Here is a 72089-nt window from a genome sequence, read left to right on the forward strand (position 1 = left end):
TCCTGACCTCCATGGCCTCCTCTGTCCTCTCAGAAGGGACAAGCCCCACAAGACCAGTCGTCTTCTTCTGGACACTACACTGGTCCCCGAGGCAGTGTTGCCTGGTGTGGGAGACCACAGTGGGCAGCTCTGGGTCACCAGGCTCCCTCCTTCTCCTCAAGGGGCCTGTGCCCTGGAGCTGGTGGGAGGGGGAGAATGCTGGTTCTTGAGGGGCTCTGGACCCCCTGAATCTTGGGGAGGAGAGTTCTACATGCCTCTCCAGCTCAGATGTGTGCCCTGGGCTGAGGGCAGTGGCATGGGCAACACCTGCTTGGCGGCTTTGGAGACCCCCGTGGAGTAAGGAGGTGCAGAGGTGGCACTGCACGTCTCTAATGGATTAGCTTTGGGGGCTGAGGGAGAAAGGGGTTTCTTGGGAACCAGGGGAGGCCATGCTGACGGTTGAGCCAGAGCACATTTTTCTAATTGGGGGTGAGGGACAAGGGGTGGTCAGGGCTCCCTCATCCCTCACTCTTTCCTCCTTGAGCTCTCACCACTCTGGAATGTACAGGGATGGTGTAGGGATGGGCGAGGCGTGAGTGTTTTGCAGAGGGTCTGAGCTTTCCTCACCAGGGAGAAGCACAGAGGCAAAGACACACCCGGGAGCCCAGGTGGGGGCTCCAGTCACTGACCCACCCCGCCTCTCGGCAGCCTGGCCCAGGAACACCATTGTCCTCCCGTGCACGTGTCTGTCCAGCCAGGGCCCAGAGATGCTCAACACCAACAGGATGTACTCCTCAGGCCTCCCTGAGCCATTGGCTGCCCTCAGTGCCTTTGCCTTCAGCCAGTAGGAAACGTGGCCATGGGCTCTTCCACTGGGGAGTGAGGGCAAAGGTCATGCAAGATGGCGGTGCCCAGGAGAGCTGAGGCATGAAGCAGAGAATGGCACTGGCAGCCGTGGCATTTTGCTGATGTGGGATTTCCACCCCTGCGCAGATGGCAGAGCTTGCCAGATGCAGGTCCCCTTGTCAGCCCAGCAGAGTGAAGGAGAACAGCCTCAGATCACTGATGGTCCAGCTCAGGGCTGCCCCAGGTGTCCTGCACCAAGCACAGAGCAGAAGGGACTGGGGACCTCCCTAACCACCACCCAGATGAGAAATCTCCGGGAAAACCTTGGCCCTGAGTCCCAGAACTCCCTGGTCCCATGAATGGCCCAGAGTAGAGTTCACAGGGCTGTGGGGAGGACAGGATAGGGGCTCAAGGTGGGCGCTGGTATTTTAGATGAGTGGGAAGGCATGAATTTTACCACATTTTATCCTTAGGAGAGTTGGAGGAGCAGGTGCAGTCGTGTCTCCATATCTGCCCTCCCTGCGTTGATTCTACTCACCTTGACAACTACCGCTGCACTGCCTGCTCCACATGCACTGATCTCATTCAACGGCACAGAATCCCCACCCTGGGAGCAGCATTGTCCCCATGTCATATGGGGAATTGGAGGTGCAAAAAGTGTCACCAATGCCCTCCTTCAGCTAGCAAGTACACCTGGTGTGGAACTGACGGTCAGGAAAAGTGTTCCTGGAGTTTCTACCTGCTGAGCTTGGCCGGGTTCTCACACTGCCCTGGGCGGCACCGTGTCTCCCGGGTTTTGGGAAATGTGTGGAGTCTCTTTGGGCTGTGCCAGCGAACGGGGGAGACCACTGTCATTTAAGGAGGCAGAACATGCCACAGACTGAAGAATTGTCGCCACCCCCAACCCACACCCAGGGTGCCCAGGTAAGAACCCCTGGGAAAACTGGGGAAGGACATTCTAGCTCTGACCTCGCTTAGTCACTGGGGATAAAGAAGGTGCTCCTAATCAGCACAGGTGGCTGGTCCCTGAGGGCATGGGCACTCTGCACTTGGAGCATATTAATAAAGACTTTGAAACACTTAGAGCCCCAGAGTGCTCTGGTCCTTTCACCTTCTGTAAGGAAGGATCCCCTTGGCCTTGGAGCTGGGTTGAAGGCCACAGGGTCAGGGGCCTTGTGTGACCTTGAGGGAGACTCTTGTCAAGGGCAGCCCTGGGAAGCTTCCTTGAGCCCCACTGACCCCACTGTGCTCCTTAGCATCTCTCAGACATAGCCCCGCCCCTTGTCAACCCTTGGTTCATTTGCTGGGACTCCCTCCCAGGCCCCTGCTCTTCTTTGCCCCAGCCCCTGTCCAGCCTCCCACCACCACTCTCCAACTGAGCTACCAACCCTCCTCGGTCCTGCCCACCTGTGACCAAGATCACAAACTAGGTCCTGCTGGTCAGTCAGAGGCCACCACTCAGCTGGGCTTCACCCTGATGGGGGCCACCTGCAGCAGGAGCCCCACACTGGTGGGGCCTGGTGGACACCTGAAAGGCTCTGGGGAAGGAGAACCTGGGCCAAGCAGGGTCAGGGCTGCCTGCACTGCCCACTGTTCTCCCTCCAGCCCTCCTGGGGCCAGGAGGGATAGGGGTGCACAATCTCATCTCTCCACCTTTTGTTGTGACTCACAATTGCTGCTGGTTTTCTCCTGGTGAAGTGAACGTGCTTTTAAAAAATGTGAGAAATTGAGAAAGGTGTAAAAAAGAAATTAATAATCGCTGCTAATCCCTGCCCGTGTAACTGAGCAAAGGCTCCTTCTGCTTGCTGCAACCTTGAAGCCAATCAATCACAAGATGAGTCGGTGGTGAGGAAAGGGATTTACTCGATTAGCTAGCAAAATCGGAAGATGATGGACTCATGTCCCAGAGACCATCTTAAACAAGCACATAATCTGAGGCAGTTCTGTAGGGACTAGTGGGCTGTGAAGGGGGCTCAGGAACATTGACCATCTGGCATCGGAGACTGGAGACATCACACCAGGTCTTTCAGTTGTCATCGATGATGGATGCCGGCATAGATGATCTTCCTGAGGAGGTCGTCATGTTCCTAAGAAACTCAAAAGAATAAAGTAATCATCGATCACTCTTGGGATGTACGTGTGTCAGCCAGGATTATTTCCCAGACCTGTTTATCTCCTAGGCTACGTGCAAGGTAAAACACACAGAGCTTGAGTGAGCTAGTCAGAGGTTACTCTAAGTTACAACACGGCTTCCCTCGAGTCAATTTGCTCTAGGCCAGTATCACCCACGGGTAACATTTGGCAAATTTTCTCCCAGGCCCTGCTGCATTTGTGCTTTCACTTCTTGTTTTCCTCATTCACATTAATTCGTAAGCATTTTCTGAAGTCAGCACAAATATTTTTCCAGCTGTATTGAGGTATGATTAACAAAGAAATGTTGTATATATTGAAGGTGTACAATGTGATGATTTCATGTATGTGCATATTGTGAAATGAAGACCACAATCAAGCTAATGAAGAGTTCCATCACCTCCTGTAATAACTCCCCCTTCTTTTAATGCTAAGAACTCTTAAGATCAATTCTCTTGTGTATACAATGCATTATTATTAACTCTGGTCACCTCGTTCTATATTAGATCTTGAAAACATCCTCATGTTATAACTGAAAGTTTGTACCCTTTGACCAACATCTCTCATTCCCCTCGCACCCACCAACCTCCATCCCTTGTAGGCACATTCCACTCTCTGTTTCCACGAGTTTGACGTTTTTAGATTCCACGTGTAAATGAGATCATGCAGTGATTGTCTTTCTGTGTCTGGCTTATTATGCTTAGCATAATGTCCTCCAGGTTGAACTGTTGTCAGAAAAGGCAGGATTTCTCTCATATTTAAAGCTGGATAATATTTAATTGTAGATACATGTAATGTTTCTTAATCCAATCATCCATCAACAGACACTTAAGTTGTGTCCATATCTTGGCTATTGTTGTCACCAACTAACTGCCCCGAGTAATTCAAAGGCAATTTCGAAAGCACTTAACTGTTTCTTTTTTGTTGTTTTGGTGAGGAAGATTAGCCCTTACCTAGCATCTGTTGCCAATCTTCCTCTTTATGCTGAGGAAGATTTGCCTTGAGCTAACATCTGTGCCCATCTTCCTCCGTTTGATATGCGGGACGCCTGTCATGGCATGCCTTGATGAGCGGTGCATAGGTCCGCACCAGGGATCCGAACCTGCGAACCACAGGCTGTTGAAGCGGTGCGCCCAAACCCAACCACTATGCCACCAGGCCGGCCCCTTAACTCTTTCTCAAAGTTGTTTCTCTGTTACTTTAAGAGACGCAATCACCAACCACCCTGAACCAGTTCAAACTGCACTGCAAAAGCAACGCCTGCACAGATGGGCCAAGAAGTCTCCAAAGTTACTTTTGCTTCATTTTAATGTTAAGATCTCCACCCCAGGAGGAGCTTAAGCCTTATTAGCATAACATGAAAGGTAGGGGAAAGCACGTTTTCAAACTACGCCTGGGCTGGCTTATACCCACCTCTATACGTGATGACGAAACTTTCCTTTTGAATATTTATTCCCTACCAAAAATAAAAGGCACTTGTTTTCCCTTGCTGAGAGAGCCACAGCTTTGGAAGTGATTCCCTATGGTCCCCTTATTTGCGGCAAATGAATTGTACTTTGTGTGAGAACAACTTCTAGTAAAGGTTTTGATTTCAACTCACCAAATAGGGAACTCATTTTGGTTCGGTAACATTGTGACAAGTGCTGCAGTGAATATGGGAGGGCAGATATCACTTGAAGATACTGATTTCATTTCCTTTGGAACTATACCCCGTAGTGGGATTGCTGCATCATATGAGAGTTCCATTTGTAATCTTTTGAGAAAACTCTGATCTTTAATCTTTGAGAAAACACTGTTTTCCATACCAGCTGTACCAACAAAAATCAATTCCAGGTGGATTTTAAATCTAAACGGGGGTTTTTACAACAACTTCTCTAGTAAGTACCTTAGAAAAACAGTTTCAAGATCTTGGGGCAGCCAAAGATTTCGCAGAACACAAAGAACAGTAAACATAGGGAACCAAAAGATAAACAGGAAATTATTAAAAATGAGAACTGTCAGTGAAAAGAAACTTTTAAGAGAGGAAAAAGGGCAGGCACAAAGGGGATAAACACTTGCCATGTATTTATCTGACACAAGACTCTCATATAGGATATTTGACTAACTGGCATAAATTTATAAAAATATTACAGACAATCCACGAGAATAAAAGGGGAGATTTCACTAGGCACTTCAAAAAAAAGATAACCAAATGGGAACAATGAAATGGAAAAGGGCTCCACGTAATTACTCAGGAGGAAAATGCAAATTAAAACCACAATGAGCTACCACTACACATACACCACCACGGTTAAAATCAAACCTCTGACGGCACCAAGGGTTGGTGGAGATGCGGAGCAACTGGAACTTTTATACACAGCTGGGAGTGCAAACTGTTTAATCCGCTTTGATACTCTTTGATAGTATCTCCTAAAGGTGGACGTACACATACTCCATGACCCAACAATTCCACGCTTAGGTATATACCCAACACAGATATGTTCATATGTTCACCAAAAGATGTACAAGATGTCCAGAGCAGCATTTTTTGGCATATCGTCAAATTGTAGACAACCCATTCTGCATCAGTAGTGGAATGGATAAATAAAATGGGTTATATGTTTTATAGTGGAATACTATACAGAAATAAAAATTAACTACAGCCACATTCAAGAATATTGATGAATCTTACAAGCAAAATGAAAGAAGTCAGACACCAAAGAAGACACTCTGTATGACTCCATTTAAATAAAGTTCAAAGACAAGAAAAACAAATTCAGAAGTTAGAATATTGGTTCCCCTTGGGAGAGAGAGAGAAGTGACCTGGGAGGGGCACATAAGAGGGCCGTTGGAGGGCTAGTCATGTTCTATTTTTTGTGGGTACTGGTTAGCGGTTGTGTTCCCTTTGGATAATTCACGGATCAATGCAAGTATGATTTCTGTACTTGCTGGTATGTATGCTATGCTCCAACTTGCAAATCCAATCTCATGATTATAAACTTTTTTACTGATTAGTCCCAAAGCATACGTGTTAGTGCGAGACTCCAGACTTATGGGTCTACATTCATATCCTGGATGTAACCTCTTCCTACCTCAGAGACCCTGGCCATGAGATTAACTCTCTGGGCTTCAGTTTCTTCATTTGTAAAATGGGTTACTTTTGGAACCTCTCTCTTACTCGGTGAGATAATTAACTCCTTGCTGGCACAGGGCAAGAACTCCATAACTAATGGCTCTTGTAGTTGTTCTTGCCATCCTTAACTCTTTGGGCTGGGGAGCTGGTGAACGATGACCTGTGGTGGATGGTGGTGCAGGATGGGGATCCAGTCAAGACACATGCTCCAGGTGAGGGTGAGGGGACAGAGCAGAGCTGATGCTGAGGTGCAGGAGGAAGGGTCAAAGGCCTGGAGCTCCTCCTTCCTTCCCCATCTCAGTTCCTGCCCCTCTATAAATACAGGAGGTTAACTAATCGGGTGATCTCTAGCTGGTTAATCCTTCCAGCGTGGACATTGGAGAGTCGGAAGGGTGATGGAAATGCCATGAAAAGCCAAAATCAAATTTCCCAGTTTGATCCACACTCAAACCCAAGGAACCAGACCTGGGAGTTAGGGGAGGTGGATATAGTGGTGGGATTATGGGTCTTGTCTATACTCTTCATTGTACTTTTTTCTATTTGGGACAGGAGCCACCTGAAACAAGGAGCCACCTGGGTGGCTGAGGGCCCAGGGGTGGTCCCCTTATCTGAAGACACCACATGAAAGGGGGTCCCTTGGCCCGGGAGAGCAGAGACTTCCCCTCTGTGGATGGGATGGTGTGGAACTCCCTGGGCTCAGGGGTTGCTCTGTCCACCCTGCTACAGCCCCTCCATGAGGGACATCCCTGCATTTGATGGCTTGCAGGGGGTCCACACCAAGAGGAGGGGGTTCAGGCTGTCAGTGCCCGGCCTCCAGGAGCCAGTGACCTTACATTCTCTTCCCCCTCACCTGAATCAGCCCCCAGCCTCCACTCCTGAGTGGAGTCCCATCTTCCCAGCCTGGCCCATTAGAACCTGAAGCCCTCTGAGATGTTCATCTTGGAGAGGGGAAAGTCCCTTGGTGTGGCCCTTGTCCCTTCCAGGGTGTCTTCCCCTCCCTGCCGCCTGGGCCTGACCTCTCCCTGGGGGAGTCTGAGTCTCAGAAGCTGCACCTCAGCCCTCTCCCAGCTGGCAACATGTGTGCACACCATGCCCACAACCTGCTCCACCGAGCCGTACACACTGCAGTGTCCACAATCCATGCACTGAGCCTTGTTAGCGGTAAAGGTTTGTCCTGCACAGGGAAGCAGGGGTGGATGGTGAGGAGAGAAGGGACATGTGAAATGCACCTAGAGCGGGGAGGAGTGAGGTGACCCAGGGACACTGGGAGGGGTGTGGGCAGCACCGTGGGACCTTGTGGTCTGCCGTCATGATGTGACGGTGGGACCAGCCCTGGCTCTGCACCAGCCTCTGCCCCTCTCACAGCTGGGGCAGGTGCAGAGAAGGTGCAGAGCTGGGTCCCAGGGTGGATTTCACCTGGCCAGGACCATGGAAGGAACAGGACAGAGCTGCAGGACAGGAGCGTGGGGCTGTCCTGGAGCTCAGTGTGTGCAGAGGAAGGAAGGACGTGACGTAGGGGAAGGAAAGCGAACGTGGAACCAGGTTGGCAGACGGAGACCCAGTGGGCTGAGGACTCATCAGGGAAGGGAAGCTCCAGTGGGTGGGCTGGAGAGACACTGGTGGGTACTAGCTAGAATGGGTTGGCCATAAATGGGGGTGTCGGTCATGGTGGAGATGGTTAAATGCGCAGAGTGATGCCAGGGCAGTGGGTGGTGTGAGTTGAGTGAAGGTGGGCGGAGGACAGGGCCTGAGGGTCCAGGATGTCAGAAAGATCATCGGGTGGATGCAAGGTGACCAAAAGTGGTCGATTCACAGTGGTGGTGGAGAGACAGACAGTGCGGCCTTACACCCACACCTCGAAGTGCACACACAGGTGAACACACAGACACACACTCCCCCATCAGTGCACAGGGTGCAGTTTGGCCCATAGGCTCAGTGCAGCTGCTAGATGTGCTGGCCCAGGTAGGTATCCCACTCTGTGTGGCCACACCACTGCTTCTAAGGCCCCTCCTGCCCTGTGGAGACCCCCCCTGAAGAGCTTCATCATCTGCGTGTCCTGGTTATTCATCTTGTCTTGGAAGTAAGCGATGCCATGGTCCCTCTCCAGGATGAACTAGGTGTTGATGATGGGTCTCCACCCTGGAAGCGACATGGGTTAGGGCCATTTGGACTTGTTGGGGTTCATGCAGTTGGGGAGGGTCTTAATGCCTGAAGGAGGGAGAACAGAGTGGGGGAGGCCCCAGTGCAGGGAGTTGCGAGGTCAGGAGGGATGCAAGCTCAGATCCCCAGCAGTACAGAGTAGACGTGTCTGGTGGCTGGCAGGGATGCTTTCCACCCCAGGTCTCTCTGCTGGCCTCAGATCACTGCCATCAGCCAAGGCTTCCTGAGGCTTGTTTGGACAAGTATTCCCATATGCTGCAGGGAGCTTAGGAGCAGCTGACCTGAACCCCAAACTTCTTTACTGGGTCTCTGGATGGAATAAGAGAAGATGATGGAACTGTATCAGCATGGTGTCGTGTCCCCTGAGGGTGATGACTCTGTGAGGTAGGGGAAGCACAGGTGTCCTGTCCCTGGGGATGGGGCCAGTTTCAGTGAGAAAGGCTCACAGGTGGAGGGGTGCCCAGCAGAGTGTGTCTGGGCTCTGGGAAACTGGAGAAAGTCGGTTCGTGGATATGGTGTGGAAAGAACACGAGCTGCGTGTGGGGACCAGCCGGAATGACTGATGGCTCTGAGCAGTAGAGGGAAAACTGTCTCCCGAGGTGATGATCTGAGGTTTTCAAGGGACAGGCGAGGGGGGCTCTATCACATGAGTCCTCATCCAAATTCACAGTCTAGGTGGTCACCTGGCACATTCCTGCAGAAATGCTGCCCCCTGGAAGCCCAAGCCCTCCATGCAGCTGAGCCAGTGGCCACTTACAGGTTTTGAATTTCGAGGTGATGATTCCACAAAGGGCACTTTAAATACTTTCAATCCACTGGGCTTCCTGGACAACAGAAGCCACCTTGGAGCCCTGTTCTGGTGATGGAAGCATCCCAAGGTCTCCAGGGGGTGAGCCCCGACTGTTGAAACCAAAAGGCACCCTCCTCATTCTTCACTCAACGCCCATCCCGCCTCCCCCAACCCAGGGAAGCGCCACTAGCCTATCCATTCGGCCCAGCCCCTGCCTGGCCTGGGGTTCTGAACCATCTTTACTCAAACAAAATTAAAGGATAGGGTCAACCCTGTAGCCCCTTCCATCACCTCTCATCAGCCTCCACTGCCATGATCTTCTGAGCTCACGGACCCCCATGACCTCCCCCACCAATGTCCCCAGGAAGTACCAATGTGGCCACATAGAATGAACGGTCAGGAGATTGTCCAATGAATCTTGCAAACTCCTCCTCCCCCAATCTCAGCCAGAAACACACTCCTAGGTGAAGTCCTCGCATCTCAAGCATGATGAGGCTGCGGGCTGCAGGTGGCAGGACTGTCATTCCTCTTGGGACAAGCTTGTCCATCTGCTGCTCAAGGAGATGGTGAAGGTTGGGCTGAAGACTCCATCTGATTTCTCTTTGTGTCTCCAGAGACCAGGATGTTATAAAACTACACCCAGCAAGTGTGGTGGGCGGAGAGAATGATCTACGGAACATTCAACCTCCTGACTAACTCCTCTTCTCCCTGAAGGATGGGAATTTTGGCCTCTCATTAACAGATTTCAGAATTGCCCCCTCAGGCCTATTCTAAGGACTTATAAAGCTCATCTTGCTGACAGCGCCCAACAGGATCCTGAAGAGGCTGTCAGCCTACTGTGGGGAATATCCCGCCCATCGCCCCCGCCCATCCCACTTACAGTGCTGAGCCGACAGGTGAGCCTACCTGGGCCCCACCGGCTATAGCAGGATGACAGTGGTACTGTCTTCCCCTTGCCCATTTGCCCACCTGTCCTGTAGGCAAGAGACCTCTGTTCCTTGTCTCAACAGAAGCCAGTCCAAAGCTTATATTCCAGGCTCAGAGATCACCAATACCTATCAATCTATCGAATTTCTAGCTCACATGAGAAGTACAAAGACTCCCCTTCCTCAAGCACCCGCAGCACAGGGCTTTTGCAAGATGTGAATGAGGTAAGGTGGGTAAAGCATTTTTCAGAGAACCACCCCAGAATTAGTTCTCAGTACACAATGGTGACTCACGGTTACGTTCGTTACCATCACCACCATCTTTATTGTGTTGAGTCTGCTAGAAAAACCAGCACATTAATAACGTAGAGGATGTTGGATCAACTTAGCAGGCTGCGGCCTGGCTCCAGAGCACAGGTGGGGGGTGAGGCCTGTTTCCAGGACCCCAGGCTCAGGATTGGGGAGCTTGGAAGTAGGAGGGGAGGGAAGAACACCCACATGATGAGCATCTTGAAAACCAAATGACTTTGAAGTTCATTGTGAAGCTGAAGGGCAGCAGGGCTGATGCCACTTTTCCTCGAGGTTACTGGTCTAGCCCAGGGCTTTCTATACCATTTTCCTCAAAGCTGGAATAAAGGGATGTCTGTAATAAGGGCTTTAGGGAGAAAAATGCAAAAAGGTGATAGAACTGAGCCCAGATGTCTCTAAAATGACTAACATCGGAGCAGATGTGCATAGCTCAAGGAATATGGACTGTGAAGTTGGATGAAATAGGGAAAGAGAGATCAAATGGTTGAGGGAGCTGTGGGAGGCAAACAGCCATGTGTCCCCACACTTGGGTTCACCCTCCCATCTGATCAGCAGAGGAAGCTGACACTAATAGGAAACGTCCTGTAAGATTTCCATAGGAGCTGCCATGGCCCTAAGATCCTGAAGAGGAGGGGCAGTTAATGGGCCCTTTGAGAGGAGAACTCCAAAAGAAATTGGATCCCTCTCAGAACTGGACATGCCCCCAATCCAGATCAAGGAAGGTGTGAGCAAGCAAGAGGAGAGGATGGAGCAAATGTGCATGGAGCTCACAGTGATGGTCAAGTGGATCTAGACCCCATTACTTTAGAGGTGTCCATGTGTGCTTTATTTATCCTGGCCTCATAGGTATCCATCGATCCATCTATCCATCCATCCATCATGCATCCACCCATGATCCATCCATCCACCATTCATTCATCCATTCATCTATCCCTCATTCATCCATCCAACGGTAAACCACACATCCACCCACCCATCCATCCATCCATTCACCCATCCACTCACTATCCTTGCATCAACTACCCTTTCATCCAAACATTCATCATCCATCCATCCAGCATCCATCCGACCATTCATTTAATTGAGGAACATGGGATGAAAATTATAATGATTATGTGTCCAGACCTTCCTTTGTCCTGACAGCGTTGAAGGCCTCAGGTCCTCTAACCATTACTATTGCCAAACCGTTTCCCCTGAAATCAAGTACAGTTTCATTCTGATGATGAGCACACATTGCATGATATTCCCCAGGTTTTGGGTGTGACCAACCACCAGGATCTGGTTTCCCAGCACCAGCTCCCACCTCACTCCTGGGTCTGCTGGGAATCACTTTCCTTGAGAGGCTAAGGACAACTCTCAGAACTGAATGAGACCAGTCTTTTCAGGGGCAGGGTAGAGGGAGGACCTAGACATGGGCATTTAAGAAGGAAAAGGCAAAGAGAGGGGAACTTGGGTCCTCAGGCCCGGGTGGACAAGACTGAGGCCGGCATGTTGACCAGCTCCGAGAGAGGGACAGTGGGCATAGGGAGGCAAATGGGCAGACAGGGGCAGGAACCTTGTACTGTACAGTTGGGGATGCCTGGAGCCCAGGACTGAGTGTCAGGGATGTCCAGGTCACATAAGTACCAACAAGAGGCACAGAGTGCTCACAAAGAGGTGAGGCTGTGACGGTCCCCGTGGGAGGGTAGTGACTAGGGACTGGGTGGCACTTAGACATTTGCAGACCTCAAATATTGTTCCAAGAGCACCATGGATTTTTGAGGTTGATAACACGTTTTGTAACAATGTGTTTGATTTTTAATGGCAACACCAGCGCAGTAGTCTTGCAAAATATAAACACATAATAGGGACAACAGTCCTCACATTTATAGATGGGCTTATAATATGTAAAGTTTCTTCCAAAACATGACTTTAGCCTCTGAGGAAACTATGTCTTAGAAAAGCTACCTGACTTGCCTATAACTTCACCAGGAGTAAGGGGTTAGCAGGGACCCATTGTGGATGGAAATCTGTCCAAGGCCTCACTGAGTTCCCCTCTCCCCTGCTGGGCAGGAAGATGTCCCGCTCTGCCTGGGAGACACCATCAAAGACACAAGAGAGCAAATTCTGGCCCAAGTCCACCTGGGGCTCTGAACAACAGGACTGAGACCCTAACCCAGTGCAGGTGGCTGACCTGGGACACACACGTGCCCACTGCCCAGCCCTTCCAGAGACTCTCAAATGACCTCCACAGTGTGGGTAGGAATAAACTGGGTCCCTCAGCTCACAGCACGAAGAGCAGACTCAGTCCAGCAGTCACAAGGGACAGCTGCAGGGCTGGGTGGGGGACCCTACACCTCCTCCCTGCTCACCTGTCTGGCCCTGGGCTGACCTGGAGACAGGATCCTGCTCCTCCCTCATCTCCATAAAGGCCCCTCATTTTGACTTGTAGGTGGTGATTAAATCATTTTTGGGGGGGATCCTGTGAATTTATGTTCTTAATTTTGCATAATTAGCCATCATTACTCTTGGGTTTGATTTCTTCTGAGAAAGCTTATCTGGAAGGGAGAATGTTATCAGAATGGGAAGCAGTACACCTCTGCATTAAGAGCTAGCAAGATAAAGCAATGGCTTCCTCGTATGTACCCCCTACTCCCATGGTCTTTGCTGCCCCAGCCCCAGGGATCCTGGACCAGCCCCGGTCACTCCAAGCTCCCCTGAGAGAGCTGGTCCTAGTCCAGGCTCCAGCTCCAGCCTTGGAACTGATGTCGCCACCCCGCCCTTTCCTACCAGACCTCTTGAACTACAAGCAAAGTGTCCAGCCTGCTCTAAATGCCCCCACCAGGATGCCCATGGCTCCCATTGCAGCCCCCTCACCCCTTGCAGGCTGAATTGATCTCCTTTCCCTCAAATGTACCCTGGCTCCTGTGTTCTGTACTCCCATCAGTGCCCCCAGTGACCCTGGGAGACCACATTGACCTTCATGTCTGCTACCCATACCACCAGGTCTGCTGGCCCCACACACGCCCCTAATCCACCTCCTCCCTCTATTACTGCTGCTCTTCCCCCATTCCAGACTTGTGAGTACTGGGGTGACTGCACTGACTGACACACCCTGAGTGGTCTCTGCTTTCCCTGCCCCTCGTTCCTACTCCATTCTGCTCCCAGAACTTTCTACCAAATGCAAATGGCATCATCTTGCTCCTGTGCATGTGTGGGTGCATTTGTGTGTTTGTGTGCATGTGGGTATGCCTGTGTACACATGTCTCTCTGTGCATGTGTTTCTTTCTATTTGTATGCAGCATGTGTACACGTGCATATATGTCTTTTGTGCCCACACATATCCATGTGTATGTGCGTAGACGCATGTGTGCATGTGTGTTTTCTGAGTGTGTGCATATGCAGAGTTGTGTATGTGTCTCTGTGTGTGCATATTGTGCTGCATATGTGTCTGTGTGTGAGTGCATGTGTATGTGTGTGTGCCAGTGCATGGCAGGGGGAAGGCTCCAGAACATTCCCACTGCTACCAAGTTCTTGCTCCAAGGGGTGGGTGAATCCAACTTTACCAGGCCCCATAACCTTCTGTGAACCCTCTAGCCCCAACCATGCTGCACCCCTGCTGGGGTGCATCACGCATATGGTAACCACAAAGCTCAGGGCTCTCTTTTTTGAGACTTCTTCCATCTGCTCCTGAGGAGGGTCAGCCACCCTGTTGTGTTCCCTTTTCATGGCTCCTCACACACCAATGACTCCATCCATGGCTGCTGTAGGCAGGAAGGTATATTTGCATTCTGTGTGCACTGCCCCACCCAGAGGCCCTTGGAATTGTTCATGTCAGAGAGACGGATCTTCACTGATTCCCTAACAACACTACATGCAATGCCCTTCCCATCCAGTCAAGGGCCAGAACCTCTGAATATGTTAGGTTTCAAGGCAAAGAGACATGAAAGTGCTCATGGATTAAGGGGCTGGTCAGCTCACCTTGAGATGGGAGACAGCCTCGATTGTCCAGGTGGGCCCGGAGTAATCATATTTCTTACAAGTGGAAGAGGGAGGCAGGAGGGTCAGAGGAGAGAAGACGTGAGGACGGAGGCAGAGTCAGAGTGATGTGATGTGAGGAGGACTCTGCTGGACACTGCGGGCCTTGAAGTTGAAGGAAGAACCCAGGAGCTAAGGGATGCAGTGACCTCTAGAGGCTGGAAAAGGTGAGAAACTGGATCCTCCCCAGAGCCTCCAGAGGGAACCTGCATGAATTAGAAAAACAACACTGGTCTGTTGAAATTGGTGATTTGAGCAGCACCACTTCAGCTGAGTCAAGAAGGCGTCCTGTTGTCCAGTAGACAAGGAGGCAGGGGTGGTCTGCACAGAAAAGGTACAGGAGGTGTGTCTATGTGAAGATACCTGGCCCAGCCCCTGCAGGACCACAGGCAGGAGTTGTTCTCCAGTCTTCAAGTGGGCGTTTCAATGGGTTGTGATTCAGCCTGAGGTGGAGAGCACTACCCCTGGGCATGAGATTGGCCTGTGTGAGTGTGTGTGTGTGTGTGTAAGTTTCTTAGGACTGTTGTAACAAATCACCACAATTTTGGTGGTTTAAAATAACAGAAACATTCTCTCACGGTTCTGAGACCAGGTGTCTGAAATCAAGGTGTTGTCAGGGAGCTGTGTTAACACAGCGCAGATCCCAGTGAGTGATACCTGTGGCCTCAGCCCCATGTCTGAAGGCCCAGGGTGGCCTACTGACTGGGCTCTTCCTAGGGTGGGGCTGGGGTGTCCCACGGCCCCCTGCTTCCTGCACATTCTCCAGGCCGATTGTCCAGATATTTGTGAATTCTGTGAACTACAGGATCATCTCCTTGTAGTTTATTTCTGCTTAAATTAGCTAGAGTTTCCTCTGGTATTTGTAGTCAATTACCCTCATTGGTCCAGATGCTCATAAAGAAAAAATTCACCCCTGTGACCCTTGCACTTTGAGATCGATGGCAAAACTAGCTTTCCAGTGTCCTTGGACTGGGTCTGCCAGACAGTAGGACAATGAAACGTACAGCTTGTGAAGGGAAATAGAAAACTCCTGGAAGGTGCATTGAGAGCCTACAAAACTTGTGTGATCCAAAGAATTGCGACAGGGACTCAGACAAGTCCATGAATGAGCATGTTCATTGCAGCATTATTCACAATAGCCAAAGGGTGGGAACAACCCAACTGTCCACCAACGGAAGAATGGATAACCAAAGGTGGTCTCTCCATGCAATGGAATATCATTTAGCCATAAAGAGGAATGAAGTTCTGACACACACTTATAACATGGATGAACCTTGACAACATCATGCTAGGTATTTTCATATTGTAGGATTCCGTTTATAAGAAATGTCCCAAGTCAGCAAATCCATAGAGATAGGGAGTAGATTAGTGTTTGTCAGGGGGTGGGGAAGGGAGGGAGGAGTGAGAAGTGACCGCTAATAGGCATGAGGAAGCTTTATAGGATGATGAAAGTATTCTGGATTAAGACAGTGGATGGAGGAAGTGTGGCCGGGGGCTGTGCCTCTCAGAAGGGGCAGTGGAGGAGTTGAGTGGAGTTTCTGGACTTGATGTGGAGCAAAAGTGCAGTGATCAGTGACCTTAGCTGGCCTAGTGGCCTTTGCAACCCCCACCTATGGCTGGGACCTCTCAAGGCTGACCCCAGCAAGGTTAGGGTTGAGGTCAGCGAGCCCCCACAGGGCCAGCTTCTTGGCTGTGGGTCATTTCCTTCTGCTGAGTTGGATGGCAGGGCCTTTGAAGTGCTGGGCAGACTCAAACTGAGTTCCTCTGGGAGGAGACCAGCGTGACTCCTGCTCCAGATGGTTCTTCCCAACACTTTCGTAACTAGACTTCAGTGGGCAGGCAGCTCGTATGTGCAGACCAGTTGCTCCTAGGCATAGTGATCATGAGTGGACATGCACCGCCCTCTTGACCAGCGTGTGAGCAGAAGGAAGTCTGGCATCACCCACCCGGGGAACGACTGAGATGAGGGGGTCTCAGGGTGAGTAGCATTGAGAAGGGACAGCTGAGGGGAGGCAGTGACAGTCAGATTGACCCCAGGACCAGCTGCAGCAGGTCGGGGCTGTGGTTTGACCACTGACCTCCCTCTTCTGAGTGTCCCCTCAGGAGGGACATTTCCTGGACCCGGAGAATCTGCTCCCCAAAGGTGAGCAGGGGCATTTACCTGCACACACGACACGGCAGATGGGCTGTGTTGTCCTCACAGAGCACCGCTCAGAGCCTCTTCACAAGAGAGCTCGCCACTGAGCTGCAAGACCAGCAGCTGGCTGAAGGCCACCAGTGGCAGTGCCCCAGGATGGAGCACATGGGGAGATTTGGGGAGGAGGGCGCTGGGCTGGCCTTTCCACTCTGCAGGCTCCTCCAGGGGCAACCATGGCTCCCACCTCCCTGCTGGGCCAGTGAGGCTCCTGGGAGGGTCTCCTGCCTCTTTGGGCTTCCTTCTCCTTCATATCAGGCATCAGCCCCCACACCCCTCTCGCTCTCCTACACAGCTCAGCAGCCACTTCCCAAAGGACCCAACTGAGTAAGAAACCAAAAAAAAGGCGCCAGGGATAGATAGGGAGAAATAGAAATGTTGTGTCTGCAGGAAAGATGAACTCTACATGGTCAAACCCCTTGGGGTCCCAGTGTCTCCATGATGAGCTCTCTGGATGTCATGTGTGTTCCTGGAAAAAAGGCTTTGCTGTATTGCATGTGTAGAGAGTAACTTGTTCTTGCAGACATAGCGTGAATGTTCCAGTATGGGAATGAAGAGTGCGGCCAAATGGGGCGGCCACAGAGCCCTCGGCCCCAGCATTTCAAAAGGCAAGCATATGCTTTGGTTCATACTTTTTGAAGCTGAGGGCCAAGTTGTCGCTGCTAGAAAAAGTCCCACCCCAAAAATAGAGAGTATGGGCGTTGACACCAAGTAGGTCAAGAAGGGATCGGATGCCCATAGACAGCACGTGCTAGCAGTGTGTCCTGCCCAGCCAGCAGGCTCAGAGCCCCACATCTTGGCATCTGGGTCCTCAGCCACTGGCAGCAAGTCTGGTATTTCTCAGGCCTGGCACTCGATCAAGGCCCTGCAAAGATGAGACCCTCAGATATGGAAACCCGTGAACACAATTCCTACAGGGTTATTTTGTCATATTGTTTTAATAATGTGGCACATTAGCACCAAAAGTCTGTCTTATTTAAGGACATTTGGGGACAAATATTCTAAAGACTCAATCCATTCCTGAGAACTCCACCCTCTACTTTTCCACGCCTCTTGAGTGATGCCTGCGATGTGTCTAAAGTATTCCTTAGCATCCTTTTCATCATTGCCCCTCTGGCACCTGCCACAGGCAGACACTCCATAGATGCAGGTGCACTGAATCCAGCCCAGCGTCTCGTCTGGGGTGGGGAAAGACAACAGCAATCAGAAGAATAATAATAAGTGAGCATCGGCACATACTATGTCTGCCTGAGTCCCCCTATCCAGGAGGCACTTGGCCCATGGTCACATAGCTGGTCGGGCCCGTCTGACTCCTAAGGCCCCAGCCTTGGCCCCTGCTCCCTGGGACTTCAGAGAGCCCAGAGCTGAATGGGAGTGAATGGGGTCACAGGAAGTGTGCTCTGGTGTTGCTCACACCGGCTAACCCAGCAATAGCTGTCATGCATCTCCAACATCCCCTCTCCTCTCAGGACTCCTTCACCGTCCATTTGGTCTCAGTTGTAAAGATGAAATGTGTCTAGTCAGGAGCAATGAATGACAGATGGAAGATGTTATTTTCCCCCCCAAAACATCCTCTGTTCTTTTGGAATCCCTGCAGTGCAACTTGGACCAGCAGGTTTGGGGAGCAGGTAAGCACCCTACTGGTTGCTGGTCTCCTCTTCCATTAGGCCGAGTGGAGGTGTTGGGGACAGGCTGGACAACACCTGGTGTGGGCCAGGGACTCTGACACCCACTGGGGCCTAGGAGCACCCTCCTTCACCGTGCATCCACACAGACCAAGGCAAGGAACTGCCCTTGAGGATGGTGTCCAAGTCTTCATGGCTGGTTTCTCCTAAATTTTAAATGGCTCCAGGGGCTCAAATCTTCCCCCGGTGGCCCTCCCATGCCAGGGTGCAAGGTTTTCCAGTCTGATGTCTACAGCCTGCAGGGCTGCGTTTGGGCTCTGGATGGTCACCTGGATCCCACAGCAGCAAGTAAATCTCAGAAGGAGGTGAGGAGCTGTAAGAACCAAGGCTTATTTTTGTTCTGACATGTTAATTTTGTAAACGTGTATGAGCTGTGCATTAGACACCAGCTTTTAGTCACTCTCATCTGATCTTTCCACGTTTTTCTCCCCTCCAGATAACTCTTGTGTTGTCAAGCTACCAGACCATAGTAGTGTGTTTCCTCCTTCCAGGAGAGGTTCCTCTGCTGTGGGGTCCCACCTTGCCTATGGGTTCAGAAGTCCAAAAGAGAGATTGTTTTTTGAGTGAGTTGTCTGTGTCTCTGCATTCTGCCTCTGTCTTCCCTGGGTGAGGTTGAGCTGAGGCATGTGGAGCATCCCTGGGGCTCAAAGTTCACAGAGACTGGTACCCGACACCTGTCCCAAGGCTCTAAAGGCAGAGACTGGCCAACTCCCAGGTCCTCAGGGCCACAGGGAGCTGTGTGAGGCTGTGCATGCTTCCCAAGCACCAGGCGTGAATGCTGGGAGGAGGCCCAGGCTGAGCTGTCTTCAGGGGAACTCTGCCTATGATGGCCTCAGAGGCCAGGCCTGAAGGGCTGTCACAAGCTGTCAGCTCAGAGCACCATCACCTCTGTCCGGGGCTTGAGGACAGAGACCGTCAGCTGGGGGGAGGTCTGAAGACCCACAAAAGCACTTCCTTAGAAATGGGGTAAGCATTTGGACCTCCACTGAGCCCAGTGGGCACCCAAAAGAAGAGTCAAGAAGGATTTTGCTTCTCTCTAGCCTTTCCTCTGTGGCCTGTGCTGGCCCCACAGGCTCATTTGGAAACCTGGTACGCGTGGGTGAGGGACAAGTACAGCAGCTGCAGCAGCACTGGTCTTTCCTTCTGTCCTGCTCCCTGCCCAGTTCCTGCCCCTCTGGTAACAGGACTAATGGGGACAGACTCTGTTCTTCTGCTCCCTGGTGTGGGCATCGGCCTGGAATCATGTTTTAAACCTGTTACTTTCCCAGTAAATGACCAGGTTAAGTATCTGAAGAGGTTGGAAGGGACTAACGGCCAGACATAGTTGGGTATGAGCTTGGACTTCTTCCTCTCTTCCTCCTGCAAAACTCACAGTGGTGGTCCCCAGGCTCACTGGCAGAGCCCAGGCAGGAGTCTCTGCAGGCTGGGGTGGGTGTCCACTACTCACTCAAGGAGAAGGGTGGAAACCAGGTTGGCATCCAGGCAGGGTGAGCCACCTGCCAGATAGCCACCATGGACAGGCTGCTTAGAGCTAATGCCCCAAAGTACATGATCATAGAGCAGGGCGCCCTTGAAGACTCCAGAGAGGCAAGGCCAGTGTGCGCTTCTCGTTGAGCTTCAGGTGCTGAGAAAGACAGGTGGATGGCACCCACAGACGCAGATGTGGCAAGAAAAATGAAGAGTCGAGAGCCAGGCAGGGCAGGGCACACTCAGAACTGCAGGACAAATTCCCTTTGATGCTACTACATGCAAAACAACATGTATCAGTTTCTCTGAGACTAAAACAAGCGAAATCAGATGTTCTGTGCTGCTGCGGCTCCAAAGACTCTCTGAGGCACCACATGTGAAATGTGGCCTACAAAAGGCTGCTGCTGGCCTTTTGTAGGCCTCTCCAACCAAAAGTGAACTCGGGTCACCCATCATCATAGCTGCCATCCTGGGTGCTTGAGCCCACCTGGGGGACTGTGGGGAGAGGGAGGCACCCCAGAAGGAGGAAAGAAGGAAATAACTCCACCCTAAATCTTGCAGTTCTGCCCAGAAACCAGTGCTGAAGTGACATTTGTCATGACCGGCTTGCACGTGCAGCCTCCACCCTCATGCCACACACTCTGGGAAAAGAGGGGGTGTGCATTAGGAAGATCCCTGCTACTTGCTCTAAAACTGATCAAATCTCTGAAATCACTTAGTGAAGACTAACTGCTCTAAGATTTCTGATGGATTTTTCTTTATTGTTTCAATCTCTTTTGTGAAAAAATTCCTGATTTCATTGAATTGTCTGTTTTCTTATATTTCATTGAGCTTTTTTATGATAGCTATTTTGAATTCTCTGTCATTAAGGTTATACATTTCTGTGCTTTCAGGGTTGATTTCTGGGTGCTTGTCATTTTCCTTTTGGTCTGGAGATTTAATATATTTCTTGGAAATCTTTTCATGTCAGTACATGTGGATCTACCTTATTGTTTCTAATTGCTCTATAATATTCCACAGCATAGAATTACTATAATAGTTTTAGTGTAAAACTGTCATAGAAATAGTGATATTTTTGAAATTTAATTTTTTTAATAATATTTTCTTTTTTTTAATAACGTTTGAGTGTGGTTTTTTTGGTTTGTTTCCTGGAAGTTGGAATTTTCTTTTTCTTTCTGTGTTATGGTTGGTTTCAAGGAGGAACATGAAGCTTCTTTGGTCATCTTCAGCCAGGTGTCTTCATTTATTTACTCGTGTCTTTGCATAATCTAATTCCAAAGAAATTATGTTGTATTTGGCAGCATTTGGGAACTGTTTTATTGAAGAGATTATGAAATGTAGATTGATTTGTACTATTCTAAGCAGTCACTTGTATGACTGTTTTTGGAAATTTGTTTTGTTTTGTTTTGTTTTTTTGTGAGGATGATCAGCTGTGAGCTAACATCCATGCCAATCCTCCTCTTTTTGCTGAGGAAGACTGGCCCTGAGTTAACATCCATGCCCATCTTCCTCCACTTTATGTGGGACGCTGCCACAGCACGGCCTGAGAAGTGGTGCCTCAGTGTACATCCGGGATCCGAACCCAGGCCGCCAGCAGCGCAGCGCACGCACTTAACCACTATGCTGCGGTGCCGGCCCTGGGATAGTCTTCACTGTACACATACTTGTGCATTGAGACTTTTGAACTTTAAAATTATACCACTTTTGATTGTTACAGTGTCTTTTCAAACAGAAACATCAATTTTAAGCAGTTTCTATGAGAAAGGAAGCAGATACCATCCCTACTGGGACTAAGCACTGGTAACATTTGATTTAAGTTGCATGAGAAGTTGATGATTGTATCTAAAGTACCATTGTTGCTACTAATATTATTACTACTACACTTACAACTCTGATAACGATACTAGTAGTATAGTAACAAAAATATTTATTAAGTATTTATGTGCCAAGCACTTAGCATAGTGGTATCTCATATATCTAAATAGGCATTTTTACAATATCATCATTTACTTTCTCATTATTGATATTACACAATAATAGTCACGAATAGTCAACCATGGTATAAGCAAAAGTTTAGAAACAAGCATTAGATTTATAAAAAGGAAGCTTTCCCATTCCTTTGGAGCTTCCTTAACCCTTCTTGAAGGAAGACAAATGCATCCTCTTGTGGGCATCACCAGTACTGCTTCGACTGGGTGACATACTTAGCTGTGTGACTTTGGGATATTAATAAATGTCTTTCAGCCTGTTTCCTTACAGTAGAATGGAGACAATATCGCTTACCTTGTAGGAATGTTAGGGTGAAATGAGAAAATATACATAAAGTGCCTGAGAACTTTTAGGTATTTAAAGTGAGCAACTTGAATTTTACCCATGTATAGCAATGATTGTCAACTGAGCTGGAGGAGAGGACATGTTCTCCTATAGAAGCCTATCAGAATTTCTTTAAATTTTTTTGGTGAGGAAGATCGGCCATGAGCTAACATTCTTTGCCAACCTTCCTCTCTTTTTTTTTGCTTGAGGAAAATTGGCCCTGAGCTAACATCTGTGCCCATCTTCCTCTATTTTGTATGTGGAATGCTGCCACAGCATGGCTTGATGAGTGGTGTGTGGATCTGTGCCCGAGATCCGAACCTGCAAACCTGGGGCCACTGCAGCAGAGCATGCAAATCACTACACCACTAGTCATCAGAATTTCTGAGTGAGGCCTTTTTAAAATCATATATGATCTCCCCCAAATGGACATTCTTTTCTCCTCTTTTTCTTTCCTCCCCCTCTCAACTCTTGAACTATGGCTATGTCAAACAACTTTTCCTGATGAAAGACTTTTATGTTGGGATAGAGTGGAAGAAAGCTTGAGAACTTTTGATAAAAGTAGTAGTTTCCAACTTCCCTGTATCAGATCACTTGGGGATCTTTATCTAAGCAGATTCCCTGGCTGAACTACCTAACAGAAGTTCTCAAACTGTAGTATGCATGCACAAGAAGTGCAACTTCCTTTGGATTGCTGATAGTGAAAGGGAGAAGGGAGGGGGAGAGAGGAGAGAGATGAGTTTTGTGTTTAAGAATGAAGAATCCAGTTGACTTTCTGTAAATTTTTAAGGGTCGCATTCTGCTTTATTATGTCTCCTTGTAACTAACTACTCGCATTTATGCATTGTGAAAGATTGGATCTGTGAAGAAAAAATCACAGGGACTGACGCCCTGTTAAGGGAAATGCTCCTGACTAATAATGCCAAAAACCACTCTCTTAAACAACTCCAAGAAGGTATAGTAGATTGATACTCCTTTTTCCCCTTTAGTAGTGCAAAGAGATGTTAGGCTCATTGAAATCTTAAAATCATGCAGAATTTCCCTGGGGATATAATAATGTTTTCTTGAATATAATTTTAATAATTCTCTTTGAGTTTAAGGAGTTTTAACCATTTATTTCTGATATGCTTGTATCTGTTACCTCATAGGTCCTACGTTATATCACTGAACAGCTTGTGTGAAAGGTCGATAGAAAGAAGTCAGAAATAAGTGCCATGGAATAGAGCAACGGACTTGCGGTTACTGGATAGTGTTCTAGATCACCACTGTCAAATAGAAATAAGACGCAAGACACACATATAATTTTAACATATAATTTGAAACTTTCTATAGCCACATTAAAGTAAAAAGAAAGGCAAAATTAATTTTAATAATTATTTCATTTAACCCAATATATCTAATATATTATTTCATCAGGTGCTCGATATAAAAAACGATTAATGAGATATTTTACTGTTGTTCCATACTAAGTCTTAGGAATCCAGTGTATATTTTATACTTACTGCACATCTCATTTTGGACTAGCTACATTTCAAGTGCTCAACAGCCAGATGTGGTTAGTGTCTGTTCTATTGAAGAGCACAGGATTGATATTATTGAATAACAGCAATCTGCTGAGTGCTTATAACCTATAAAGGGGGCCACCCTTATAGGTATCAACAAATTCCAATCTTTCAAATGAATGTGACTACCAAAGGCAATACTTGTGTATATTTTCATATTTCAATCAATTTTTAAAATCTTTCTGAATCACCAAGGAAATGAACCTTGTCTTTGGGTCACTAATGTGATATCTTAAATGAGATATGTTTTGTTCTTTGTGAAATAACTACACCTAAATGAATTTTTCTTAAGGTCCTTATTTTAAGTATGGCCAAAACTATGGCTAGGATTGAAAGTTTTACGTTTAGACCAACGTTGTTTTCTTGATTTGTTTGGCCTGTAGTCTGATAGAGCAATGTTACTTCTTCTTTGGTAAGCTGTATAGAATTTAGATTATGACTGCTAAGTTTCCCCTTTAGCATTTTCAGCTGTCCCAGTAAGACATATGGAAACGATACAGATTCTAGAACGCTTGACTCTACTCTCTGCCAGTGAACTTATACCATAGGCAGAAGTATTAACATCCAATATGAACCAGCTATTGAATTCAGGGGTTCTGTGGAGAATGCTTCAAACAGTCAATAAACTATGGATGGTTCTTAATACTGTGATGCCTAGAAGGTAATTTCAGTGTATTGTTACACGTAATAGATAAGTGTATAGCAGTGATTATATACAATAACCTAAACTTAATGGTTGAAAAAAATTGTTGAGTGTTTAACAATATAAATCCCCTCTGAAGACTACTAATTAAAGAGTCATTATAACTTTCAGAAAAAGCATAAATTTGATCTTAAGAAACAGAGAGAAACTATAAAGTATTTCCAACTTGAGAAACTTCCTTAAAAGTGAGTTCTCCTCTATAGGCATCTGTCATTTGTGGCTAATTGTGATTTAAATCACTGTGTGTCTTGCATCATTGTGGTGGCTCCAAATTTTGCTGCACATTAAAATCACCTGGACAGCTGTTAAAACTCTTGTTCCCCAATTGTAACCCATGTCAATTAAATCAGAATGTCTGCGGTTGGGAGTCAAGCATTAGTATTTTCTTTTTTTAAGATTCCCCAGTTGATTCCATTATGCAGCAATGTTTAGAGAACACTTGATTAATTATTTCTTTAGTCAAATGGGTCTCTGCTGGTCCATAGATTGCATCAGAAACACCTGGTCAGCTCTGAAAAACAGGATGCTGGGCTGGCCTTCCCTGAGATATCAGATGCTTAATGTTCAATCAAGTAAGTTCGATGTGAAAAATAAAAGCATACACTTAAAAAATACTGTAAGAATTTTCATATTTTTAAACAAGGCAGTTTTGTAGTCTTCTAAGATTAAATACAGCGGTCCTGTGTTCTTTTGTTTTGTTTTATTTTAAACTGAGGCTTTGGAATATTTTATGTGAGTAGGAAACCTCTAGGAGTTCAAAAAAGGTTGAAATAAATGGTTTCTAACTAAATGCAGCGCACATTCTTGGATCAGTTTTCAAAGGCTGATCAAAACCTGCTGTGTTTAAATAACATGCTGTTTTTCATCACATTCGTTGATGAATGTAAACAAAATGTGTAACTATATTAGTAAATGTTAATATTCATGTATTTTAAGTTAAGGTTACAAAATTTGTCACAATGTGATTTTTTTTATTCAAGTGAAAACAGATGTGTGCAGCTATTTTGAATATTGGTTTATAAACATGCATATTCTTTATCAAATGAACTTGTAGTTTTTTTATGTTTTCTTTCACTACTGTTCACCTGAAAGGAACAGTTCAAGGGACTGGAATCCAGGACTGTCTAGCTCCAGAGCCTACGTGTATCCACTTCTGTTAACGCCACACATGTCAAATGGCCATACAAGGCTAGAGTCGGTTGGGAGCCTTAGGAATTGAGTGGAGGAAAATCGAAAATCGTAGTAGTTTCCCTGGAGCAGTTACTTAAAGGATTTGATATTTAAAAAAATTGTAAAAGCAGAATAAAAATTTGAAGATATTTTTAAGTATTGATAAATTATCCTTCATTCCATTGTTTTAACAGTAAGTTACATTTTTTATACTTTCCCTCCATCTTTGCTTATGCATATATATTTTCACATAATGGAATTCATAATACCCTGTAGGGAGTCTGCTTTCTTTCATTTAAATTTATATGAAATTTTTTTTGCAAGTTGTTTACTTTTGATAATTATTTTATTGGCTTCCTAATGATCAAACTGATGTATCATAACCGTATAGGGTGCTATTACTAGACCGGGAGGTTGATGACTTTTTTCAGGATTACAATAGGCAATGTTATCAATTTAGGTATTTTTACTTTTTCTTTCTTTTGGATTACTCTTTTAGGATGAATTTTTGAGTCTAAGATTACTAAATTAAAAGGTAGAATTTATTTTTAGCACTGTACATTTTGCAATTGGGGAAGATGCAGTAAAACTGAAAGGGAAGCAAACAAATCCACTCTCCTCCCGCTGCTCCCCCTACAGCAAACCTCTCCCCAAACTAGTTGCTCAAACTTGAGAAACTGTCTCACGTTTTACTTTTTTGAGACACTAGTATCGGAGCCAAGCTTAGGCTATTCACAAATTGACAAAATCACACTTTGGAGAGATCACGATTAACTCCCTACCTTTGAGGAAACTGAAGTGTACTTCGTGGCAAAGAATAACAACCCGGTTTTAGGAGGGACAGAAGGCGGATGAGCCTTGATGGAGCAGAAGTGACCGGGGCGGGAGCGTTCTACAGCGTTGCTCTGGTTGAAGTCGCTATCTGGGGAAGCCTGGAACATCCTGAGGGTCTGCGGCCACTCGTCAACCAGCCTTGTCGCCTGGCCGGGCTCAGGCTTCTGGCAGTTCCCGCCTCCGTCTGTGCCACACCCGGGCCGACGTGAAGTTCGGAAATGTGAGCTGAGCGGCACTGACGGGCGCTCTGGGAAGAACTCAGCAAGGCTTTCCTTTCGCTTGGTCTACAGACCTGAAGAATGAGACTGCGAGTTTTCAAGGAAACGGATACATGGGTTAAGTCGCCGGTTTCAAAATCTCAAAATGGAGAAGACTTTTCCTTTAAACGCTGCGCTGTGCTCCCATCCTTCGCTGTTCAAGCGTTCGCCTCCGGGCCACGAAATACTTTGCATTGGTTTTTATTGCGGAGGCTTCTCTCGGGGGCCAGCGTTCTCGCCCCCTAACCTCATGCCGGGACTGGTTTCTTGGTTTCTGCTCTGGCGGGTGATTGGGTGCTGGGAGTCGAGGGGGCGGGAGGCAGGAATTCGTCCGCAAGAGCGCTTGCGCGCGGCCTGGAGAGAGCGGAGGAGGGAGTGGGTGAGGCGCCGGGAGTCCGCACTCGGCCAGGGTGAGGAGGCGAGAGGTTTGGGGCTTCTCCTCTCTGCCAGGCTCCGCAGTGTGTGCTCGCAGATACCATTTCCTTTTCTCCCGGGACTCGGAGCCCAGGCAGCGCTGCCTCGGTTTTCCTCAGAACAGGCCAGCCTGTCTCTCCTGGGGCGGCGCGCAGCCTGCCCGAAGAGAGCCTTCTGCTCTCGCCTGGCCGCCGTGCAGGCCGTCGGGGTGACCACGTCCCCGGGCCTCGGGGTTCTGAACACGCGGAGGCCAGAGGGATCCTGTCCTGAACCCCGAGGAGAGGCCCCGGGCCCCCTTGACCCTCCGCTGACTCGTGGCAGCGGGGACGATGGCGGGAGGCGGATCGGGGCTCGTCCTTTATCCCCTGGGGGGTTGTGGTGACTGCAGGCGGGATGGATTTCTAGGCTGTATCTGAGGAACTAGCCGGAGTTGCGTTATTGGCTGGGGTGAAGGGGTTAGAGTCCACCAAATCTCTACTCAAGAGTTGCACAGATAGAATCACAGAATAGTAGAACTGGGAAATACCTCAGAATAGTGGTTCTTAGCTTGTTTTGGAACACGTAGGCTAGGGGTCAGGGTATAATTGGCTTCATAAGCTGTTGAATTACTCTTTTAACCATCCCTCCATCCCCAGGTCGATTTTGCCGTTTTTTTTCACTATTGCAAGGAAGTCCTCAGTTGATAACAGTGCATATCAGTCTCCCCTCTGTTTTCAGTTATTTTATTAGGATATAGTTCTGGGAATGAGAAATCCACGGACTTTCTCTTCAGAGAAACGCAGTCATGTACCAAGACTTCTGCATGCAATAGCAAGAGAGCACAGTCTCTGACTTCCGTCTCTGGATCCTAGATTAAGCATAGGAGGTTTAGAAGAGGTGGGGATTAATGTAGATCACCTCCTCTGTGTCAAATACTGGAGTTTAGGCACGTTCTATCCATTAACTTACTTAATTCTTAACTCAATGCCTGGCTAATTTTCGTCAAAACTCTATCGGGTAGATAATCTTATCTCCATTGCACAGATGAAGAAACAGACTGAGGTTCAGTGATTCACACAGTGGGACTCACACTTAGGCTTGCTTTACTCCAAAGCCCATCTTCTTTTCATTATACCCTTCTGACCTTTAAATCAGAATTATCAAGCACCTACTGTGTGCCAAGGCATTTTCTCCCTTACAACAGTTTTTCAATTAGGGATTATTACAGATGAGGATCTTAGTCTAGAGAAGTGAAGACATGATCAAGGAAACACATCTGAGTTGTGGGAACCTGATCTAGAACTCGTACTTCTACCTCCTGGTCCACAGCTTTGGCAGAGTAGGGATACAAATCCGGATTTGTCAGATTCCGAGACATGTTCTCAACCACTGTGATGGTTAAGACTAGGAAATTCTTTTACTTGCATTTGTTTTGTTGATACATTTAGGAATCCCCTTTTTATTTCTAGACTTCTGTCCTAGTCTAGTTGGGTATCTGGTTTTCTTTGAATGGCATTGTTTCAGCCTTGGTTTTCATTTCTGCTGCAGTTAGGAATCTAAGTAAACAGGAAAGCATGACTCTTCAATATGGTCTGAATGTACAGTTGGTGGGGTGAAGATGAACTTTCCTTGTAAAGCTTGTCCATCATAGCTTGCTATAATGAATTCTGCAAGTATTTTTCAGCAGTTAAGTCTTCATTAAGATAAAGATGCTGATAATTCATAACGTATACTGAATCTGTGACTACATTCATTTTCTCAGATAGTAAATGGATTGAAAATATTTGCTGGGTTCATGGAAGAACATGTAACCTTTCAAAAAATAATCCTGATCGCTATGAATTGTATATGGTTAGGAGGCAAAGGAGAATATTCTGAAAACTATTCTCAGCTCATTTGGCACTTCTATTTACTTTACGGAATTACTACCTTCTACAAAGTATTTACTGTCTTTTACACAGAATACTATATTTCTCACCATATTTTTTGAGATGTTTCAATCATATAGAAAATTAATAGACCAATGAGTAAGCCAACTTTCCAGAGTTGTTCAATCTTAATATTTTGCCATATTTACTTTATACCTTGTTTGCAAGTAACATTACTAGTATGCTGAATTTATTCTTTTTCTTTCCTAGACGTGTTGTTATACTTTTGTTACATATGTATGTATCCGTAAACAATATAGAGCATTACTTTACCTGTTTTTAAACTTTGTACAATGATATGATACTGTACCCATATTTGTTCAGAAGTGTTTTTAGTTGCTTAACATTATTTTTAAGAAGTAGCCTTATTGATTGTTCATCTATTTTAATTGCTGTGTAGTATTCCATTGCATGAATATACCAGAAATTTTTTATCCATTTTCCTTTTGACAGACATTTAAGTTGTTTACATTCTTTTGCAATTCTAAACAATGCTGCTATGAACTTTCTTATGCATGTTTCCTTATGTTCCTGTGGGAAAGCTTTTGGATATATACATAGGACTGGACTTCCTGGTGTTGGGTATCTTCAACTTTGCTAGAAATTGTTAATTTCTGTCCAAAGTGGTTGTAGCGATTTACACTCCCCCTAGCAGTATCCTCCATTAAGTTTTCATCCAAGATATTAGTGTACTCTAGTTTTAAAGAAATGACGGTGCTTGCATCATTAAGGCACAAATTGCTTTGTTCATTTCTTTTATGCCTATATGCTTTTAAGTCCAACATAATTTTAGGGAGAAAGATAAAGGAATAAGGTCTAGATTGAACTAAATACTAATTCTCCCTTCTGCTATTGCTATGTTCCCTCAAGTACAACCTTACTTCTTGTTGTGTTTGTACTTGTGATGGAGACAGACCCTAATGAAGTAAATTGTTTACTGATTTTTTTTATTGTTTTTGTGTCAATAGATTGTCCGAGGATTAAAAAGTAAGCAGCATTGTTTGTTGGAGAGCCCTACAGAAAGTGGGAAAAGCTTAGTCTTACTTTGTGCTGCTTTAGCGTGGCAACAGTCTCTTCTTCGTGGTAAGTATTTGGTTGATATATTCAGCTTGATTATTGGGACTTGAAAAAAATATAATAAAGTACTTTTTATCCAGAATGATTCATTTAAAGAAATAGCAGTAACTAAGAATATACTTTTGGTCTTTCTTTTAATCCTCCCTGCTTGATATTTTAATAAGTCTCAATATAAACGAATACTCAAGTGGTTGTGCCTTTATTACGTTATTAATCTTTGACTATTAACTATAAAACTCTTGGAAGAAACCGACCCTCCTTTATGTGAACTTGGAGACAGAGGCCAAGGTGAAGCCTCGGTGCCCCTCCACACTAGTGAGCTGCAGAAGGGCTGCAGAGTCCTGTGAATCTTTGGCGCCCCTCCTGGCTCCCTCCGGAGTTGACATTGCCTGCACGGAGGAGCCCAGCTCCTTACAACGTCATGCTGACGTCACTCATCCAGGCCTGTTTTGAGTGGTGGTCTGTGCTACCTGTCACCCCTTCTTGTTATTCTTCCATCTCTAAGTTTGTGCCTTAGGTTCATGTGACACCAGCCCACAGAGGTAATAGATATTATGTCATATACACTGGGCGACATCTCTAGGAAGTAGATTCTAGCCTGATCCCCATGGTGCAGGTTTAGAGACTGGGGAGGACCTGAGAGGTACAGGGACTTTCTCAGGATGAAGAACTGGTAAGAAAAAGGAGGTCTGCATTCATCTCTGTGTCCTCAAAGCTAGGACCCGACTTATGGTTCCAGGGAGCTGTGGCTAGGGCTGTGTAGGCTCCTTGTGTACAGCTCAGGAGATGACATGGGGGAGGAGGGTTAGCAGCCAGGGCACAGGGGGCAGCTCTGGACAAGTCTGATTGAGGGAAGGGGCCTAGGTAAAGGAGTCTTGAAAAAAGACCTCACTTCCTTGGTCATAGACCTCAAAAGATCTTAGAACTCTGGTAACCAGGCACCCACAGCCCCCCATCCAGCTCACTTGACTGGAGACAGTCAACAGGAAAAAATATTTTGTTGTTGTATCCCAACTTTTGGAGGATCTAGGCACAAAAAAACCCAGAAAGAGAAACTTTTTGGTCGTTGCTGACGTTGGCTCAGCCCTCATCCCCGACGCCTCTGGGTGTCTGGCAGGAGGCAGTGAAGGGTAACACGGGGCAGCCCAGGAAAGGTTAGTGCAGGCCAGGACACAACTGTGATCCCACCTGATCAGCCCCACACCCCTTGTCCGTCATCTTGTGTGTGTGTGTGTCTGTGTGTGTTTGTGTGGAGGGGAGAAGGCAAGGTATGAGGGGCAGGCCATTCCTGGGCAGGAGCTGATTGTCAGGTGTCGGAAGTGTGGTGGGCCTGTCATGTTCATAGCCCAGGTCATGGCTGGCAGCATGAGAAGGTGAGCTCCTCTACTCTTATGTTACTGAGCCATAGAGGTTTCATCTCTTTTCCTGCCTGACCATAGTTCTTTGCAGGGATGTCCCTCTGTGCCTGAACTGAGGAGCAGACTTTCTCTTGGGGGATGACCCCAGTGGCAGTGTGCAGGCAGCCCCTGATTCCTTCAGGCCCAGCTCCAGAGCAGTCTTTGCAGATCTCCAGTAAGAAGGGCATCGAGGAGCTGCCCAATGGTTTCAATTTCACCAACTCACTAGGCAAGGGGAAGGTGCCTGAGGCCACAAACACCATCCAGTGCTGCTCTGAGATGAGAACAGGAACAGAGGGTCTCCACACTCAGGACCTTGAGATGACCAGGTTGGACCAGAACTAGGGAGTGACCAGACTGGGGCTGTCCCTTTTTCAAGCTAAAGGGGATGTACATGCAGGTAACCTTGCCTGTTTCGGAGCTGAGCTGCCATGACCCTCTTACCCTTGCCCGGTGTGAGCTTCTGGAGGCCACTGAGGCAGAGGCAGAGGGTAAGGGGGACTGCAGGCTGGATATTCCTGGAAGGGAAGTGGGATCTTTCCTGTGTTCAGAAGGACACATGGAAAGTCAGCTATGTGGGTGAATCTTTCTCTTTATCCCACTGTAGCGCCAGCTGCAGAGCTCCAGTCAGTGGCAGAAGCAGAGCAGTGGGCAGTGGTGGAGGTAGAGCTGGCTCCAGCTCTGTTGACAACACCCCTTCTAGCGTTGGAGCCAGAGTCTCCTCCATCAGCAGTGTTGGAGCTAGAGCAAGGGCCAACATTGGCTCCAGCAGGAGTGGGAGCTGCTGAGCTGGAGTCACCTGGATCATCATTTCTAGTGGGAAGTCCGTCTCCACCTTTGGCTGTTAAGGAGCATGAGAAGAAGCCCAACCTCACGGCCTTCTCTCCTAAGCAGGTGGTAGAGCGGTTGACCGTGATGGATGCAGTGAGCAGCTGGGCTCTCAGGGCGGGGTGGAACAGGCCTTCCCTCTGCCATCGTTGCCCCAGTTCTAATCCAGACTCCCATGATCTGGGCCCAAATCCCAGCTCCACCCCTTACCAACCATATGACCTGGGCAACTCCCGGAACCCCCAAGCCTTTGCTGTCCACATGCAGACCGTAGAGGTGGACACTAACAGGACCTGCTGCACAGAGTGCCTGTGCTGGCTCCATGAGGTAGAAGAGATGGAAAGCTGGACAGGGCCTGGCCCATCAGTGGTGGAGGGGCGCTCAGTGTGTGCAGCCAGGTCTACAGTGGCCCAGCCGTCTCCTCAGGAGGCTCAACAGCCTCAGGACTTGACACCTGATGTGTGCTTCACTACAAGGGAGACAGACAAGGCCAGTGGTTGTAGCTGCCACGGGGGAATGTGCATCAGAATGGAGAGTGGGACCAGAGTGGAGATCAGGGTGGTGGCAGATGCCCCCTTGGGATGAGCAGAGTTGAGCCATCATCTGGAGCTTGGAGTTAGCCAGGACGGGCTGGGTGCAAATACCCCTCTCCCTTCCCTACCGTGATTGGGCCCTGGGTCATCCTGTGTTGGGTACCCTCGGTGGACAGAGAAGAAAACCCAGGGACTCTCACAAGGCTCAGGCCACATCCTGAGCTTCCTGAGCTCTAGCTCTAAACTGTGACAACTGTGTGGGACTTTAGTGGCTGTGGACACAGAGGTGGCCTGTGGCAGGGCTGGATGACACTTCCCCTGTCCCCCAGGAGCTCTTCTGGAAGGTGGTGCCCTCTCAGTGCCTGGGATCCACCTGGCACAAGAAGAATAAGCCTGGTAGTGAGCACTAGACGCCCACCATCCAGGCCACCATCGACCAGTTCAGAAGGGTGGCCAGCCTCGTCATCACCACCTGCCTCGGTGACGCGAGCATGACAGCCCAGTACAGGGCGAGGGTGGTAGAGCACTGGGTCCAGGTGGCCCAGGTGTACCGTGGGAGGCCCAATGGAGCCCCTCTCTGGAGACTTGGGAACTGCCTCTCCACCTTTATCAGCTCCCAGGATTGAAGTGTGTGGTCTAAGCTCCTGCAAGAGGCCCTTCCTGCCAGAGGCCCCGCTGACCTTGCTTGACTCCAGGTCCCAGTGGGAGGATGCTCACTTCCTACCTGGCTCCTTCCCTGGGTTGAGCTAAACTCCTCCTCCTTGTGAGTGTTACTTTCTGGGTCCTAAATGTCCTTCTGGGGCTCCCTGAGAATCTGTCTCATCCAGGAGGGGAGATGTAAATAGAAGGGGACTGAAGCTAGAGCAAGCGGGGCTCCAGTGCCCAACCTCACACCTCATTCTCTTCCCTTCCCCAGGAGTGTGAGATCTGGAAGAACTTCTCCTCGTCCCGCACTTTCATCTCTGCTCTGCAGAAAACCTCCACAAGCCACCTGAAGAACACATGGGGGTAAGTTTCCCTGTGGGTAGGCCTCTCTCCATAGGAGGACCAGGATGGATGGGGGATCTCCTGTATGTCTGCCATTGGCGCCTCAGTCAGCCGGGAACTCCTGGGAGGCAGCAAATGATGGGGACAGGGCCTGGGAGTGGGTAGTTGGTCTCTAAGTCTCCTGGTGTCCTTAGTGAACCAGTTCTGCTTCAGGACTCGGTTTCCCTAAATGTCAGCTATTGGGTTGAGCCACATTGGAGATTTTCAAGTGTTTATAGCAGCAGAACTCTATGGTCAGTTGAAATTCATAGTGGTCAAAACAGAGCTGCTCTGTAGAGCTGGAGAGTGGAGACCCCAGTGAGCAACAGGAGAGCCCCCTCCCAGTCCCATGAGACCTTAGTGCTCAGAGGAGCCCAGTGAGAACACTCCTCCAGGCAGGTTGAATCTCTTGGGTTGTCAAAGAAAAGGGATTTGCACTCAGACCCCTCACATTATCCCTAAATTTATCCTTCCCTCTTTCCCCTCCCCTCAGGTAAAGCTCTGAAAAACTTAAGGAGCTCTATAGCCAAGATGAGTCCTTGAGCAGAGAACTGATGACCAAGATAGAGTGGAGGCTGCGGGTCTGGAAAAAGAGGAAGGGGGAGAGGAGCAGGGTTACTGGGCAGGCTGTGGTTTTGATAGTTTCTCACTTGAAATTTCTCTGAAACATTACAGTCTATCTTGTCCAGGTTAACAAGCAGAGGGATCTGTTCAGCTCATGGGCAGCAGGGTGCCATTTTTGGGCAGGAGGCCCTGGTCATGGGACACAGTGGTGTTGGTTGGGCTGTTCCAGGAGGAGTTGCTGATCTGGTGCCATCAGCAGGTCTCTGGCTTCCATGCACGTCCATCCTGCTGGATGTAGCTTCTTCCAAGCTGTTGCAGTGGGTTTAGCCCTCAGCCTTAACCTGTCCTCAGGAAGCCAGGCCCCTGCTGCTCCTTCTGTCTTCACCATGTCTCCAAGGGGAGGACACCCTGCCTGTCCCAGGGACATGCATGGCAGAGGATTCCCATGGTCCAGGTGGACAAACAGGCTGCTCATCCTTGGGCCTGAACGGCTGGACCAGAGACAGATGTGTGTGCTTTCGGGGACCACCCCCGGACCCTTAGAGCAGTCACTCGAGTCAACCACAAGAGTCTCATCTGAGTGCCTGGTTGGCAATGACATATGCCCCCAGGGGCTTATTAGAAGCGTCTAGGCAACTCATGGATTCTTAGTGGATCCTGCTGAAAGGACGTTAGGAGCTTCACGTAAATGAGGAAGCAAAGCGTCCTGTCACCACCTTCCCTCTGGATCAGAGGTGGCACATTGGGGGTTCAGTTCCTGAGTGGATAAAGAAAGAGTTCAGGGCAGGGGAATGTCCTGAGGGGTTCCTTGGTGAGGAGAAGGCTTTGGCATGGCCTCTGGCCAAGCCTGGGGGCCAGACACTCCACGAGACTGGGGCAGGCAGGAGCCATGCAACCAGACGCCCAAGACACCCCGTCCTCTCCACTGCTCGGCCCAGGACCAAGCTGTGAGAGCTCAGAGGACAGGACTGTTGTCAGTGGTGGGGCTGCGGGTTAGGTGAGGATGTGGGAACAGGGCATCTGGCTGGGAGGGGCAAGCGGCCTCTCCTCTTTGGGCCCCTGAGCAACTCACTGCCCCTGTTTGGTTCTCTGTCTCCTCATCAGGGAAGGGAAGGATGGTGATTGTGTGGTGCAGGGCTCACAGGGTGGTGATGAGTTAAGAGGGTGGAAAGGACTGTGGGAGCTTTCTGCCTGCTCCACCTGGAGGGGTGAGGGCGAGCACAATGATGACAGTCATGTGACACTGAGTCATCAGGAGTACTTGTGAGGTAGCTGGAGTTCTCACACCTTCCATATGAGAAAACAGGCTCAGGGAGGCCAGACAGAAAGCCCAAGCTCACACCCAGAGTGAAAGTTGGAGCTGGGCTTGTTCTAGAATCACAACATCTTGGAGGATGTATTGGCATTGGTACCAGTTGACTTGAGTCAGATGTCCAGGTTCGGAGGCCAGTGGTGCTGGAGAGAAATGGGGTGAGGGTAGTATGGCCCGTTGACACTCTCCTCGACCCTGGCAGGAGGGGCCCTCCACGTTTACCCCCCCGCAGATCAGCCCCAATAGAGTGCAGGAGAAGCAGCAGCAGCAGCAGGTGAGTGTGCCTGTGGGGGAGGGGCTCTGCCCTCCCAGCTGGAGGCCTCAAATCAAGAGAGGACGGTCCTTCCTCTTGCTGCCACAGTGCCTGAATCCCCCAGTAGAAGTGACCAGGAGGAGGGCCTGGGAGATCTGGTGCAGGATGGTTGTTGTTGGGAGAACCAGGGACCGCATACCCTGTGATTTGCCAGAAGCCTGCCCTGGGAGGTGAGGAGGAGGAGTGTGGTGTTCTTGGGGTGTGAAGGGAGGAGGAATTGAGGGGAGGCTGCTAAGGGTCCTAGACTGCTCCCCGTGGGAACCCTGGGGTGGGCCAGGAGGCTGAGAGTGAGGACTTTTCAGGGGAGGGTCTGCAGGGGGCCGACTTGAGAGCAAGGACTCATCCCACCCACACTCTGATGTCACAGAGTGTCATCCCCTATATTGGCACTTTCCTTGGTCACCTGCTGATGCTGCACCTGCTGATGGGTGATAATCTCGAGGTGGGTGCACCTGAGGACCAGGCATTGAGGCCCAGGATCCTGAGCATTGGGATGTGGGAGCCCCTGAACTGAGCTCTGAGCTCTCAGCACTTGGTACATCTCTCCTGAGAGCCTCACAGCCGCCTCTGGGAGCTGGGGCATCAGGCACATCTTAGGGATGAGTGAACAGAGGTTCCACCTGAGACACCCATTCCGGTTCCCCAGGCTGGGGAAGCTCAGAGCTGCCTGATGGCACAGCTGCGTGAGGTTTTATCTGAGCTGGACTCAGCCTCTCCCTCCCATGCTGCCCGTGGAGGGAGGAACTATTCGGGCCCCTCCAAGTCAGGCAGCACATAAGTGGCTGAGCAGTCCCCTCTGCCTGAGGCCTCAGACTCCAAGTCTGTCATCAGAGAGGGTTGTGCTGCCACGTCCCTTAGCCTCTCCCCCATGTCCCCCTTCTCTGGATCCCAGAGCCAGGCCTAGGTCCAAGTCCTGTTTTCTCTGCACGCCCGGCCCCCTCTGGGGACCTGGCAGTAGTGCAACATGAGAAGGGGTGGGCATAGGGGGCTAGTCAGGCTAGGGGGCTCTGTCTGATGGACTCTGGCTGTCTGCCTTCCAGGAGAATGAGATCAACCTGAGAAGAGGACTGAAGTGAACAGCTGCTGCACCCCCTTCAGGGGAGGAGAAAGAGGAGGAATTCAGAGACCCTCTGGGCAGAACAGTCCCTGGCTCCACCCCCTGTATCTTACATTGAGTGGACGAGTTTGATAACAGAGAAGTGGGAGACCCATCCAGTTGGCAGGTGGGTTGAGGGGAGGATGGCATCAAGGAGAAAGTCCTGGAGGAGACGCTGCTTATTCCCATTCTGAGAACAGGTAAAACCTGGTAGGAACTGGAGGGAAGGACAGTTCCCAGGACTGGTCCCTGCCCCACCCCTGACACCCGACAAGGCCCATGCAGCATCCTTCACCCAGGCCCTAACTTCAGCCTCTCCTTCCCTCTGGTCCCAGGAATACCCAGTCATGAGGGAGATCCTGCTGCTCCAGGTGGCCACAAAGAATTACAACCTAGAGCCCGAGGAGCGATTTGGGGCCTGGTTCCAGGACATGGAGCTGCTCAAGGAGAATGATAGGTGAGGCTGGACAGGAGTTGGGTAAGGTCAGGGGTGGACTCTCCCTGTTGGCCAGTCCAGAGATCCTGTCTCCGTGGCCCCCCACTCAGCCCCAGGCCTTATTGCATGGCGACCTCTGGGACACTCAGACTCCAGCTGCTGGGCAGGCAGTGAGGGGACACCTGAGGTGTGGTTTCTCTTAGGTTCACAGGAGCCTCTCTGTCCTGGAGCTACAGCCTGTCCTGCGAGCTGGACCCCCAGACCTAGTTGGCCAGCAGAATACTCAAGGCCAAGAAGAACCCGCCATCATCAAGGTCAGGGGTGAGTGAGTGTCTGGGCCGGGGTGACTGACTTCTATAGGTTCAGTTAGGCTTCGGGCTAAGCATGGCCTTGGGTAGTCGAACAGCTGGCACTGGGATCCCAGCTCCACTACTGAGCAGTCCTGTGATTGGGGTGACTCTCTTCAGCTTCCTGAGACTCCATTTCCCCCTCTGTGAAATAGGTGATACTAAATGATCACTCGCGTGGCAGGGACAAATGGGGTACTGGTGGCTGACAGCACTGATCACAGGGTCTGGAGCACCCAGGGCAGTGGGGACAGGGTGGGGGCCATGATTCTTCCAGGCCACCATGATAACCCGACTCTTCTACTCAGTCCCCAGGCCCCAACAGTGAGCCCCATACCAGTGGCCGATCACAGCCCCATCCTCAGCAGCGGGGACACAGCTGGGAGGCTTGGGATACACTGGGCCAGCTCCTCCCACGTGATGGGAAGGGGAGCATTGTAAGCTGATTCCTGCGACCCCTGACGCCCAAGAGAGAGGGGACACACCCACCTCAGCTCCCTGATATCTCTACCCCAGCAACTATTCACCCACTGGGGAGGCACAGAAGTTATTTGTTGTAAACAATAAATGCCATATTTGAATATTATATTAAAGTCCTGTTCCCTTTACAGTCTGGGAGTTGTGGTGTGGTTCTCTCGCTTTCTGTAGGCATGTAAGTGAGACACTGAATCTCACATTTCTCCTTGAATCACGAACTCTTCCGGGTCATCAGCTTATTGTACGTGGGATAAGGGAGAAGGGCCAGCCCCTTCCCTGGCTAGTGGGGACACCCCCAAATCCCCCTAATTCCGAAGACCAGTTCATTTCAGTATCATTCAACTCCTCCAGGAGCAGACATGGCCCCCCGCCCGTTCTCTTGGGATTTAAATGTTGAAGGTACTTTCACAGGCAGAGCAACAACCACTGAAATGTGGGTGTCTTTAAAACAGCACTACCCAGGACCATGTCGTGCCACAGGCAGGGGCTGCCTTTCTACATTCTTGAGGAACAGGGAACATTTTCTGCTTCTCTTGTTGAGATTTCTTTTGACTAAATTTTAGGAACTTGTAGTTTTCTAGTTCAATCTCTGGAATTGCATCAGCTCTAAGTGGGGAAAACAATGTAAAAAGATCAAAACGTACACTTGGAGAGGACAAGGCCCAAGGAAGCTCATTTGCAAATGGACTAAAGGCAGGAAGGACCTAGCTCCTGAGGCCCCTCTAGGGGCTCCCTGTTCACCCCTGACCTAGATTTGAATCCTGCTGTGATCCTTGTCCAAGACTCTGAATTCCTTTTCCTGCTTGTTTTGTATCCAGGTGGAAAGATTTGTGATGCACCTTTTAAGGCTACTGCTGGGCCTCGTTCCATAAACATGACTGCTCCCTGTGAACTAGGATTTTCAGCACCCCTGCCTTCCTTAAGCAATTCCCTTTAGGGCAGAAATTCCCTAGAAGGTCCCAAGCCTCCTCTCTGGCTTGGCCAGAGGATCCCCGGTGAGCTCTACTTTGACAGTATAAGGGACCATAATCCTGGCCAGTGAGTGACTCCACACTGTCCCTTGCTGTCCAAGGTGACATCTGAGCCCGTGTCGTTCTTAGGTCCGTGATCTTGGACAATCCTCCAGTTTACATACTAAGTGTTGGTGTTACCAACTCGTCCAAATGGGGCAATTGGGCCCGAGCCCTTAAAATGTGTCACCCCTGGGTGGTTGTGTTTTTTTCCCCAATCCTGTGCTGTGGTTACATTACCACAACCTCCTGGGTGTGAAGACTGTTTGGAGCTTTGAAAGATGAGGTATGACAGGGGTGTGGGGGGCTCCAGCAGGGAATGCCACTGAACTGATGGTCCATGGACGTGCATGAACACAGCCTTATCAGTTAAAATACCGAAATGCTTCCCATCTGGTGGTGAACAGACACTGCTCTGAGCTCACACAGAGAACCCACCCCATGACTAGGAGATTTCAAATGGTTACCAAGTGGCATTTTGAACCTCATCACTTGGGAACACCCTGTAAGACAAGGGACAGATGAATCGCTTGGCACTTGTGAGGTATCCCCTCCTTTCTGATGGCTGCAAGTGTCACCCAGACACACAGGCTGCACTCTGCCAGGGAAGCCTTGTCAGAACAGCCAGAATTTGAGGATGAACCCTGGTTCCCGTCATCTCAAGACATTCCTGACATGGCACAGCCACCCAGGAAAGTGATTTCGTAATGGAAATACTGGGAAGGCCGTACTTTCCCTCCAAAGAGAAAGAGAAGTGCCAACAGTGAAAGCTTGATCCCTCAAATAGACAACTAAATCCCAACAAGCAGTGGTTTCTTTCAGCATTACTGATGCTGAAAAGTTCTCTTTCGGTAATAGCACGATCCCCCAACTGCCATGTCCATTTCCATGAATCACATTTCCAACACATATGGATCTAAAAAACTGTTGGAAATCTGGTATTTCCTTAGATGCAACTCTGAATTGGCATGCAACAGAGAACAGAAAAATGGAGACCTAGAAGTAAATATCTAATTTGAGAACATAGACACAAAAGTGATTTGAAATAATATTTTGGAGTCTATTGGAATATTACACAAAAAGAATAATCCACTTTATGTAGGTTTTACTGTGACTGTGATGGGAAAAGCCGAATCATCCCGTGACGTTGATAACTGGCTGCTGACTTTAAAATACAAATAAATATTGTACATAGTAAAGGAAAATGAGAAAACAGCATGAAAAAGGAAGATCTTTCTCTCCTCACCTGCAACTCAACCTCACCTCAGAAAGAAACCGCTATCTATATTTTCTATGTCACGCAGCAGAGTTTAATACAAGAAAAGTATTGGTATATTTTAAAAGTTCAAGAGCTCAAAGCAAGGAAACATTAGGGACGCAGCCATGAGACCTCACTGAGGTGCCTGCTCCATTTCATCTGCTGTCGTGATGGCCTTCTTGGCCCTTCACTTTCTCTGCCTCGCTAGCAAGTCTGTCCGCCATCAGTGCTATCACCAGTATCGCTCCTGTGCTCTTCACTGCCCTTTCCTCCTTCCTGATACCTTCCTCAGTCGTCAGAAATTGTTGGCAGTCGAGCTGTGGAATGCCCATATCAGCTCCTGGAATCATCTCTGCCAAATCTGAAGACCAGCAGGAGTGCTCAAGGGACCTGGAATGCAGACCACCTGCGGGCACACCTGGCAGGGATTCACCTGTGTGACTAGGTGCAAGTTTTTGCAATGCTTTGGCCAGATTGAAAGGACTTACGAGTTGTCCTGCACTGCTGCAGGCCTGGAGTCCTTGCGGTCTCTCGGCCCAGCAGACTTGGTGGGGCTGGTCCAAGGAATCCTCCCAGAGACCCGTCATTGCCAGGATGTGATGGCATTCTAGTCATCATCCTCTTGAATATGTCACTGGACAGCCTCAAAGGCATGGAGATGCTTAAACCAGGCTATGGTTTGGACTGGTTTTCACAGTTATGCTGCTTCCTCTGCGAAGACGTGACTGTCATCCTTCTTATCATCCTTCTTTTCCTCTTATCCTACAAAAACCAATCATGAAAGTGGGTCAAATGATAAAAGAAGCCTACCTTTTTAGGACAATTATCCTGGCTGTTTTGTACTTCCACCCCCTCTCTATCCTCTGGGGATAGATCTGACCTGTGTCCTGGGATGTCATCAGGCAGATTTGCATCAAGAACAGAAAGCTCAAGGTCAAAATTCAAGGCTACTCCAGATCATTTCTCCCCCTCCATCCTGTTAACACCCCCTCCTTGTTTGAGTGTGATTCTATTCTCTTCTTGTCCTTGTCACTCTCAACCGCACAAGTCCTGGCACTCCCACTCAGGACAGTCAGTCCCCAGTCCTTACTAAAACCCAAATCTTACCATTTCTGTGTTTTCTGTCTACTCATTTGCTTAATCCATTGACCACTTGGTGTTCATAGAGGTTAAATCAATAGTGATATTATCAACCACCTCCTGTTAACGACTTCCTCCAATCTCCCAGATGTTCACATAATCCTAGTGGTTATGTTCAAAAGTAAATAATTCAGAAAACATAGTCACCCACCACAAATTCCTGTTCCCTAATATTTTTATTCAAACACTCATACAGTAGATATCTGTCCCTCAAGATCAGAAGTAATGCCAGATCACCAATCCTCACCTTAATTTCCTCCTACACTTATCTAATCCTGGCTTCCATGGACTACGATCACAATAATTTCCTTGGAAATATAAAAAACTCCTTACCACTCATTTATTTTGTAAACCTCCAAACCCAGAAGATCCCGATTATCTGCCATGCCGCAGCTACTGCTGGTCTTATAACAAGCTGAAGAAAAAGCACGAAACATGACCTTTTGGTACCACTGTAAACACAAAACCGTCTGCATCAACTGGGGAGCACCCATAACGCCTAGAAATTTTGTTCTCCTTTTTTTCTGTTGGCTCAATAACAAAAAGACAAGTCAATTTAAAATGTGGGCAAGAGACCATAATAGACTTTTTCCAATGAAGATATACAAGTGGCCAACAGGTGTATGAAAAGGTGTTTGGCATCGTTAATCATCAGGGAATGCAAATCAAAACCACAATGAGGTATCACTTCACACTTGTTAAGATGGCGATAATCAAAAAAACTAAAGATGACAAATATTGGTGAAGATGTGGAGAAAAGGAAACCTTGTGGGAATATAAACTAGTACAGCCATTATGGAAAACAGTATGGAGGTTCCTGCAAAAAAGAAAACTAGCATATGATCCAGCAATCCCACTTCTGGTGTATACACACAGGAATTGAAATCAGGGTCTCAAAGAGATATCTGTACTCTAATGTTCATTGCAGCTAATTCACAATAGCGAAGATATGGAAGTAACCTAAACGTCATTGATGGATGAATGGATAAAGAAATGGAATATTCGTCAACCTTGAAAAAAGAAGGAATTCCTGCCATTTTTGACAACATGAGGGACCTAGAAGATATTATGCTAAGTGAAATAAGGCAGACAGAGAAAGGCAAATACTTATATGTGGAATGTAAAATTGTCAAACTCATACAAGCAGAGGCTAGAATGGTGGTTGCCAGGGGCTGGAGGGATGGGGAAATGGGGAGCTGATTATCAAAGGATACAAAGTTTCAGTTATCAAGATAAATAAGTTCTGGAGATGTAGGATATTGCATAGTGCCTTCAGCTAACAAAACTCTATTGCATACATCACATTTGCTACTTGAGTAGATGCTAAGAGTTCTTACCACAGAATGATAGTAATAAAGGAGGTGAGAGAAAATTTTGGAAGGTGATGAATATGTTTGTGGTCTTGATGGTGATGACAGTCTCAAGGGTGTATACTTATGTCCAAATTCATCAAGCTGTATATAGAAAAATATGACACCATCGTTGATTCTTCTGCACCTTGAAATATGCCATGTCCTCATCACAAGAGAAAAATATTTGTAACTATGTATAGACGGATGTTAACTGGACTTATTGTGGTGATCATTTCAATATATACTCAAACATTGAATCATTACGTTATACCCATGAAACTGAGATAATGTTGTATGTCAACTTTACCTCAATAAAAAAAACCACAACAGACAAAACCATTTGAATATTGTAAATGCGTTCAGTGAACCCCTGAAAGTGCCCCATTCCCATATGAGAGTTAAAGGAAGCAGAGAGGATGAAGTAAATGGAAGAAAGTTGTATAAAACAGTATTCAAATTAAAATCATTTAAGTTGCTATCAGCTCTTTGTGGCAAAGTTCTGTGCGCACTAATCTTCTTTCACATTTTTCCTGGAAATCATACTTTCAGATCCAACCCATAACAGTTTCATCATTTGCTCTAATAAGACAATTTCAACTTAATAAATAAAACCAACAGCATCCCTTATGTATGAATAAAGTTAGTGAACTTTACAGAGAAAAGAGCATGTTTGCACAATCTCAATAAAGGAAACAGAAGAACTGAATGATGATCAAGTCTCATTCAAGCTTATCTTTGAAAATCAGTAAGACCAGGTTATCTTTTCAAGGATGTGTGTAGAGCTGTCAGCCTTGGGAGATAGAAATAGTGGCCTACTCTGGAACAAAGGGCAGGCTTGCTTACTGCCCAGTATAATAAAAATAACACCCTCCAGGACAAAGGTTAGCAGACATCCTGCCCCTTATCAAAGATTTGAGTTCCTTAGGCTCTGAGATCTTGCAACCCTCTGCATGTCACCTGGCCCACTGTGTATCACCCTGTAGGAAGTGAGATTTAGTGAGCCGGTGCAGATGATGATACTCTGGCCACTGCTATTGCTGTGTCATTGAGTCCTTTGTCTCTGACCCATGGGTCTTATGTCTTTTGTCAGCATCTGCTAAACCATTGTAGGCTAACTTATTAGCTTGCAGGTAAGGTAAAATATCAGACCTTTCACAGTTCCCGACAAGCCCTTAAAATAACTAGTAGTCTTAGGAACAGAGAGCTATCCAGAACAATATGCATGGATGGTCTTCATAGAAGACTTCATGCAACCAAAACTTTAATAAGTCTCTCTAATCTCCTTTATTTCTACCCCAATTAGGAGAGGCACCAAGCTGTTACAGACCTAGGGCTTGTGCAAGCCACCTGGAGACCTAGTGACCAGAAACTTCCCATGGGGAGCAAAGACAGATGGGCATATTTCCAAAATGGACCCATATGCCTCCCTATCATCCAAAAGACGGGACATTATCTTAATTTATGATGATTTGAGTCATTAAAATCTTGTGATGGGCCAAAGATACACTTCTAAGAGGAATGAGGCACATAGCAGTTGTAAGCAGATTAACACGCTTGGTGAATATCAAACGCCGAACTAAACGCAGTGTTCTAATCAATTATAAGGTAAAACAAATTTAATAAGGTCAATTAAATGATATTTAATGGTATCCTTGATTATTACTCTGCAATAATGAACAAGAAACTCATGTAGATAACTACAATTGGTCTTACTTTAAAATATGGTAGTCAGGACTGTTTGAGATAAACTGGAGATAAGGAAAGGGAGAAATAGATAAAAGTTAGCTGCTCTGAAGCCACTGTCAAGACCCCTGGATATACATGTAACCCAGGAGATCGAGGCAGACGGCTGTGTACCTAGATCCTCCTGCACTGTGGTTCTTAGGGATGTCACGGAGCTGAAGCAGCTTCCTGAATCGTGTTTACACGTCCATGTGTACAATACCCCTGACCATAGGGATGAACCACCATTCAATCATCTCTTACACCCCCCTAATTAACAATTAGGTTTCAAAATCATTGTATCATTACATGATCATTTATTCCTCAAACCTGTGGGATGCCGAGCTAAAAGAAAATTAAATTTCAATGGTTTCTTTTCTTTGAAGGACCAAGATGTTCTTTCACATTTGGAATCCGGGTTAGAAGATAAATCCATCAAATCAATGGAAACAACTTAAGAAATGGACAGAGGGATACTTCATTCATATATACACAGTTTGCAGTGTGGCAAAACTAGAGTTATATTTTTTAAAATTAGAATTTTTTGAAATTTTATAGATATTAAAGACTTTGTTCTGCTTATACTCCCTTTGGTTTACCAAACCAAACTCACTCTTTAATGGGCGTTTCTAGCATTGAGTGCTAATAACTGCAACTTTTTAAAATTCTTATTTTTCCCAGATCAAAGACCAAGGGCAGAGGTCATCAAGAGGTCAAGTCTAATCTACCTACAGATGTGGCAGGATCAACTATGGATGTTCAAGCCAGACATTGTCAGCAGAACCACATCTCTTCACCCATAGGTGAGGTTTTACAAGTAATTACAGGGACTTAAGGATATCAAAGGAAATTCTTTATTAAGAACCAAAGTTATAGATTCCTATCTTGGGTTCATTACTTTGGATTTTTGAACCAAATCATATATATCGATTGGACCATGTTCAATTCTATGATCTTTAGAAGACGCAGCCTATAGGTGAAGAGAAATAAATACAACACCAATATCTTACACTCTCTGAAGCACAGCTGAGAGCCCCTGGAGTCAGAAGTTTTCAAGACAAGAAAACGTCATCCTTCATTTGAACAGAAAGAGTAGAGGCTATTCAAAGATTCAACTTTAAATTGTTAACATGACTTGTTAGAATGTGATGGAGCAAGCGTAATACCTTCTAAGTTTCATGATTTTTCTCCAGAATACTGAGATGGATGACCTTGAAGTGCAGCTTCCCCATACAGGTCGTTATTCAGTGATAAAATTAATTTCCCTATAAAATAATTACCATAAAATTGTTACAAATATATCATAGTCTCTGACTAAAAGGAAACAAAGCAAATCGAGGAGTTGAAAGCAGTGTAATAAATTCCACACAAGGCTCTTATAGCAGCATTATGTATAATAGTGAAACTGGATGTAATCCCTTTGCTATCAAAGAAGATATAAACAGATCATGGTATGCCTATTCTTTGGAATACCTCTAAAACTTCTAAAAAGGTAAGTTAAAATGATGTGCACTGATAAGGAGAGAGGTCTATGATATATGGCTTGGGAAACAACAAATTGAAAAACGATGTAGTTATGTAATTTATGTTTAAAAAAAACTTTGTGTATTTACAAATTCATAGGAAATTTCCAGAAGAATAAGTCACAACCTCTTAACAATAGTTCCTTCTGAGTAGGAGAGTGAGTTTTCAGGGAAGGGGATGAAAGGGGAATGTTTCACTTTACTCTACATAGATCAGTGCAATTTGACTTTTTTTAAAGTGTGTACTTGTTTCATAGTTAGAAAAATGAGTGATGTGACCGTTTGGTGCAGGGCAACAGTATGATGTTCACCAGTCTCTGTTCTCTATGTTACTGCACAGCATGGACTGTAGGAGAAAGCCCAGAGGAGCAATGAAGACAAAGAAGACATGACACCTGCAAAAAGTCAGTGGAGTATTTCTCCATAAGATACCTTCCAGGTGAGTGACGGTCAGTATCTTCCACTGCTCCAGCTCTCGCCATGAACCTAGAACCTGCCCAGGGTAAGCCGGAGGACCATGCCCGCTAGTCCACTCCCTGCCCGGAGCCTGTTTGTGCAGGGTGACTGCCATCAAGCAGACAATGGACTCAGGATGGGGCGTGTGCCTTTGGGGAGGCTGGCAGAGAGGCATAAAGTGGAACACCAGCTAAGTGCACACACCTGAGAGGCGGAGCTCCAGGTGGAGACACAAAATGTACCAAGAAACTGGGAAGTGAAGGAAGCTACTCCATCTCTCTGAGCTTCAGTGTCCCCCCTGTAATGTGTGGATCACAGGTCTACTTCACAGAGCTGTTGGGGAAGATACATAAAAGTTCCTGTGACAGCCAGTGTCACATTATTAACAAAGTCATATCCGACTTCAAAATAATCGATGAAAAGAATAATGTTAATGAGACCAAAGACGGGATGCTCAACTTCGTAAGCAGCCCCAGCAGCATGAGAATGAGAGGAGCTCCGAGAAAGCAGGGTTCTTCACAGCTCCACTGGAGACGATGAACACGGGCTACACCAGGATAAGTCGCTGTTGTACAGTGACTCGTGTAGTGAGGGTGGGTCCCTAAAGACACTGTGAAATCCAGTTACACACAGTGGCTCCTAGGAAACAACTACAAAGCAATCAATGCAGCAGTTAGGAATGGGAAGGGGGTGAGCAGAGGAGGGTCAGAGCCACAAAATCTGACGGAAGACACTGAACCACGAGCGCTCAGCTCTGTCAACAGCTTCTGTGGTTGCACCAGGAGATCAAACGTCTGAGACAGCCATTGTGGGGACTGCTGGAAGCATAATGGTCACTGCAGCCACACCCCAACAGCAGTTGCATCGGAGCACACAGACCCCGAGACTTTCCTCTCCATTAATCTTTGTTTCAAGATGATGAATATCCTCATGTTACAATGTCTCCTTCCAACCCTTGTGGAGGAGTGTCATCAGAACCCCCTGAAGAGGTCACAGGCCAGAGTAGGATGGAACACTGGGGGCTGGGGAGCGGCGTTGCACCTGACAACACAGACTATCACCCGGGTCTATTGAACATGAGAGAAGAACCCGAGGATGTGGTCCAACGAGAATTCCCTGTCTTGCCACATTCAGAGATACTGCAGAGTTTCTCATCCATTCTTTAAAAAAATGTTAAAGAATTCGTGTCATTAATTCACAGCGAGGCAAATGCTTCACATAGTGACAGGGTCCAGTTTCCATGACCAGCTTATTCAGTAGTTTTGATAATATCCCACATTCAGGAATTGGAAATGTAACCTATTGGGATGTGTAATATAAACAAGGACTTTTTTTCATGGAGATCAACACCCAAAGTTTTAGGGAGCACATAAATCGTGAAAGCTGCTAACCATTCCTCCACAGGTTTTAATAAGACTTTTAAGTTAATTTACCAATCTCAGGAAAAGATAACTTGGCAATTCAAATTTTTTGTTTCTGCATTCAAGCGTATAGTACAGCCAAGAGAATGAGGAGAAAAAAATTAACAAGTATGTCTTGCTTGCATTTCATCTTTTGCAAATAATCAGGATATATGCTCTGTTTCTTTCACTGCTGTAATCAATTTTTAAAGAATACGTTACATCTGACTATCCCTGGGCATGTTTATCCTGGAACCTTGCCGGAATCCAAAGCAGAGATGTTAAAGCTGACGGGTTTCAAATGCTGCCCAGGTGTTGTCTACCATGAACATGCCTCTCCCAAAGCTGGACCACCGGTCTCTTCCTGAGGGATCAGAGTCATCACTTATGTCCCTGAGAGACTGGCCACTCAGGCCTGAGCTGTGATTAGGTGATCAATCTGAAGGGCAAAATGCTTAAGCTATTCTCATCCTAACGATGCTGTTTTGGAGGCCTCTGCACTGGAATAGGTTAGTGAAAACGGCCCACTAGATACTTGCCTGGGAATTATGTTGTTCTCCTCTGCCCTTAGCAGATCCTGGGGAAACCAATGATTAACCTCACGGATGCTTTAACTTCCACATCTGTGAAAAAGGCAAGCAACAGCCAATGTTACCACTTTGCAAAACTCCAAAGTTGTGCATCCAAGAGGGACCACAAGGGTGAATTTCTCCCAAAAGCTGATGAAATGATGGCACTTTGGCTGGAGAAGGCAGAGGGCAGCAGGCAAAGTGGAAAGTTTCTGGAATGTCTAACCAGTTCCCATAAGCAGTTTAGAGAAACACCTGACCCTGGATTAGGTAGGAGGCTGTGGAAGGACCCACAGGTACACAGGGGGGAGGAGGAATCAAGCAAAGGAGGGAGGCGGTGGGGAAGAGGCGCCAGTCTGGGCTTCAATTTTGGACAAAAGCAGTTGCACGCTGCAGGCCCGCGGCTTCCCATGCAGCTGCCACACCCTCCTAACTCCCTGGTCCTTTTCGTCTCGTCACATCCCTCTGGGAATCAGTCCACATGGAGCGGGTGCAGGACCTGAGTCCTGAGTCAATGGTTTGGCCCTCGGCCAAGCTCACACCGCCCTGCTCCTCCCCCCAGGGCCAGGCACCGCCCTGTGCCCAGAGCATCCTGGGCGTTCTAGTCCTGCAGCCCTACAGGTTGCCAGCTGGGAGCGGTTAAGAGAGAAAAGCTCCCAGCATGCACAGCTCGTGGCCCCAACTCTTGCCTTGTCCTTCGGCCCCTGGGCCCCACCCCTCTGCTTCTCCATCCCACCCTCTTCCCCACCTGTTCTGTATACCACGCCCAATCTCCATGCCCTGCCCACCCCCCAGAGTATGCGCAGTGTGGTTGGGCTGCATCCCTTGAGGCCGGTACTCAGGTAGGGGTGGGGCTCACCAGCCTGGCTATTGCTGAGGTTGCTTGCAGCCCTGGTGGAAGCCCCCTGGCCAGTATTTGAAATGTAAATTCAATATCTAAAATGGAACTACCAGGTGCCTGGGATCCTGGAATTTGCCTTTTCAATGCCACCTGTCCTACCATCCCCCCTATCTCTCCAAGCTGCCATGATCCTCCCTCTGGAACCCGTGGTCAGGGTCGCTGCAGAGATCCTCCCTTTGGACCCAATCTGCCTGAAGGGCCCATACCTTGGTCAGGAGTCTTAGAAGGACTGCCCTGAGCCATGTCATAAAAAGGAGAAAACATCACATTGGACAGCCCCAATACCTGCATTATACAGACAGGAAACTCAGGTGCACTGGTAAGTGACCCCTAAGCCACTTCAGGGGAACACATGCATGCCCCTATTTCCACGCTGCACACAGGCTGGTTCACTGGACTTTCTTATCCCAGTGTGGACCTCTTGGCCTCGTTAACATAGGCAACAACACCGAAACTTCCCATTGGTCCTTCCCACAGTGTTAGGCAAGTTTGTGCAGGAAGGTAATATGCAATTTCTGCTCTACTATAGGGCTGGCTCCTTGGGAACTAGTTTTAATATTCCTGTTTAAATATACCCGCAGAATCACAAAATAATTAAGCAAAATAATTTGTTGCTGTGGAGGGTTATGGTGATAATTCTCTGAAGTCGTTTTTCCATTTAGCTTTTCTGATTGACTCCAAATACTACAGCACCACACGCTTCTTAGACTGGTGGATGCACAGCTCCACTTCTTTCCAGGGAGAACGCACAACAGCAGAATATCCGTGGCCTGACTTTCTGGGGCACCAGTATTACTACAAGATTTGGAAGAAGCAAAGTTAGGTCATTTCCAAGGTAAGGAATTAAAAACTTAACACTAAGATGAGGTGGGAAAGTCATATGCCATTAATAATTGTCAGCAATCTGTGCCTGAAATGTCAGACTTTCTCTGAGAAAGAACTCTGAGACCCTATTTCCCGTTGTTTTAAATAGGAAAATCTAGAAGGCATAGCAAATCTATCGAAAAACTCTACCAATTTCCTAAGTCACAATATGACACCTAGACATAAGTTACGAACATCATGTGCTCCTCATTTTGTTCCTTCCAACCCAGTCCCACAGGTCTTGAGTGCATGCTGTGAACACGGCACTGTGCTAGGTCTCGAGGCCTTGGTGAGCATCGTGGTCGGGGTGGACCTTGCTGTAGAAAGATGACATCATGAAATCTCAAATCCATACCGCTTACAAAACTGAGGCAAAAATGGAAATACCCAGGGGTCCATGCAAGGATGAGGGCATTAATAGATACTTGGGAGTATTAAAATCCATCTAATGGTGTCATGAGTGAATGTGTTCCACTTTAAAACAAAACACTGCTGTTATTCTGAGATATTGAGTTAGTATCTTTGTGCAAATATGCAGGATTTAAAATGACTATTGACATATAACATGCGTACAGAAATATATGCAGAAGTCATCCACGTACATCACAAAGAATTATTAAAAAGTGAACACACTTGTGTGACCAAGAACTAGCACCAGCTTTACTCAGGCCCCGACAATCCCTTTCTCCCTATTTCCTCCCCAAAGGTAACTGATATCTTACCAGTGAACACTGTATGTCAAGTTTGTCTTCTTATACAAGTGTTTTATTACAGAACAATTTAAACAATATACAAAATAAACAAAATAGCACAGTAGGCCCGTCACCCAGTTTCAACAACTACTAATCATCTGCCATTTTTGTTTCATCCACACTCCATCCCATTCCCACCTCACTTTATTATTCTTTTAAGCCTTTGTGCATGTGTGGTGAGTAAGATGTATGCACACTGAAAGGCACAAATCTCAACCGTACAGTTTTGGCAAATAAACATGCCCATATAACTTTCATCCCTTTAAGAATAGGATATTTCCATCACCCCCAGAAAACTCCTTCCTGTTCCTTCCCAGGCTATTTTTTCCTTGCCCCGATGCAACCCCTGTTCTGGTTTATTCAGCATAGGTTCCTCTTGGCTGAAATCATCCCATGTGTGTTGTTTTCTGTCCAGTTTGCCTCCCTCAGCACGAGGTTGATGAGTCTCTCTCAGCATGTGTGTGTCAGCATTTGCTCCTCGGCACAGCTGAGGGCGTTCTGCTCTGTGGAGGTCCCAAAGTGCGCTCATCTTCCTCCTGGGGACGTGCAGGTCATCTCCTGCAAACAGTCTCGTAAAAACGTTTTTTGGCATGCTGTTTAATTCTTTTATTAACATTTAAGTGACCCACCTTTGTATTCTTACTGGGTGGTCCAGATTACAATATGCACCTTTAAGATATCACATCCTACGTAGACTTAATAGTGCACCAGTTTAATCAATGTAAAATATGGAATCCTTGCTACAGAACAGTTCCATTTACCTCTGTCTGTCCTTTGTGCTAATGCTGTCATAAATTTCACATCTACTCATGTTATAAATCCCACAATACAGTGTTATAATTTTTGCTTTAGATAGTCATAGGTATTTTAAAGAAATAAGAGGGGCCGGCCCCGTGGCTTAGCAGTTAAGTGCATGCGCTCCGCTGCTCGTGGCCTGGGTTCGGATCCCTGGCACACACCGATGCACCACTTCTCCAGCCATGCTGAGGCCGTGTCCCACATACAGCAACTAGAAGGATATGCAGCTATGACATACAACTGTCTACTGGGGCTTTGGGGGGAAAATAAATAAATAAATAAAATCATAAAAAGAAATAAGAGAAATAAGTGTTTGGAAAGGAAATGCTTTGAGACTCTGCAAATGTACTGTTTCTTCTTTAAGTTTCATCCACAGTTTTTGCGTTCATCAGTCATTCTTTCCAACAGTAATTATTACTGTAGTGTTAAAGTGGCAATTTTCTATTTCATGCTATCTAGCGCTTTTATTATTTGGAATTCTGTGAGCAAGATTTCTCCCCCCCTTCCTTCTTCCTTTCTTTCTCTCATTCTCTCATTCTTTTTTTCCCCCTTTTTTCTTTCTTCCTTCCCTTCCTTTCTTGTTTAATCTTTTTTTATATCAGTATAGCCTCGTGGATATTTATTTTATTCTCTGAGTAATTATCCAATGTTACCATTATTTATTTTGTTGCTCAGAGTTTTCCAGCTTGAGTCATTGGAAAGTCTTTCAGATTGATTCCTTTTGACATGTCCCATCATTTTCTGTGTGCTTTTTTTTTTTTTTTTTTTTTTTTTTACATTTTTATTGATATTTTAATGGTTTCTAACATTGTGAGATTTTGGGTTGTACATTTTTGTTTGTCCTTCACCCCATATATGACTCCCTTCACCCCTTGTGCCCACCCCCCACCCCCCACCCCCACTTCCCGGGTAACCACAGTCCAGTTTTCTCTGTCCATGTGTTTGTTTATATTCCACATATGAGTGAGATCATACAGTGTTTGTCTTTCTCTTTCTGGCTTATTTCACTTAACATAATACGCTCCAGGCCCATCCATGTTGTTGCAAATGGGACGATTTTGTCTTTTTTTATGGCTGAGTAGTATTCCATTGTATATATATACCACATTTTCTTAATCCAATCGTCAGTCGAGGGACACTTAGGTTGCTTCCACTTCTTGGCTATGGTGAATAATGCTGCAATGAACATAGGGGTGCATAAGCCTCTTTGGATTGTTGATTTCAGGTGCGTTGGATAGATTCCCAGTAGTGGGATGGCTGGATCATAGGGCATCTCTATTTTTAATTCTTTGAGGAATCTCCATACCGTTTTCCATAGAGGCTGCACCAATTTGCATTCCCACCAGCTGTGTATGAGGGTTCCTGTTTCTCCACATCCTCTCCAACATTTGTTGTTTTTTGTCTTGGTGATTATAGCCATTCTAACGGGCGTGAGGTGGTATCTTAGTGTTGTTTTGATTTGCATTTCCCTGATGATTAGTGATGTTGAGCATCTTTTCATGTGCCTATTGGCCATCTGTATATCTTCCTTGGAGAAGTGTCTGTTCATTTCCTCTGCCCATTTTTTGATCGGGTTGTTTGTTTTTTTGTTGTTCAATTGTGTGAGTTCTTTATATATTATGGAGATCAACCCCTTGTCAGATGTATGTTTTGCAAATATTCTCTCCCAGCTGGTTGGTTGTTTGTTCATCTTGATTCTGATTTCATTTGTCTTATAAAAGCTCTTTAGTCTGATAAAGTCCCACTTGTTTATTTTTTCTTTAGTTTCCCTAGTCTGGGTAGGCATGTCATCCGAAAAGATTCCTTTAAACCCAATGTCAAATAGTGTGTTGCCTATATTTTCTTCTATGAGTTTTATAGTTTCAGGTCTCACCTTCAGGTCTTTGATCCATTTTGAGTTAATTTTTGTGTATGGCGATAGCACATGGTCCACTTTCATTCTTTTGCATGTGGATGTCCAGTTTTCCCAACACCATTTATTGAAGAGACTTTCCTTTCTCCATTGCATGTCCTTAGCTCCTTTGTCGAAAATTAGCTGTCCGTATATGTGTGGTTTTATTTCTGGGCTTTCAATTCTGTTCCATTGATCTGTGTGTCTGTTTTTGTACCAGTACCATGCTGTTTTGATTACTATTGCTTTGTAGTATGTTTTGAAGTCAGGGATTGTGATGCCTCCTGCTTTGTTCTTTTTCTTTAGGATTTCTTTAGCTATTCGGGGTCTTTTGTTGCCCCATATAAATTTTAGTATTCTTTTTTCTATTTCTGTGAAGAATGTCATTGGGATTCTGATTGGGATTGCATTGAATCTGTAGATTGCTTTAGGTAATATAGACATTTTAACTATGTTTATTCTTCCAATCCACGTGCATGGGATATCTTTCCATTTCTTTATGTCATCGTTGATTTCCCTCAATAATGTCTTGTAGTTCTCATTGTATAGGTCCTTCACCTCCTTGGTAAGATTTATTCCTAGGTATTTTATTCTTTTTGATGCAATTGTAAATGGTATTATCTTTTTGAGCTCTCTTTCTGTTAGTTCATTATTAGCATATAGAAATGCAACTGATTTTTGTAGATTGATTTTGTACCCTGCAACTTTGCTGTAGTTGTTGATTGTTTCTAACAGTTTTCCAACAGATTCTTTAGGGTTTTCTATATATACAATCATGTCATCTGCAAATAGTGAGAGTTTCACTTCTTCGTTACCTATTTGGATTCCTTTTATTCCTTTTTCTTGCCTAATTGCTCTGGCCAAAACCTCCAGTACTATGTTGAACAGGAGTGGTGAGAGTGGGCAGCCCTGCCTCGTTCCTGTTCTCAGAGGAATGGCTTTCAGTCTTTCCCCGTTGAGTATGATGTTAGCTGTGGGTTTGTCATATATGGCCTTTATTATGTTGAGGTACTTTCCTTCTATTCCCAATTTATTGAGAGTTTTTATCATAAATGGATATTGTATCTTGTCAAATGCCTTCTCTGCGTCTATTGAGATGATCATGTGGTTTTTATTCTTTGTTTTGTTGATGTGATGTATCACGTTGATTGATTTGCGGATGTTGAACCATCCCTGCGTCTCTGGTATAAATCCCACTTGATCATGGTGTATGATCTTTTTAATATATTGTTGTATTCGGTTTGCCAATATTTTGTTGAGGATTTTTGCATCAATGTTCATCAGCGATATTGGCCTGTAATTTTCTTTCTTTGTATTGTCTTTGTCTGGTTTCGGTATCAGGGTGATGTTGGCCTCGTAGAATGATTCAGGAAGTGTTCCATCTTCCTCTATTTTTTGGAATAGTTTGAGGAGGATGGGTATTAAATCTTCTTTGAATGTTTGGTAAAATTCACTGGAGAAGCCATCTGGTCCTGGACTTTTATTTTTTGGGAGGTTTTTGATTACTATTTCAATCTCTTTACTTGTGATTGGTCTATTCAAATTCTCCATTTCTTCTTGGTTCAATTTTGGGAGGTTGTATAAGTCTAAGAATTTATCCATTTCTTCTAGATTGTCCGATTTGTTGGCATATAATTTCTCATAGTATTCTCTTATAATCCTCTGTATTTCCATGGTATCCGTTGTAATTTCTCCTCTTTCATTTCTAATTTTATTTACTTGAGCCTTTTCTCTTTTTTTCTTAGTTAGCCTGGCTAAGGGTTTGTCTATTTTATTTATCTTCTCGAAGAACCAACTCTTTGTTTCATTAATCCTTTCTACTGTTTTTTTGGTCTCAATATCATTTATTTCTGCTCTGATTTTTATTATTTCTCTCCTTCTGCTGGCTTTGGGCTTTGTTTGTTCTTCTTTTTCTAGTTCTGTTAGGTGTAATTTAAGGTTGCCTATTAGGGCTTTTTCTTGTTTGTTAAGGTGGGCTTGTATCGCTATGAGTTTCCCTCTCAGGACCGCTTTTGCTGCATCCCATATGGTTTGATATGGCATGTTATCATTTTCGTTTGTTTCCAGATAGTTTTTGATTTCTCCTTTAACTTCATCAATGATCCATTGGTTGTTCAGTAGCATGTTGTTTAATCTCCACATTTTTGTCACTTTCCCAGTTTTTTTTTCCTGGTTCATTTCCAGTTTCATAGCCTTATGGTCTGAAAAGATGCTTGTTATGATTTCAATCCTCTTAAATTTATTGAGGCTTGCTTTGTTTCCCAACATATGGTCTATCCTAGAGAATGTTCCATGCGCGCTTGAGAAGAATGTGTAGTCAGCTGTTTTTGGGTGGAGTGCTCTGTATATGTCTACTAGGTCCATCTCGTCCAGTTTTTCATTTAAGTCTAATATTTCTTTATTAACTTTTTGTCTGGATGATCTATCCATTGCTGTAAGTGGGGTGTTAAGATCCCCTACTATTATTGTGTTGTTGTTGATTTCTCCTTTTAGGTTTGTTAATAGTTGTTTTATGTACATTGGTGCTCCTATGTTGGGTGCATATATATTTATAAGTGATATGTCTTCTTGATGGAGTGTCCCTTTTATCATTATATATTTCCCTTCTTTGTCTTTCTTAACCTGTTTTATCTTGAAGTCTACTTTGTCTGATATGAGTATGGCAACACCTGCTTTCTTTTGTTTGCCATTAGCTTGGAGTATTGTCTTCCATCCTTTCACTCTGAGCCTGTGCTTGTCTTTAGTGCTAAGATGTGTTTCCTGAAGGCAGCATATTGTTGGGTCTTGCTTTTTAATCCATCCTGCCACTCTGTATCTTTTGATTGGAGAGTTCAATCCATTTACATTTAGGGTAATTATTGAAATATGAGGGTTGAATGTTGCTGTTTTGTCACTTATTTTCTGGTTCTTTTGCATTTCCTTTGTTTCTTGTCCCATTTGTTTTGGACTGCCAATTCAGTTTGGTTGTTCTGTCTTATGATTCTTCTAGTTTTCTCTTTGTTTATCATATGTGGTTTTAATTTGATTATTTGTTTAGTGGTTACCTTGAGGTTTGGGCAAAAAATCTTCTGTATGAGATAGTCCATTATCTGATAGCCTCCTATTTCCTTATACTAAGTCAATTCAGTCACTTTCCTCTTCCCCTTCTAAGTTGCTCTTGTTATACCTTATTCTATCTTGTGTTGTGGCTGTGTGTTTACAGTGATGAGGTTAAATTTATTTTTGGTGAATTTCTTCCTTTGATCTTTGAGTTTAGTATTTAAGTGGTTGCTAACCTATTCCGATAAAGATCTACTATTTCTCTGATTTTGTCTGCCTACTTTTCTCCTTACTCCAAGCTTTGTGTTCCCTTTCTCTTCTTGTTTTCGGGCCTGAGGGCCTTCTTGAGTATTTCTTGTAGTGGCGGTCTCGTGGCCATGAACTCCCTTAGCTTTTGTTTATCTGGGAGAGTTACTATTTCTCCATCATATTTGAAGGATATTTTTGCTGGATAGAGTATTCTTGGCTGAAAGTTTTTGTCTTTTAGTATTTTGAATATATCATTCCAGTCTCTTCTAGCCTGAAAAGTTTCTGTTGAGAAATCCGCTGAGAGCCTGATGGGAGTTCCTTTGTACGTTATTTTTTGTTTTTGTCTAGCTGCCCTTAATATTGTTTCTTTGTCGTTGACCCTGGCTAGCCTTACCACTAGGTGTCGTGGTGAAGGCCTTTGTCTGTTAATATATATAGGAGTCCTGTTGGCTTCGCTTACTGGTATTTCCTGCTCCTTCCCCAGATTTGGGAAATTTTCAGCTATTATTTCCTTGAATAGGCTCTCTGTTCCTCTTTCCCTCTCCTCTCCCTCAGGAATACCTATAATTCTTATGTTACATTTTCTAATAGAGTCCGATATTTCTCGGAGTCTTTCTTCATTTCTTTTTAGTCTTAGTTCTCTCTCTTCTTCCATCTGGAGTATATCTGTATTCCTATCCTCTAAAGTACTAATTCTTTCCTCCATATTGTCAGCTCTGTTCTTTAAAGATTCCAGATTCTCCTTTATCTCCTCCATTGTGTTCTTCATCTCCATCAGCCCTGATAGGTTTTTCTTTATGATTTCAATCTCTTTTGTGAAGAAACTCCTAATCTCATTGAATTGTTTGTCTGTGTTGTCTCGTATTTCGTTGAGTGTTTTTATGATAGCTATTTTGAAATCTCTGTCATTTAGTTTATGGATTTCTGTGTCTTCGGGGTTGATTTCTGGTTGCTTGTCATTTTGTTTCTGGTCTGGTGATTTCATATATTTTTGCATTGTGGTTCCTGTGTTGGTTTTGGTTTTCCTCATCCTGGAAGTCTCTGGTTGCACTTTCCACCTGCCGCCACTGTGTGGTGGTGAAGGGCTGTGTAGTCTAAGCCCCCTGCGCTCTGCCCCAGTTTTTCTGCTGCGATCCGCAGTTTTGTTTTGTTTTGTTTTGTTTCTTTTCCCCACTGCGATCCACGGGTCCAATCCAATTTATTCAGGTCTGCCTCGGACCGCTAGATCTGGTCGAGCTGCAGACTCCGGGTTGTGGGGAGGGGGGAGCTCTCTCTTTTGCCCTCTGGGTCCCTGACGTGGGAGGCTTCTCGTTTGCCCCTCTTTATCCGCTCTCTGGGTTGCTCAGATGTTGATGGTAGCCCTGTGGCTCCTCTGAGCCCTCTGTGCGGGAGTTTCCCACTGGTTGAGAGCGCCCGAAGAGCTGCAGTTTCCCGCCGAGGGCCGCCCCTCCCCCCTCTCTGGGTGCCGCGCGGACCGGATCGCTGATCTGATGGGGAGGGAGCGGAGTTCTCCTTACCTCTCCCCACTTCCTCCGGGGGCCCAGCACGTTCCGCTCTCAGATGTGCGGCGGTGTGGATCCCTCCGCTCCAGCTTTTGACTGTCTGGGATTCCGTTGTTTGTCTGTGGCTGTTACTTTTGTTGTATTTTGTGGGGGAAGAATTCACGGGAAAGCTCACTCCGCCATGATGCTGACGTCACTCTCTCTGTGTGCTTTTTTTTTGAAAGCACTTTCCTACTTTCTGGCACTACAAGATGATCCAGGCTCATCTTGTATTTTCCATCTCCAGCCCTAGAATTAGCCATTTCTCCAAGAAAATGTGCTTTATTTTATTGGAGAATGATATTTAGAAAACAAGATCTGGGAGCTAGGTGTGCTCATTAATACTAGAGTGTCACTGCTTCTGGACCCTCTCAGCAGAGCTTGGAAATGTATGTATGAATATAAACTCAGGTAGACAAATCTGTCTATCGATCTATCCATCTATATATCAGTCTATCTATCTATTTGGATAGATATATTAAAAGAGACATGGATTCATACTGATACTTCGAACTCCAATCCAGCACCACAGAGTTTATTCTAGCATTCTCCTTTTGTTTATTTGTAACTTCTTTCACCAACAGTGAGAAACTTAACTCCAGTTAGCTACAATATATTTACTGTGTCAACTAGTTTCAGAATTGCTAATCCATACCCTTATGAAAAAAAAATTTACCACCTAGAGTACAGTGTTTGTGTCCAGTACTTTAGTTCTACAGTATCCCGTCAAATCACTATCTTCCAAAGTAACTTAGGTCAGGACCTTTCATCCCCACCCCTTCTGTATGGTTAGGTCACATGCTTGTAATACAGTGAGATTCATTTGTCACTGCATTCCATCTGAGTTCCCCAGCATCCTGATTGATTTTTAAAATTTGCAGAGTAAAATTCACTCTTTGTGGTGTACAGTTCTATGGGTTTTGACTTTACGGTCATGCATCCATACCCACAGTACCATACAGAGCTGTGTTTTTCACCCCCAAAGTTCTCTCATGCTATCCCTTTGTATTCAACCCCTTCCCCTACTCCATCCCTTGGCAACCACTGATCATTTTCCATCCCTGTAATTCTGCCTTTTCTAGAAAGTCATATAAATGGAATCATATACTATACAGCCTTTTGAATCTGACTTCCTTTACTTAGAGAAATGCATCCAAGATTCATCCATGTTGTTGTGTGAATCAAGAGTTTATCCTGGGGCTGGCCCCGTGGCCTAGCGGTTGAGTGCGTGCGCTCCCCTACTGGCAGCCCAGGTTCGGATCCAGGGCACGCACTGACACATCGCTTCTCTGGCCATGCTGAGGTCGTGTTCCACATACAGCAACTAGAAGGGTGTGCAATTATGACATACATCTATCTATTGGGGCTTTGGGGGAAAAAAGGAGGAGGATTGGCAATGGATGTTAGCTCAGGGCTTATCTTTCTCACACACACAAAAAAAGAGTTTATCCTTTTTATTGTCAAGTAGTATTCTAATGTACTGATTCATCACAGATTCTTTCTCTATTCACCTGATGAAGAACATTTAGTTTATTTCCAGCTTTTGGCAATTATGAATAAAATGGCTATAAAGATTCCCACAAAGATTTTTGTTTAAACATTAGTTTTCAATTTTCTTCAGTAAATACCTAGGAGTGGGATATCTGAGTCATATAATAAGTGTATGTTTAGCTTTATAAGAACCTGCTCAACTGTTTTCTGAATGCAACTATCATGTTGCATTCCCAGTTCTAATTGCTCCTACTCCTGACCCACCTCCTCATGTGGTATTTGCAATTTTATTTTTTATTTCAGGCACCTAATAGGCGTGCAGCATCTTATTGTGGTTTCTGCTTCATTTTTGAAAGTGAGTTCTGCTAAATATAGAATCTTGTGTTGACTTTTGGGTTTTCTTTCTGCACTTGAAAGATGTCATTTTGTTGTTGAGTTGTCTCTTTTGTTTTTGATAATATATTATCCATCATTCACCTTATTTCTCCCTGTATGTAATGTCTTCCCCTGTATATATGTATTTCCCTGACTGCTTTCAAGATTTTCTTTTTATCTTTGGATATTAGTAGCTTGACTATCATGTACCTAAGTATGCTTTTAATTTATATTTTATTTTGTGAGTTTGCTGACTTTCTTGGATCTAAAATTTTAGATTTTCCACCAAATTTTGGAAGTTTTATGCTATTACTTATTGATTTGCCTTTCTGCCTCCTTTAATTTTTCTGTCTTTCTCCTCTCTGCTGGGGACTCAATCATCTCACAGGTCATAAGGCTCTCTTCGTTTTTCTTCAAAATTTTTACATTCTTTTCTTCAGACTGGATAATTTCTATTGCTGTATCTTCATGTTTTTTCTACTGTTTCTCATCTACTTGTAAACTCAAATGTATTTATTTTATTTCATCTTCCTATTTGGTTCTTTTGTGTAATTTCCACTTCTCTGCTGAGTTCCCACATCTGTTCATTCATTATGGGAATATTTTTCTTTACCACTATGATCATCTTTATAATAGCTGCTTTCGTATTCTTGACTGCTAATTGCAACACATTGGAGAGAGTTTCTACTGCCTGCTTTTGGTCACATATGGATTACATTTTCGTGTTTCTTCAAATCTCATGATTCTTTTAAATTGTGTACTGGAAATCATGAAAGATAGGTATAGAGGCTCCGGATTCTGTTGTATTACTTTGAAGAGTGTTGTTACTTTTCTAGCAGGGAATCAACTTGGCTGGACTGAAATTCCAATCCTATCTCCTTTGCAGTGGCCATAGCTGAAATCCTCAGTCAGTTCTTTCATCTTCCAACTGCTGTTTTTACACTAGGCCTTCTGGGGCCTACCCTGTATGTGTGTTGTTCAAAGATCTGCCAATTTGGTGTGTGTGGGGGAGAGACTTACATATATATTTTGAGATTTTCCTCTTTGTGTCTCCCTCCCTTCCAGAATTTCTCCCCTAACTTTCCAGCTACTCTGCCAGCCCAAAAATACATCCTATAACATTACAAGTAAGACTGTAGTTTTTACCCTGTCTAGGCCATGTACAGATTTTGGAATGCTTTGAGGCAAAAGATTCAAGCTTGCAAATATCTCCTGGTGCAATTCCCATCATTTAAGGGAAGATTCCCTCTCAATTCAGCTTGCTTTTGGAAGTGATTTAAACATACACATATATACACATTTATTACATGTGTTTTACATATAGCTACACGAGTCTGTATAAATATATATAATATTTTGTGCAGATTTTATCATTGTTATCTGTGAGAGTGTTAGTTCAACAAGCTACTCCACCATTAGTAGAAGCCAGCCCTCGGTTTTGTTTCTTTCTTGGATTTTATATAAATGGAATTATAAAATATATAGCCTTTTGAATATAATTTCTTTTATGCAGCATTATGGTTGTGATATTCATCCATGCTATTGCATGTAGCTAGTGTTTGTTCATTTGTTGAAAATAAGTAATTTTTTAATGGTCATAAAATATGCAGAACATAAAATTGTAACCGTTTTTAAGTGTACAGTTCAGCGACATTCAATACCTTCACATAATTGTGTAGCCATAACCTCCAACCATCCACAGAACTATTTTCACCTTGCACTGAAACTTTGTGCCCATTAAGCAACAACTCCCTGTTATCCCTCCCTCTTGCCCCTAGGAACCACCATTCTCCTTTCTATTCCTATAAATTTGACTACTCTAATTACCTTATATGAGTGGAATCATACAGTATTTTTCTTTTTGTGACTGGCTTTATTTCACTTAGCATAAATTCCGCAAGGTTCATCCATGTCATAACGTGTCAGAATTCCTTCCTTTTTAAGGGTGAATAGTATTCCACTATGTGCATACACCACATTTTTTTGGCAGCTCATCCACTGATGGACACCTGGCTTGATTCCAGCTTCCAGCTATTTTAAATAATGCTGTTAAGAACATGGGTGTACATATATGTCTTTATACCTCTGCATTCAGTTCTTTTGGGTGTATACCCATAAATGGTGTTCTCAGATTCACTTTTTCACATATAACAGGGTTCCCCACACCTCCAAGAAGCAATTCTTGTAATGCCAGCTGGTTGCCAGATAATTCAACTCAATTTGATGCTGACAACCCAGAGATACATCAGATTCTACAGGTTGATGGCTCCGTCCTATAATTCTGCGCACCCATCCAATCTCACCTTTACTTCAGATGCCAGTTACAAGCCCAGGTTGTTACCTGTACTTCTGACTTTCTGGCTATAAACCAGAGGTTCCCACAACCTCCTCCTTGGGTTTGATTAATTTGCTAAAGTGGCTCACAAAACTCAGAGAAACATTTACTAGATCACCAGTTTATTATAAAAGGATATAATTCAAGAAGAGCCTGTTGGAAGTGGTGCATAGGGAAAGCTATGGAGATAGTACACAAAGCTTTCATGCCATCTCCAGGTGCACCACTCTCCAAGCAGTCCTTGTCATTGCCAACCTGGAAGCTCTCTGAACCGCCTTCTCTTGGGATTTTTATGGAGGCTCTCTCACATAGGCATGATCAATTATTAACTCAGTTTCCAGCCCCTCTCCTTTCTCTGGAGGATAAGAGGTAGGGCTAAAAATTCGAAGCTTCTAATCAGGGCTTGGTCTTTCTGGTGACCAACCCCCATCCAGGAGCCATCCAGGAGCCCACCCAGAATTGCCTCAATAGAACAAAAGATTCTCTTAGTGTTCTTATCACTGGGGAAATTACAAAGGTTTTAGGAGCTCTGTGCCAAGAACTGGACGCAGAGGCCGATAAATATGTTTTTTATTATTTCAGAACCCATAAGTGGAAATTCGAGATCATATAGTAATGTTATTTTCAATTTTTGAAGGAACTGCCATACTGTTTTCCACAGTTTTATATTCTCACACTCAGAGCACAAGGGTTCCGATTTCTCAACATCCTTGCCAACACTTGTTATGTTCTGATTTTGTGATAGTAACTATCCTAATGGGTGTGAAAAGGTAGCTCATTGTGCTTTTATTTCACGTTTTCTTGATACTTAGTGATGTTGAGCATCTTTTCTTGTGTTTCCTGTTCATTTTATATTTTCTTTGGAGAAATGTCTATTCAAGTATTTTGTGCATTTTTAAATTGAAGTTTTTTTTATTGTTGAGTTGTAGAAGTTCTTTATTTATTCTAGATATTAATCCCCTATCAGATTTGTGATTTGCAAATATTTTCAACCATTCCATGGTTTGCCTTTTTACTCTGTTGATAGTATCTTGTGATACAGAAAACTTTTTCGTTTTGATGAAGTCCAATTTGTTATTTTTTTGTTACTTATGTCTTTGATGTCATATTAAAGAAATCATTTTTGCAATGGCATTTGGACCCAATGACATACAGCTTTTACCATGTGTTTTCTTCTAAGGATTTTATAGCTTCAACTCTAACATTTATATCTTTGATCCATTTTGAGTTAATTTTTGTATATAGTGTAAAGTAAGGGTCCAACCTCATTCTTTTGCATGTGGGTATCCAGTTTTCCCAACAACATTTGTTGAAAAATTGATCTTTTCTCCAATGAATGATCTTTGTACCTTTGTCAAAAATCATTGGACCATATATGCAAAGTTTTATTTCTGGGCTCTCTGTGCTATTTCATTAGTATAGTGTGTGTATTTATGCCAGTACCACACTGTTTTGATTACTTTATAGTAAGTTTTGAAATCAGGAAGTGTGAGTTCTCTAACTTTGTTCTTCTATTTCTAGATTGTTTTGGTTATTCAGTGTCCCTTGAGAGTCCATATGAATTTTAGGATAGATTTTTCTATTTTTGCAAAACCATCATTGGAATTTTTACCTCTTTGAGTAAGTTGATTCTTAAGTATTTTACTCTTTTGTTGCTATTGTAAATAAAAATGTAAAGATTTTAAATTTCTTTTTCAGATTACTTATTATTAATGTATAGAAGAACAACTAGTTTTTGCATGTTGATTTTGTGTCCCACTACTCTGCAGAATTTACTAGTTCTAACAAATTTTTGGTGGAAGTTTTAGGGGTTTCAACATATAAGATACTCTTTGTAAACAAATATAATATTACTTCTTCTTTTCAAATTTGGATGCTATTTCTTTCTTTTTCTTGCCTAATTGCTTTGGCTAGAACTTCTAATACCATGTTGAATAGAAGTGGTGAAAATGGGCCTTCTTGTCTTGTTCCTGATCTTAGAGAAAAAGCTTTCAGTCTTTCACCCTTGAATATGGTGTTCTCTGTGGATTTCTATATATGGCTTTTATTATGTTGAAGTAGTTTCCTTTTACTCTGAGTGTTTTTTTAGTGATTTTAGCATGAAAACATGTTGAGTTTTGTTAAATGCTTTTTCTGCATCCACTGAGATGATCATGTGTTTTCTTCCTTCATTCTGTTAATGTAGTTTATTACATTAAATCATTTTCATATATTGAAACATCCTTGTATTCCAGGAATAAATCCCACTTAAAAATGCTGTATAATCCTTTTAATATGCTGATGAATTTAGTTTATTACTATTTTATGGAGGATTTTTATATCAATATTCATCAAAGATATTGACCTATAGTTTTCTTTTCTCTTAGTGTCTTTGGCTTTGATATCAAGGTAGTGCTAATCCCATAGGATGACTTTAGAGGTATTTTCTCCTCTTCAACTTTTTGAAAGAGCTTGAAAAGAATTGGTGTTAGTTAATTAAAAAAAAAAGTCTTTGGCCCAGGAATAAATTCAGCATAAAATAAATACAAATAAATATTTTTTAAAAATATGAAAAAGTTTTTTACTAAAAAAATTTAAAAATTAAGCAAGTACATCACTTATCACTTTATTTCTAAACAGTTTTTTAACCTACTAGTAAGCATGAACAAATTGTAAGAATTAAAATGACTCAAGTGTTAATTTTCTTCATTGCAAGTTTTCTGACAGAAGTATATGATGCCGTCATGTATGACATCTTTTTGAAAAAATGGTCATTTTTTGTAGTATTTGAGAATATTGTGAATTTTCCCAGTGGCCTCTGACAATACTCTGATATGCAAAGTTATCTTTTCAACATGTATGTCTCATCATCATCCTTACCAAATTAACAAACTCAGGTACTAATTAATCAACTACTTTTCATATGATTCAGGTTCTCCACCACCAATTTCCCTAAGCATCAGGAAATTCTACAACTTCTGCAAGATTAACGATTTTATCTTACACTGTATATATCTCATGTGGTTTAAAACATCCAAAATCCTTGATAAACTGACCCTGCCCACACTAAAGTATTGTGAATTATAAAATATGGTCTCTGTTAAGTGGGGAGGGATTTCAGGTTGAACTTAATTTTATAAGTGGTCAATTTATTACAGTGTACTGTTCTGTTATGTATTTCACTTCTTTTCTAAAAAAAAGTGATAGTTGAGGGCACTTAGATAATAAAAATTTGAGAAAATAAGGAACTGATACACACTGTAAGCTTCAAATGTTTTCAAGTATAAGATACAATAGGAACTAAAACTATGAAATGGCAGAGGAAATAGAGATAAGGGGATGAAGTTGCAAAACTGAATCTATAATAATATCTCAATGGCTAGAGTTGTGGTGCCAAGAAGGTGGTGAAGTCAAAGAATTCATAAAGATGATAATAAAGACACTACAAAGAAAAAAAACTGAAATTTTCATAGAATTTTTACAGTGATATGACAGATAGAGAACAGGGAAGAGAAGTTTGAGTGAGAGACTCTCTGCTTCTTAAATTATTTCCACTGTAGAGAACAACAAACCAATTTGCTGAAATCTTTATTCCCCTCTATGACCCTATCTTTACCTGCAAAATCTAAGCCCTGAATCTATGTCACAGTCCAATTTTTCCATCCCTGGAGAACAGAGCAATATATCTCATATGAAACCTCAACAGCTCAGGCTGTGAAACAAGGCCGGCCATCCATTCTCACAGAGCAGCCAACTGGAGCTAGGATTTTGGGTTCTGAATTCAGCTAAATATCTTCAAAGAATTGTATCTGGCCTTCCTTATCCAGGGCTATCAGTGAAGTGCTGGCTGGCTTTCAGAGAAGAGCAAGTCACAGTCAGTGGCGACATTTTCTGTTGAGCTCTCTAGAGAAGGCTGTGGGGCTTGTCAGTAAGAGTTGATTGCTATGAGGATTAAATTTTTTTATTTTATTCAGAGATTTATAAAGAAATTTACATGGTAAGAATTATTATCAACAAAATACGTTGTCTATTCTCTGGTCATTTAAGCAAAATCTTCCTCTCAGGGCCAACCCATGGACAAAGCCCAGATTTAATCTCCAAGAGTCTGCTAGGCACTCTGTGGTCCATGGGAAGCCCTCAAGTTGGCAGCCTGTTTCCTTGTGTGCTGTGCTGGTGTTCAATCTTCCATCTCTTCCGGGTACAACTAGACAGACGCCTATCAGATCATCAAGGGACTTGACATTGGAGAAATGTACTTTTCATTATCTTTAGACTTCTACACTTTTCAAAAAGACTCTCAGCATTTCCAGTAATTGTGCAGCAGTTTACCCAACGCTAAAGCTCTCACTATTAAAAGTTAAAACAAATAAATTTTAAAAAGGAAAAAGTGATCTTTGCAATTTTGTACAGAATCTATATAAAGGGGGCATCCTTATAAATGGAGGTAATGGTGCTCAGGGCAAGCTACCCCATTAGGCACCACCCTGGTGTGTGTATTGTTTCCAGCTGAAGACAATAAGGACTCAGAGAACTCAGGAAGTATATTTGAATTTCCCCTCCCAAACTGCCTAAAGAATTTAAAACAAAAAATCTGTTTCAGGAAGGAGTTATTATCATGATGGTTGTAAAGATAACGTAGGATAGAGGTTACAATAGGAAAGGCACCAAGCCACTTTTATCAAAAACTCTATCTCTCACTGACCACATTATCTATAGATGACCCTGGGAAGAGTTGTCAGGCAAACATTTGCATTTCTAGCTCCATGTGAGTTGTCTTCTTGCCCTCTGTGGTCCTAGACCACTACCCACCCCCAAGACCTTCCTCCTCTTTAGCTACAACACTTAATCGGGCAGCTTAGACAGAGGGACGAGTTGCTCATTTCTGAGTTTCTCCCATGTATACATGTTATTAAACTTGGTATTATTTCCTCCTGCTAACCTGTCTTGTTAACTATTTGGCCAGCCATGAGAACCTTAAGAAAAGGGAAAAGGGAGATTCTCTCACTCCCTCAACAGTTTTTGCACCCAACGTGGGGCTACACTGCATGGCAAGTTACGTTCTCTGGCTGGAAGAAATGCCTTCTCCCTAGATTACTGCAGGGGATGAAATACGGGAACCCCTGACGATAGCCGGCAAAATGTAAGACTTCTTACCACGTCAGCCTCCCGGAATCTCTACCTGTGGAGTCCGGTGGAAGGAGGTGGTGAGAAATTTTTTCTCTTTCAAAATTTAGATTGGCAGGAGAAAATATTTGGGAAACTAGTTTCTTGTGCTTTTAGTGACACTGGTAAATTTGGTAGAGTACTCTTGGTTTTGATCTTGATCCCTTTTCCTCCCAGAGATAGTCTCTGTTTTTCTCTTTTGTCTCTGTCTTTTGTATCGTGTGTCATAAGAAGGAAAGACCATAGGGTAGGACGCAGGCATAGACCCTATAAGCCTAATGTCCGGGCCGGCCCCACAGACTGATGAGTTTGCGGGTCTCACCAGACTGGCGTCTATTTAGACAAACTTTGCTGTGGGTTAATATGCACATGAAGTGAAGGCCATTGCCAAGGGCATCTTGGAAGCCAAAAAGGCCGCAAATTTGGTGGGCACAGGTCGAGCAGTTAAGAGCCATTAGGGCACTCGCCACTTTCAGAAGACTCCCGTGACAGGATAAGTTGGGTCACGGAACGGGGTAGATGACAGAGGTCCCCCGCCAACTGCAAGAAAATGTCCATGCAATGACGAGGTACTCTGTAAAGCACACAGTCCCCAACCCCGTGGCATCTCCCCCCCCCAGGTATTATTTTGACTCAAAGAGACCTAAGGCGTGGCTAAAGCTATCATTGTGCACATAAGAAAAGAACCGGATGAGGTTTTTCCTTCTGTCTTGTTCTGTGTCCTGAGAAAACTTGGCTTTGTGACCAGTGAGAATCTTCTCCTTGGTCTCCACCATATGGAAGGTGCATTTACCGGGGTGCCCCTTGGTGGCCAGTCGAATAGACTGGGGTTCTGAACTGTCTCTTTGTCTGGCTGTGCCAAGCTCTCAGGGGAGTTTGTCATAAAGGACCTAGTCCATAAGGGCTTTTGTCGTCTTAACCTTAGTTGCTTGTTAGTGCTGGAAAAATCCCATTCCAATATTGCCTGCCCGGTGTCACAGATTAGCGGCTCTGTGACTGGAGGCGTCCCACACTATTGTAGGAGACCGGAGACACCGTTTTCACTACACCATCCTTACCGCCTGTGTAACGAAGGTCTTTACTTTCTCTGAATATCTTTGGGAGTGAATTCTTTGGATCATGGGGGCTACATCATCTGCGCCCTCACCAGGGACGCCTCTTGCGTCCATGGTAAAGATTTATTCTAAGCATGGGAAAGTTACCACCGGGTCTTTCCTTAAAAAGGCTTATTGGATCGAGTCACTATTGGAATAAATAGACAAATGAAGATCCTACTCGTCAATGGCCAGACAACAGATCCTTTGAATTGGGAAAACTTCTAAATTGAGGAAAAAAAATATGTTTTGAGAGCTCTCACACAAGTGTTTAATTGGTACCTAAAAAAGGGCCATAAAAAGGAAGGGAAAAATTTAAATAGCCTTAAGACCTTGACTCAGGTTACAATTGAATTGAGAACATGTAAAAGTGTAAGTGTTGATAAGATTATAAAGGTTGGAATGTTTGAGCTAATTTTATATAAAGAGGCTACATCAACTTTGCCTGTGTATGTTTTAAAATGTCTGACTGGGAATGCTTCCCTTGTCCAAAATTAGAAGACCAACACCTATTGATAAAAATCTTAATGATAACTATGTTTAAACGTATAAGAGGTGATGAAATTTACATGAACTTTTGTACAAAAAACTGATGTTATTTCTATTACAGAACTGGTTAACAAAAATAGTAATTTAAATGATGGCTAATTTTATCTAATGTCTTATGAAGTCTTTTAGACAATCTAAATAATTATTGGGAGCAAGTAACTAAATAGCTGTGAAAAAGATGAATGTTGGGTGAACTTTAAATAATAATTATGTGTTATGGTGGTTACATATTCCAAAATCTTTTTGGTGACTTAAAACGTTAGAGTTTTGCTAAATTTTGTGATAAAAATTCACTGAGTATCATCATTTCCAAATAAGATAAGATATTAGACATTGATTGCTAAACTCACGATTGTCTACTTTGGGCTTTTCATTACAGGAAAACTAAAAGGTGTTTTGGGTCAATTGGTAAACATGTGTTTTATTAAAAGATTGTACTATAAAGTAACATATTTCTAGAAGTTATGAAGTGTTTATAAATTTTCCAAGCCACAATATACTAATGTAAAAGAAAGTTTATAATGGTTTACTTAGTTTTTACTTACAAATTCGGGTTTCTAAGAGTTAAAATTTCTAATTAGTATATGTGATTGAAGCTACTAAATATTAAGAAAAAATATGTCTGTGTACAAGGAAAATAAGATGTATAAAGGATGAACAAAGAATGGAAATATTTTATTTGATTAAGAAAGATAAATTTGTCTTCAAGTAGTAGGAGGGAAAAGAAAGACATGGGACAAATTCTGAATGTAAAAAGAAAGTTATAGGTTTGTGGAAGAGGAATTCTGGAAAAGGAGTTTTTGTATGGTCAAGTTGGCTCAGATTGAAATGAATTTAATTAAGTAAATGAATTTTAATATCAGAAGGAAGCTGGTACAAAATTATAATTTGGTCTTATTTCTCTTAAAAGGATAATTTTCTTGAACTTGATAAAGAGGTTATAAAAGATTTTTCTTTACCTTTGGGTAAGTCTACCTAAAAGACAGAAAAAAAAAAACTGTTAAAATAATTTCCTGTGTTCAAAAGACTGAGGTTTCTCTATTAAGGTTTTTGGACTGTTAATGCTCTCTTTGCTTTAACGTTTTCTATTTTTGACAAGCTCCCCAAAATTCATATCTTAAATAAAGTGTTTTTTTTACTTTTTTTCTTTGAGAATTTTCAAAGGGCCCTGCAACTTCTTAAAGAAATTTGCTCTCTTCCTCTCAGGGGAAAGATACTAAACTTATTAGGCTTATTCCGTATGTTAAATTACATGGAAAGCATTGTCAGACAAGTGATGATAAGTCTGCTTAGGTGCTATTATGTGGGCAAATGTTATCGACATAAGTGTTTTAAAATTGTATAACATTACTGAAATTCTGATCTGTCCTGATTATCAGTCATAATTCTGGTTATTATTATTTTAAAGTGTGGTGTGTCACAAAATTAATCAAATTTCTCTGTCAATTGCCATTTTGAGGTCTTGTTGTTTACACTTATTTCTTTGCTCTAATGCTTTTGCAAAATATTTCCACTTCAGAAAAATTCATGGAAAGGACTCTGACATTTACACTGGAGTACAGGTTTCTGACAAACTTTCTGATCATAAAACTGACCTTGGTAAGAAATTACAGAAATCTGATGGAAAGACTGAAAACTTCATGAAGCTGCTAACAGAAAGATTGGGATCAAGAATGGATTACACAGGACTGAATGAACTGATAAGGATGATTATAATTTTTATGATTTTTCATTTGAAGTATTGCTGCATTTTTAATGTTTTGATTTTTCAGAGTTAAGGAAAACTTTTTCTCATTTCTCCTGAGCTAGCTATGACTTATAACAATTTGGTAAATGATATTTTTGTAAGTAAAATTGAAATATTTCTCTATTTCTTAGATCTGATCTCTCGACTTTGGAAACTCTTAGTAAGTGAGTATTGTTGTTTTCATGGCAATATAGTTATTTGCATAAGTTCAATAAGAATCTGTTCTCCTTATAACAGGACATAATTGGAAACACTGGTTATATTACCAAGGCTGTGACTGGAAGATCATATTTGCGATATAACCATACAGCTTTTGAGGAATGAAGATTGGACTTTATGGAATAAAGCCACGTGGAAATATTGGCCTGGTACCTTATGTTCCAAGCAGCACTTACCAGGATAAGTAAAGAATGTCACTTATCTGGCAAACACAAGGAACCTCGAAATATTTTGGAGGAACCTAGGAACAGAGGAATTCACCCAAATCTGTAGGTATTACAGGCAAAGTCTGATGACAAAATCTTTGGCTTGGCTTTTCTGGCCTGGAGAGGCCTTTAAAGTTCAATCTGAGATTCCTTATAAAAAGTTCCAGCAAAGCAGACTTAAAAGAGCCTATGTGATCAATTGCTATTCTTGCTGTACTTATGTAAATAATTGGGCCAACACTATTGGAACTAGACTTATTTTGCAAACTAGTTAGTTTTAATTTG

This window comes from Diceros bicornis, chromosome 16 (assembly GCF_020826845.1).
Source record: "Diceros bicornis minor isolate mBicDic1 chromosome 16, mDicBic1.mat.cur, whole genome shotgun sequence".
Lineage (NCBI taxonomy): Eukaryota > Metazoa > Chordata > Mammalia > Perissodactyla > Rhinocerotidae > Diceros > Diceros bicornis.